Source organism: Homo sapiens, chromosome X (genome assembly GCF_000001405.40).
Source record: "Homo sapiens chromosome X, GRCh38.p14 Primary Assembly".
NCBI classification, from domain to species: Eukaryota; Metazoa; Chordata; class Mammalia; order Primates; family Hominidae; genus Homo; species Homo sapiens.
The window spans coordinates 42,702,599-42,774,687 of NC_000023.11; the positions used below are offsets into that span (position 1 = coordinate 42,702,599).

Here is a 72,089-nt window from a genome sequence, read left to right on the forward strand (position 1 = left end):
GCATCCTTGACTCCTTTCTTTCTCTCACACTGCACATCAAATTTATCAGAAAACCCTAATGGATCCTCTTTCAAAATATATGTATGGTATCTGACCAGTTCTTACTGGCTTTACAACTACAACCCTGGCAACTGTTATCTGTTACTTGGATTGCTGCAATAACTTCCTAACTGATCCTTCTACTTCTGTCCTTGCCTCCTTCATTTCTATTCTAAAAAAAAGCAGCCAAAGTAATTCTGTTAAACATAAGCAGAATATATCACTCGTTTGATTATAACCCTACAATGGCTTCCTAGCTCACACTGTGTAAAAGTTAAAGTCCTACAATAACCCTTCAAAGTTTTTGGCTAAGTATGTAAGATATCTAGTGTGATAGCATTAAGTGCTGAGGTGGAAAATTAAAGCAGGGAATGGAAATAGAGAGCATCAAAGATAGAGTGATGATTGCATTTTAAATAGACTTGAAGGAGATAATAGAGTATGCCATACAGATATTTAGGGAAATAATATTCTATGCAGAGAAAAGAGCAGGTGCAAAGGCCCTAAGGCAGAAGCATGCTGGAATATACAAAGAACAGCAAGAAAGCTTTGCGCACTGGAGTGGCAGGAGATGAGGTGAGACAGGCCTATTGATAATGTCTCTTTCACTAAAATATAACATGCATGTGGATAGAAATGTTTGGCCTATTTTATCTACTGTTTTATAACTAGAACTCAACTCTCAGCTAGCATTCTACTCACACTGACCATGTGTTCTGAGTTACAGTGGCATTTTATGTTACAGAATCTTTTTTTGAGACCGGGTCTGGCCCTGTTGCCCAGGCTGAAGTGCAGTGGCGTGATCTTGGCTCACTGCAACCTCTGCCTCCCAGGCTCAAGCCATCCTCCCACCTCAGCCTCCCGAGTAGCTGGGACTACGCGCACACCACCATGCCTGGCTAGTTTTTATATTATTTGTAGAGACAGGGTTTCGCCATGTTGGCTAGGCTGGTCTTAAACTTCTGAGCTCAAGTGATCCACCTGCCTTGGCCTCTCAGAGTGCTGGGATTATGGGGTGTGAACCACCACACCCAGCCTATGTTACATAATTTCGGTTTTTAGTGTCCATAATTACGGTCTGAAATAGGTCAAGGGGACCCCATGATGGTCCTGGGAGATGAGCATTGAGACTACAATGATAGAATGGATCAGACCATGCTTGAAGGACCTCAGAAGGTCTAGTCAAACTGTCAACTAACCCTCATAGTTTGCAGAGCTGCTGGGAGACAAAATCATGTCCAGAACTCTGGAGCCACAGGATTCCTTTGGGTCCCCAGAACTTCTTTGGAAAAGATTATAATGGCTTTAACATCATTAACGTTTATTGGGTTTTTACAATGTAACAGGCATGGTTCTATGCACTTTACACAACTAATTCATTGAATTCTCTCAACAACCTAATGAGGTCAGAACTATTATCCTCATTTTTGATGTGAGAAAACTGAAGTACAGAGAGGTTATGTGGCTTCCAAAGTCACATAGTTTAAAAGTGGCAGAGACTGGATTCAAATGTAAACAATAACCACTGCCGGGGTACCATGGGAAGTTGTGGTCCAGACACTAAATCAAGCTGCACCCAAGGTGTCCTAATCCTACTCCTTCTTTCTCCACTGGATGAGAGAAAAGGAGCAGGACCTAAGCCTCCTGATTTTGTGGGAATTTGCTTTTCTGTTCCATGTTTCTCCCTCCGCTGCCCTTCTATGCATTGAAATGATGGGCAGGGGAACATTTTCCGCCTCTGGAGGCAGGCGAGCAAAGACTCGATGCACTTCCCCACCTCTTGCACTGGCTCATACTTTAATGGCTGGAAGTTTAAAATCACATCCCAAGCTTCTTGGAACTCAAAATTCAGTTATCTGACTCAGTAAAATGTAGCTTTCTCACTTAAAAGGATTTGCCCAAGGGGCCTCTGGGATTTCAAATATACTTAAAAGCAACAACTGTGTTGAATCATAGAATCATAAGGGATTGCATTTCCGCTGGAGAACAGACAGGATGTTTTAAACAGAGGGGGAAATGTTTGAAGTTCGCCAAGCTTTGAGTTTCATCCCACCCACCACATCTGAAAACTATCTGAGTCATTTGATGAAGGCAAAATACAGCTGGGCTCCCTTATTCTTAGTGTTATTGTGGCCTACCATCTTGACATTGTGATGCTATCTGTGCAAGAACATTTCACCTACATCTACCAACCCTTTTCTAAACTGGAATCAGGAAGAGTCTGTTCTCCAAAGTCTATCTGGAGTGGAGTGGGCTGAGGGTGGTGTGGAGTAAATATTCTTATAGACAGAAGGCAAATACAGCTCTAGACAAAACAGTGAAGAGAAACAGGTTTGTCCATGGCCCTGAGCTGCTGTCAAGGAGGTTACAGGGCCTTTATCTCTTTCATGGTGCTGCAGTATTGTGTAGTGTGTTTATGAACGTAGATTTGGGAGTCAAAAAGATACACGTTTAATCTTGACCCTACCCACTTATTTACTCACTGTGAATCCTTGGGCAGATTACTTAACCTTTCTAATTTGATGTTACTTTCCTTATGTAAAATGGGGAGAGTTATTGTGAGGATCCAATGAGAAAGTATTTGTAAGGTGATGGCAACAGTACTGGACCGATAATAAATATTTAATAAATGTAAATTATTAGTGTTGTTCTTATTGTTACTGCCTGTCCCTCAAAGGCCCATTGCTTTTTACCCTTTATTTTATTATTAAAATATGCTTTCAGATGTTATATTCAACCAAGGGATAAATGAAAACAATTCAAAGTCTTACTTTACATTCTAAATTCTTGATCCCAGATTACCACCTAACATAAAGCTCAGAGGGCAAGGAATAATAGAAATGCAGAGAGAAATTTACCTCCGAAGAAGTAAATTTGTTCCAGGCCTGCCTAGACCTCTACAATGAAGCAGTTAAAGAGCACTAGCTTTGGAGCCAGATTTGCAGGTCAAATCCAAGGAAATCCATATAACTTTGAATGTTGGACAAGTTACTTCAACTCCTTGGGTCTCTTTATAACTGATGAAAAGATCTAGGGGGTCTTAGATCAATGTTTTTCAAATTTATTTATTTATTTTTTTGCCATGGAACTATTAATTTGAATAAACTCTCACAGGGAAATACAATGTATAGATAAAATGTATTGGATACAGGAGGTAAGTTTCCTGAGCCGCTCTCCTTAGGCATTGGGAATATTTTGTGAACCCTCAAGCAATGCAGTAGCACTGCATACTACTCAACTGTGTGATCGCCAAAATTCCCACTGTGTCTAATGCACTAGGTATGCTGCCTTTTTACCTTAAACACCAGGCTACGGTCCCATCATCCTCTCAACCTGTTCTGCTTACATCTACCTGTCATCTTGGGTTTCCTCATACTTGAAACATATTCTGGTTTCTCTTCCCCATAGGATCCATATCAGTAGTCATAGCCTCTCACCCTTAGACAATTATAAATAGCATACATCTTTCATTTGATCAGCACAGTGTTAAAAAATGTATTGCAATCTCTTTAGGCAAACATGCATTCTCCAGCTAGGCTCCATTGCTCCCTACTACTTTCTCTTATCCAAGTCAAACATTTATATTACTTGACTGGCCCCAGAAGGCATCTGAATTCACAATGTCAGATCTTCCATGTCATTCAAGGCCCTCATCAAATCTAGCTTTTGGACTCCTCTAGTTAGTTGCTCTCATCTCAATGATTCTATTGTACTTACAATACAGTTATATAAATAAAAATAACAAAAATATTAAAAAGATAATAACTTAAAGGTTTAATTTCAGAGAACTAATTTCAAAAAGAGAGCAGCCAGTTGACTTCTTTTGGATCTCTTATAACAACTTATAACAAGCACACAATCTTCTCTTGATTGAGTAGTCAAATATGTAATCATGGAAAAAAATTAATTTGAAAAGATGCTGCTTAATAATAATGATCAGTAGTATATTAGGGTAACACTAATTTCAGTTAAGAAAAACCCTCAAAATTTCAAAAGCTTAACACAATGGAACTTAATTTCTTACATACAAGTCCAGTGTGGGTGTACTTAGCATATGAATAACTTAAAAAACTCTTTTATTGGCCGAGCACAGTGGCTCACATCACATCACTTTGGGAGGCCGAGGTGGGCAGATCACGAGGTCAGGAGATCGAGACCATCCTCGCTAACGTGGTAAAACCCCATCTCTACTAAAAATACAAAAAAAAAAAAAAAATTAGCCAGGCATGGTGGTGGGCGCCTGTAGTCCCAGCTACTTGGGACGCTGAGGCTGGAGAATGGTGTGAACCCGGGAGGTGGAGCTTGCAGTGAGCCAAGATTGTGCCACTGCACTCCAGCCTGGGAGACAGAGCGAGACTCCATCTCAAAACAAACAAACAAAGCTTTTATTTTAAAATGATTTTAGGTTTACAGAAGAACTGCAAATATAGTACAAAGAGTTCTCAGATACTCTTTCCTCACCTTCCCCTAATGCTAAGATCTTATACAACCATGGTACATCTATTTAAACTATAAAATTAACATTGATACAACACTACTAACTAAACTACAGACTTTAATCAGATTTCACCAGTTTTTCCTTTAATGTCCTTTTTCTCTTCCAGTGTCCAATCCAGGATATAACATGTCTCTTTAGTCTCCTGCAATCTGCTACAGTTTCTCAGTCTTTATTTGTTTTTCATGACTTTGGCATCTCTGAGGAATAGTGGACAGGTGTTTTGTAGAATGCTCCAAAATTAAGGTTTGTCTGATGTATTCTTATCATTAGACCAGGGCTATGGATTTTTGGGAAGAATATCATAGAGGTAAAGTGCCCTTCTCATCGCATCATATTAAGGGGTGCGTGTTATCCATAGACCTTTCACTGCTTATTAGACTTGATCCCCTTGATTAGGGAAGCATCTGCCAGATTTTTTCATTGCAAAGTTGCTATTTTTTTTCTATCCTACACTCTATTGTTTGGAAGCAAGTTACCAAGTGCAGCCCACACTCAAGAGAAGAAAAACTAAGTTCCACTTTCTGGAGAAAGGAGTAGAAAGAAATTAGGGGACATATGTTAAAACCACCACAATAATGAATAAATATTGGGTTCTGTCTGCAGCAATTATTATTGCTGTGTTCTGACACTGATTTTTTATTCCTCTAATTTCTTCAGTATATATTGTCTGGAATTGTAACAAGTTTTTCCTCTCTCCAATTTATTTATTTATTCAATGATTATATAAGTATGAAATCATGGCTATTTATTTTCCAGGTTATAATCCAAAATTAATATTTACTTTGTTGCTCAAATTGTTCTAGCTTTGGTCATTAGAACACTCTCAGGTGAGCTCCTGTGCCCTTTTTGACATACCCACATTTAAAAAATTTATTTTCTATTTACTTTTATTTTTATTTATTCACTAGAATTTCCTTACTCTCTATCACTACAGATGTGCTAAGATCATTCCCTGCCCTATCATTTCAATCAGTATATTCCAGTTAGAGTTGTGGATTTCTCTTTGTCCTCTCAGATCTAATCTTTTTTCCTTTTTTTTTTTCCACAGCTCTACTGTTAGGTGCATAAACATTTGGGATTATTGGGAGTGTTAAAAGATAAACTGAGATACATTAAAATATTAAAGAGTTTATTTGAGCAGATAGTGATTTGTGAATCAGGCAGTGGTTTGGGGCTACAGTAAAAGGACACAGGGAGGAAACTTTTATAAAGTGTTCTTGGAAGAAAGACAAAGAAAACATTTGATCAGTTAAAGTGAGGCAATAGCCTTATTTGGGTCATTCCAGCGGAAAAGTCCCTAGTTAGAAGTTAGATGATGGTTTCTGACTGGTCGATCTTAAAGTTTGTTTTACCATTTACATTGAGTTGGGTTTCAGTTTGCTTACACAGGAACACAAATTGCTGGAACCATCTCAGCCTAATGGCCTCCCAAGTAATTTTTTTTTCTCAGAAGCAGTGATCCCTTTATCATTATGTGATCCACCTTTATCCCTGATAATATTTCTTTTTTTCTCTCTTTTCTTTTTTTTTTTTTTTTTTTTTTTGAGATGGAGTTTCACTCTTGTTGCCCAGGCTGGAGTGCAACGGTGCAATCTCGGCTCACTGCAACCTCCACCTCCCAGGTTCTCTCAAGCCATTCTCCTGCCTCAGCCTCCCACGTAGCTGGAATTACAGGAGCCCACCACCATGCCCAGCTAACTTTTGTATTTTTAGTAGAGATGGGGTTTCGCCATGTTGACGAGGCTGGTCTCGAACTCCTGACCTAAGGTGATCCACCCACCTCGGCCTCCCAAAGTGCTGGGATTACATGTGTGAGCCACCACGTCCGGCCAGTGTTTCTTGTTCTAACCTTTACTTTGGTCATAATTGATATAGCTACTCTAGCTTTCTTTTGTTAGTGTTTGTACAGTGTATATTTCTTTATCATTTTACTTTTAATCTACCTATGTCTTCATATGTAAAATGGGTTTCTTGTAGAAAGTACATGTTTAAGTCTTAATTTTTAAATTCAATATGAAAATCTCTGTCTTTTGTGTTTTTAGACCATTCAAATTGAGCCAAATTATATATGGTTAGACTAAAATCTATCATCTTGTTCACTGTTTTCTATTTGTTTCATTTGTTCTTTTTTATTTCCTCATTTCTGCCTTCTCTAAGTGTAATTGAACATTTTGTAACTTTATTTTTTCTCATCGATCGAATTATTGTTTATACCTCTTTAAAAAACATGTTTAGTGGTTTAAAATATACATTTTAAAATAATCTTAGTCTACCTTCAAAGACTATTATACTGCTTCATGTGTAGTATAAGACCCACATAGTAGTATACTTCCAATTCATTTTCCTATCTCTTATGCTTTTGACCCACATACAGAGGAAAAGGCGGTGTGAAGACAGAACAGAGATATTTAAAGATGCTGGCCTTAAAGATTGGATTGATTCAGCCCCAAGCCAAAGAATCCTGGAAACCACCAGAAGTTGAAAGAGCCAAGGACAAAATTCTCCCCTACAGCTTCAGGAAGGGGAATGGTCCTTCTTTGATTCTGGCCTGTGATCCTGATTCAGCCTTCTGCCTTCCAGAACTGTGAAAGACTAAATCTGTTGTTTTAAATCACCACATTTTTGGTGATTTGTTACAGCAGCCAGAGGGTAATAATAACATCTAGGTTTCTTTTTCCTGTTGGTGTTTTCTGAAATTCTTGGAACTGTGATTTGGTGTCTGTCACTAATTTTGGAAAATGCTCAGCCATTATTTAATTATTTCTTCAAATATTTTCTTCTGCTCTGTTCTCTCTTCCCTTCTGGAATTTCATTACAAATGTGTTAGACCATTTGATATTGTCTCATAGCTCTTGGATCTTCTGTTTTTGTCCTCTCTTTTATCTCTTTGTGTTTCAGTTGAGGTAATTTCTGTTGACATGTTATGAAGATCACTGATTATATCTTTGTGTGTTGAGTCTACTGATGACCCCTTTGAAGGCATTCTTCACCCTTGTCACTGTGTTTTTCATTTGTAGCATTTCTATTTTGTTTTTTCTTATAGTCACTATCTTCCTGCTATAATTAACTACCTATTCTTTCATGTTATCTATCTTTTCATTTAGAGCCTTTAATATATTACTCATCGTAAATTGCCTACTAGTTTCAGCATCGGTGTCATAATTGAGACTGCTTCTGATGGTTGCTTTGACTCCTCAGACTGTTTTTTCTTTCCTTGTTGTATTCCTCTAAATTTTTTGTTGAAACATAGACACACAAGACAATAGGCACTAAGATTTTTTTTTTTTTATGACTGGAGATGAGCATGCCTTTCCTTCTGCTATGCCTTTAATGTGAGAGTTTGTAATAATATAATAAGAAAATGGGCTGAGTTTGAGGTTTGCTTTCCACTTGGCTTTGGGTCTTCTCTTTGTCATGCTCCCCAAAGAGAATTTTTCTTCTGCAGCCTCCCCAGTTCATTCCACTGCTAGTTTTACTTGACACCTGCTAGTGTGGCAGTGGAGGTATGGGGGATGGAAACGTTATCTAATGTTCTGACTAAGCCTCAGTCTTAGGCAAATTCTATGAAACTAGGTCAAAGCTTGTGTTTCTTTTCACAAGTATTCCTTTCCCCCCTCCAGACATAATGCTAGGCCAAGCATGCGTTCCCTTTTCACCCCAGGAGCAGAAGTATTTTTGTTTTTTTCCTGGCTTCCTCAGGGTTCTCCCCATCTCCCCTGTGTCCATCTACGAGGTTTCTGTAGGAAAATCTTAAAAGAAGGTGTGAACTTTTCTGTGTCTGCTTTCCCCAAGGGCTTTATACTCTTACACTAGCTGACACCAGGCATTTAACAATTTGACTTTTTAAAATTCTAGTTAAATTCTCTTTCTGGCTTAATTGGCTTTTGGCAGCCTCTGTGCCAGGTAAACAAAGGCTAGTATCCCATTTCTCCCTGCAGACACCAGTTTCTCTCTAGGGTTCAGGTTGGTTGTTTGCCCTGTGACTTCGGTTTTCTCATGTGTTCAAAAGAAGTCATTAATTTTATTCCTTTTTTTGTTCTTGTTGTTTAAAGGGCAGGAGCAATGTCTTTTCCAACTTTCTACATCTCCAAGCTGAAACTAGTGGTTGAAATTTTTCATATCTTGATTCAGGGACCTAGACTTCTTTCTCTTGTAGCTTTCCTATCCACTAGGGCTTGCATATGATTATTTATACTCATAGTTGACTTTTACTTAGAATAAACTAGTAGATGTTAAATTGCTGGGTGTTGCTGTGTGCATTCTCCAGGAAGCAGACTCTAAGACAGAGATTAGTATTCAGCAAGTTTTTTTTAAGGACATACTCTTAGGATTAAAACCGCTGGAAAGGAAGGGAAGAAGGCAGGATTGGACAAGACAGAAGTTCAGCTGAGATAGAATCTCAACAAAGGGTCGGTTGATCCCATGGAAAGCTCTGGAGCAGAGAGAGCTCTGAAGAGTTGTCCTGTATGCAGTGAGGAAGCTGAACTTTTATGTCTTCTCATCAGTCAGTCATTGAATGAGGGTATATCCAAAGGAATACCTTGTCAAGGCAAGAGTCTCCAGCTGAGGACAATTTCTTAAGAGGACTGAGAGCTGAGGACTATTATCTGGTAGCACTGGAGGAATAAGTCTTGAAGGGGATCTGGGCAATGCATCACAGCTTCCACTACATTGAGTCAAAGAATATGAATATTTTAAGGCTCTTGATAGGTATTGTGAAATTATTCTTCACAAAAGTTGCTCTAGAAAAGGTGTACTTAAGTACTCTTGTACTTAGTTTTCTCATTGGTAATGTAGAAATAATTTTAACAATTTGCCTCACAGAGTTATTGAGAGAATTAAATGAGTCAATATTTATGGTATGCTTAGAACAGTGCCTAGTATATATTAAACACCAAATGCTTCTTAGCTATCATAATTATTGCTATCATTTTGCACTGATACCAGAAGTACATAAAATTGCCTATTTATTTGCACTATAGCCACCTATGGGTATTTTCATTAAAACTAGAAATTTCCAATTTGAAATATGTCATGATGTTTTATTGACCACTTATATTTCTTCTTTTGTAGATTATTTTCTGATCCCCTTTGCCTATTTTCTATTAGAATGTAATTTTTTCTTACTAATTTGTGAGAGTTAAAAAAAGTCTTTAAGATATTTATTATTTAGCATTATGTGTCATAGAAGTTAGAAATATATTGCTAATCTGTGTATCTTTTAGCTTAATTAAGCTAGATTATTATATTTTTACATACTTTCTGTAGGAGGCCTAGTTAGTGGATCAATGTCAGAATAACATTAATGATGATGATAAAAATATTGTTTAATGACAACTAATATCTATTGAGTATTTACTACCCTATATGGTAAGAAACACTCATTCTTTCATGCATTATCTTATTAATTCTCAGCATACATCTCTATGAGTTAAAATATTCTATTATGCCCATTTAATAGATATGAAAACTAAGGATTAGAAAGATTAAACAACTTGCCCCAAAGTCATAAATGGTGGAGATGGTATTGAAACTCAGGTCTGTTAGATTCTAAAGCCATCATTTCCTAAGGTGTGTGTTTTGTGAAACACCATCCCATGAGACATTATGTATACATGTGCACAAATATGTACACGCCACATCAAATTGATCTAGTAGAGTTTTGAATATCTGATTCCAGAAATAGTCTATATAGATACCAGCATATGAAAAACTCAAAGGGACACTTTAGGAAAGAAACTTGTCTAACTTGTTTAACCCAGGATTTCCCCCAAATTATTTAATTATAGATCTTTTATTTCCCATTATATCACTAACAGACTGTAGAAACAGTGCTCTATTTCACACACCTGGTAAAATGCTGCACTACACTACTCAGTCCTTCAACGACTGAGGGCAGTGCCCAGCTGTCTGGGATTCTGTTCACTTATCATTGATACAGATGAAAACAAAGACAATGCCCTAATCAAATTAGCCGGTGACTCAAAGTGAGGAGGAAAAGCTGCTACACTAGGTAACAAAATAAGGATTTAATAATCTGGAACAATGAACAGAAGTAAATAAGATACAATCTGACAGGGATAAATGTAAAATCCCGCAGTTAGCTTAAAACAAAAATCAGTGACATGAGTGCAATTTAGAAGGAAGTTAGATTTCACAGTAGTTTGTGTGAGGAAGCCTGGGGGATTTAATTGATCATAAACCCAATAAAAAAGCAATTTAAATGTATTCAATAAGCAAGGGAACCACAGTTTTAAACCTACATTAATACATGATAGTGTTTAGATTGTCAAAGATTGGTATCCACTCCCCTGGTTGTTGTGCTAGTCAGAGAGTGTCTGGAACATTGTGATATATCTGGCAGCACGCTTTAAGACAAATAATGAATGGCAATCCAGAACCTATCCAAGTGGTGTTGACTTAGATAATGAGGAGTCCAGCAGCCATCACCTTTTGAGCAGTAGTAGAAACAGCTCAAGCTGTCTACTGTGGTAAGAGTAGGTTCAGGGTGGCCACTGGGAGTGGATGATTGTACTGAATATGTTTTGTTTGTTTCTATTTATTTTCCATTGTGCTTTGTACCCTAGGAGGCTCTCTGACCTCTATCTGCCAGTGGGAGGCACCAGGAGGAGATCAGAGATAGGAGGGGAATGAAGTAGGTATTTATTCTCTTGGCTGCCTCCCTGATGGATCACTGGGTGATTCTGTCCTCCAGCTTCAGCTACCTCTCAGCCTATCCTTCCCCTTGACACTTCAGGCTTAGGACTCTGTTCTTGCTGGCTCTAGAGTGGTCCTAAGTTTTGCTTAACCCTGCTCACATCTTTATAAATAACCCTTTTATCTTGCTCTCCTCAATTACTGCCTGAGCGTGTGATCCGTTGCCTGCTAGGACCAGCCCCAGACTAATGCTGGGATAATTAGGATGATTGTCTGAATATTTCAAGGGCTTTCACAAGGCAGAGGGTAGAATTAAGACAAGAGGGTGGAAGTTGTGGACAGATTGGATTCATGTACTCATTTATTCATTCAACTAATCTTATTAAGCCTCTACTATGTTCCAAGCCCTGTGCTATGCATAAGGCAGTGCTCTAAATGCTTATGGCAAAGAGAGTTAATCTAGGTTGAAAGTTAGGGAGGCTTCCCAGATTTAAAAAAAAAAAAAAAAGAACCCAAAAGATGAGTAGGGGTTGCAGGGTAAAGAGAGGAGAACCTGGGAAGAAATGTTCCAGGAAGAGGAATTTACAGGTGAGAAGGCTGGAAGTGAGAGAGAAAAAGACTTATTATAGGAGGTGAAAGAAGGTCCCAGTGTCTGGAGTTTCTCTATCTGCTGGTTGGGTGAGAGGAGCACATCAAGGGATGAGGCTGAGAGATGGGAGTGGGGCTGAACATGCAGAGCTATTGTGAACATGGACTTGATTTTAAGGGCCATAGGAGCCCCTTGAAAAGTTTAAAGCAAGGGAGACACCTATTATGATTTTCTCTTTCCATTGCAGAGCAAAAGGAACAAAAACACCCGAGAATATTCAGATATAAATCACACTACCTTATCAAGGAATGAGTAGCCAGCTCCTGGAAGTATCCAAGGAGAGACTGGATGACAGCTCTAGCATATTTTTAAGGAGGCAACTACACTGAGTGAGAGGTTGGACTACCAGACATCTATGGCCCTTTCTAATACAGAAAATTTTGAGCCTCCTCTGGCCCGTCCCCCATTCTCTATGGTGGGAATAAAGACATAGTGGTTTGAGAATCCTTTCACTGACATCCAAAACTGGCAGTGCAATGTGCTGTTTTTTTTTTTTTTTTTTTTTTTCAGCCCCTACCCTTGGGCCTAGAAGGAAAGATACACATCCAGACTGGAACTTCTGATAAGACACTGGGCTCTAGTGTTTGTGTTCTCTCATCCCAGCTGACACAGGAAGGACACTGGCCACAATGAGTTCCAGGGAATGGCTCAGCCAGCATCTGACTTTCAGGCCCGCTAACAGCTGGCTCTATAGTCTAGGGTATTAAACAAGTTCACCAGTTTTTTTTTTCTTTTAAAATTAAACTCTATGAAATATAAGAAAACAAACATCTCGGGCCCTGGGTCAGTGCCACACTCTGGCCACAGTGAGGACCGGGCAAGGTTCGAGGGCTCTGAAGGCAGAGGTGTTGTCAAGCACTGTGGCACTCTTGTTTTGGAACTCACTCTCAGGGACTGGGCAGATCTGTGTGTGATAACACAGCTGTGGTCCGATAATTACAGAAAGCTTCTCATTATGCTTGAGTAGGGGCCAAGGCATGGCCCTGCCACTGCCATGCCTTGGCTCCCACTCAAGTATAATGAGGTTTCTGTAATTGTCGGCCTGTGAGGCTGCAAAACTGGCACTGTTTAGAGCAAGTTGGCTTTTACAGCAAGTTGGCTTTTACAGCCAGCACTGGCATCTGAGGTGTGCCGGAGAGCTCCTGTTCCTGCTTCCTGCAGGCGAGCGCCCCTAGTGCCTGCTTCTCATCTCCTAACTCGGGCAATCTCTTTGTTCCTAAACCCACTGCATCAAACACAGCAGCTCCGTCAGTGGGGCTCAGTTTTCTAGTTGATATTCCATTCAACTTCTGTTCACATGACTCATCTTTCTTCCCCCTTCACATACTTCTCTTTTTTCTAACCCCGGAAAGGGATTCATTTTCTTTAACATTCCAGGTATAGAACATGTTTAATCAGAGCCTGGATAGTCCCTGCTGTCTGGGTACAATGACAGGAGAAGCAGCTTGGCTTTCTAAGCACTTCTTATGGCCTTAAATGAGGACAGATTGATTTTAGCCGAAATACCCATTAGCGAAAGATAATTAGAAAATTATCAATCTATACGTTGAGTCGTAACAATTTGAATGAGAGCACAGGATAGGTCATCCTGGCCCTGACAGATCACCAGGGCAACAGAAGAGGGCCTCTGGGGAAAAGAAGAGCAGGGAAGAAGGAGCTGACTTGGGCTCAACAGTCATGAAGGCGGGAGCGAAGCAGAGTGAAGTGAATGTGCGAGGGTTTAATTTGCCTCATGGAAAATATCCTATTATCAAGAAGCTGCTTCCTCTACTGGAATTTTTACTTTTTCCAATAAAAGGGAAGAAGTACAGTTTTATGTAACACATACAGCAGAAAAAGTAGAACGGTGACCCTGTGAAAATTACGGCATTAAAAGCAATAAGCTTGCCATTGCCAATAAACCACACAGACACCATGCCATGCCATCCTGAGTATAAAGATGACATTTTTACAGTTATTCCTATAGTAACTTCTCCCACCGCAACTACATTTTGAACATCATGCTTTCACAAAGAGACTCTTTCTAAAGTTTGAGGATTTCTGAGGTTTCATTATTCAAGGCCCAGGTCAGGCATCCCATTTTCAAGAAAGCCTCACAGCCTGGATTACATGCTCCCATAGTACCTTTCTCTCATGGCAGTTAATTCACTTCTGTATTTGCTAATTGTTTACTTATCTTTCCAACCACTAGACTATGAGCTTCCTGAAGACAATCATCATGGATTATTCATTTCTGAATCCCTGGTGTCTACCAGTACCTGGCTTTATAAATGTTTATAGAGTTGAATAATTAATAAGCCTTATTTCTTGTCCCATCCTTTAAGCCAAGGAGACTAAGTTAAGCCATAGCAACTGAGTTAAGTTAGATACCTTCACTAATCTCTCCTAACCCCAAGGTGCTATAATTTTAGAATCTGCTGTCTTCTGCCTAAATCAGAAAGTAGATGAGGTTTGGAAGCAAGAAAATTATTTGGCTGGATGAGAATGTTAAAAGGGAGAAAACAATTTCTCCTAAGCAGAATTCTTCATTTAAAATGGAGAGGAGAGGTGTGGCAAGGGTAGAATGGATTTGAGGCTAGGGGTATACAAAGATATATGCCCAAAATTATAGAAAGGCAGAAACATCAATTCTCATTTTCTTCTAAAGAAAAGTCAATAATTGAAGTCTATATTATAAGCAGTGATCACCAGAATCCTGACTACAGGAAAAAAATTGACAGCCCTTCTCCTTTTTTTCTGCAAATGAAAAATTCTGATTGTATAAAAATAATTTAAGGGTGAAGGCAAGGACTTGTTTCCTTTTAGAATCAGTGGCTGAAAAGATGGTAGAAATAATTGAAGATCAATTCAAAATAGGCAATTTAATTGGGTCTTTATTTTTCAAAAAAAAGGAGAAATTTAAAACATCAGGCTTACTCTTCTGAGTTGTATAAAAGGAATACAGAACATAAAAATTCAATATAGAACAAATCAAATACATACCGAACTTTCATTCTCTATTGTCCACACTTATAGGAATGAGAAAGAGAATTAAAGAGGCAGAGAGAGAAAGAGGTGAGTGGGGGAGGCTTTGGATAAAGTAACAGAAAAGAGAGAAAGACACTTGTAAGCCTAATGGCCATAAAAACATAGCTAGAAAAAGACACACACAATAAAGACCCAGATAGAGGTTTCCATGACCTAAAATATCTATTCTGTGTTATTTTAGAATAAGTTAGTAAAGACTTTTAAAAGCATGTTTTATTTTTGACTTTCAATATCTCTTGGTTTCAGAGTTTATGACAATTTGATATTTGTTCTTTGTGTGTTTGTGTGTGTGTGTGTGTGTGACAGAGAGAGAGAGAGAGAGAGAGAATGAAAGACTCTAAAGGAATTAACATAAGAGGTATGCTGAGAAAGTTTGTTCAGAGTAAGGAGTATTTCAGGAAGAAAATATTTTGATATTTTGAATGTATCACTGGGTAATACTACTTTGGCTGCTGCTGAAAGAGACACGATGGAGTGGGAGAGGGTCAGAAAATGGGTTTCATTGGCTGCTATTTGTTTCCTTCAAGATCTTCTGGATCATCTATTTGTTCTCACCTCATACTAGTCAGAGTTCCTGGGGTGCAATGGGGCTTGGGGATCCTTACACTGCTCTTAACAAGCTGTTTCCTTCATGACCCAGTGGAAGTGGGTAAATAAAATCTGCGTATGAGATTTTTCCATCTTATGAAAAATATGCTTAAAGTAAAACCATTCCTTGTAAGTAACCATGGCCTACCAATGTGTCAACTAAGTTTATTACGGGGAACATTTGTAGATTTATTCCATGCTGAATCTTCTAACTTTTTATTCTTATGTGACTATATACTGAAGAAATCCTAAAGATAAGCAGTTTTGCACACCTTTGTTACTCTTATTATTGTATGTATAAAAATATTCCATTTTCACGTATTTAATTCTATAGTTATTGATTCAGAAAAAGGATAATATGTAACATTGTGGGCTCACTGTTTTTCATGAACTTAATGTGCTCATGAATCATTGAATGTCTTCTCACTGACTGCTTCTTGTGTCCAAGTTATTGTGTATTATTGATCCACAATGACTTTGTAATAAAATCAGTTTTTTTCTATTCTTTATATTAATGCTCTTATTTAAAACTCTGTAACTCAATTGTTATTTTGTTTTGAAACGAAAACCTTTCATGAGTTTATGTTATAGGCAAGGCATCATGCTAGTCACTGGAAGTGAATGCCTTGTTGCAGTGACTCTGTGGAGCAAATGGCATCTAAACTCACTTCTTGATTTATAATCTGTTTCATTTCTCCTTAACTCCCCAACCTATTTAATTAAATGGATCCTTAATATAAAATGTTATTTAACAAAGGGAAAGAGACCTATTTAGGTGTGTGTTCTAAATCAGGAGTCCCCAACCCCCAGGCCCCAAACCCTGCCTGTTAAGAACCCAGCAGTGGGCCAGGGAGCATTGCCACCTGAGCTCCACCTCCTGTCTAAGGAACAGCGGCATTAGAGTCTCATAGGGGCGCAAACTTTATTGTAAACTGCACGTGTGAGGGATCTAGGGTGCACATTCCTTATGAGAATCTAACTAATGCGTGATGGTCTGAGGTGGAGCAGTTTCATCCCGAAACCATCCCCCATCCCCACCCCACCCCATCCATGGAAAAATTGTCTTCTGCGAAAAGGGTCCCTGGTGCCAAAAAGGTTGGGAACTGCTATTTTAAATAAACCAGCATCAAGTATCCATCCTCTAACTTTTTCCTCTTGGTCATACAGTAAAATATAATCAATAAAAATTTTTATAGACTGTGACCTCTTCCTGTCAGGATAGAAGTGGTTTACAGTAAAGGAGATATTCAGATCTTTATCCTAGACCACAGTTTGGCTGTGCTAGCCCTTGGTACAGGGGAGTCAGAGGCTTGAGTTTAGGTCCCTGAACAAGATGGAAGGAATCCCAGCTGTAGCGTTAGAACATCGATGAAATTCTCCACTAATCTACTCCTCTCCACCTGAACTGAAAAAGGTCTTCTTTCTTTTTTCTCAGTGCTAGTGTTCTATTAATAGAAGTAGAGACATACTTTAATATGGAGATAAACTTTAATAATAGAAATAAAAACATTTATTTGGTCATGTCATAATGACCAAGACAAAGTTAACTCTGATTCCACAGTATATTTTAAGCCAAAATATACTTGCTTTCTGAACCATAAACATGGCTAAAATGACCTTTCTTTTTTTCCAAAGAAGAGAAAATCCTAACAAATAGTCTATAAGAAAATATCTAAAACACTTTGTATGAAACTTGCTTTACTTTTTCTTAATCTCCAAGATTAGATAATACTGGAAGAATATTAGATCTTTGAATTCAAGTCACACTGAAATAGGCATGGCAAAATGAGTATTTAAAAAAAGGGAAGAAAGAGAAATTGATTATACTGGAGGTTTGAGATCTGTGATCAAGAATGTTTCACAGAGGAGAAGACCTTTAACATTTTTAGCTCATTCTTGGACCATGGAAATATTTTGACAGAGAGAGGAGGGAAAAATTATCAGGTTTAAGTGAAAATATGCCAGTGTTATAGTGTTTGGGTATTTGAGGAACGAGGATTGGTTTAATGTGGTCATGACATATCACTGGGAGTGGCTGGACACCAGGCCAATGACTTATTTTTAAGCTAATTTCTACGTGTTGCTAGTGGGAAATTGAAAAGGGTGTCAGGAGGTAAATAAGTGTATATAAATAAAGCCAAACTATTTTATTGATCTATATCCACAAAATCTGTGAAATCAGAAGAGTCTGTTCTCCTGAAGACCTATTTTATACTGGATACCAGGCAGAGAACTGGTACATAATTATTATTGGCTCAACTGCTTTAGACCTAAAGTATAAGTTATCTATTGCCTTACGTAATGCAGCATAACAACTCACTTCCTGTTTTACCTATCTCCATCAAACAAAACCGTAGCTCTTGTGTCTGTGGATCAGCTGGGCGGTTCTTCTGTTCTGGGCCAGGCTAAAATTATCTCATCTAGAAGCATTCATGTAAGCAGTTAGCCAGCTGGTTGGCTGGGAACTGACTGGTCTTTGATTACTTCTCTCGAGATGGCTCTCCTCCATGGGGTCTCTTATCCTCTAGTAGGCTGGTCCAGCCTTGTTCACAGAGCTCTCTAGGATTTGAGAGAGCAAGAAGTATACAAAGCCTTCTGAGTCCTAGATTTGGAACTGTAACACCATCACTTCCACTGTATTCTGTTATCTAAAACATGACACAGGGCTTCCAGGGGTGGGATTATAAACTTCACTTCTTTTTTTTTTTTTTACACTTTAAGTTCTAGGGTACATGTGCACAACATATAGGCTTGTTACATATGTATACATGTGCCATGTTGTTGTGCTGCACCCATCAACTCGTCATTTACATTAGGTATATCTCCCAATGCTATCCCTCCCCCCTCTCCACACCCACAACAGGCCTCGGTGTGTGGTGTTCCCCACCCTGTGTCCAAGTGTTCTCATTGTTCAATTCCCACCTATGAGTGAGAACATGCGGTGTTTGGTTTTCTGTCCTTGCGATAGTTTGCTCAGAATGATGGTTTCCAGCTCCATCCATGTCCCTACAAAGACATGAACTCATCCTTTTTTATGACTGCATAGTATTCCATGGTGTATATGTGCCACATTTTCTTAATCCAGTCTATCATTGATGGACATTTGGGTTGGTTCCAAGTCTTTGCTATTGTGAATAGTGCCGCAATAAACATACGTGCACATGTGTCTTTATAGCAGCATGATTTATAGTCCTTTGGGTATATACCCAGTAATGGGATGACTGGGTCAAATGGTATTTCTAGTTCTAGATCCTTGAGGAATCGCCACACTGTCTTCCACGATGATTGAACTAGTTTAAAGTCCCATCAACAGTGTAAAAGTGTTCCTATTTCTCCACATCCTCTCCAACATCTGTTGTTTCCTGACTTTTTAATGATCGCCATTCTAACTGGTGTGAGATGGTATCTCATTGTGGTTTTGATTTGCATTTCTCTGATGGCCAGTGATGATGAGCATTTTTTCATGTGTCTGTTGGCTGCATAAATGTCTTCTTTTGAGAAATATCTGTTCATATCCTTCACCCATTTTTTGATGGGGTTGTTTGTTTTTTTCTTGTAAATTTGTTTGAGTTCATTGTAGATTCTGGATATTAGCCCTTTGTCAGATGAGTAGATTGCAAACATTTTCTCCCATTCTGTAGGCTGCCTGTTCACTCTGATGGTAGTTCCTTTTGCTGTGCAGAAGCTCTTCAGTTTAATTAGATCCCATTTGTCAATTTTGGCTTTTGTTGCCATTGCTTTTGGTGTTTTAGACGTGAAGTCCTTGCCCATGCCTATGTCCTGAATGGTATTGCCTAGGTTTTCTTCTAGGGTTTTTATGGTTTTAGGTCTGACATTAAAGTCTTTCATCCATCTTGAATTAATTTTAGTGTAAGGTGTAAGGAAGGGATCCAGTTTCAGCTTTCTACATATGGCTAGCCAGTTTTCCCAGCACCATTTATTAAATAGGGAATCCTTTCCCCATTGATTGCTTTTCTCAGGTTTGTCAAAGATCAGATGGTTGTAGATGTGTGGTATTATTTCTGAGGGCTCCGTTCTGTTCCATTGGTCTATATCTCTGTTTTGGTACCAGTACCATGCTGTTTTGGTTACTGTAGCCTTGTAGTATAGTTTCAAGTCAGGTAGTGTGATGCCTCCAGCTTTGTTCTTTTGGCTTAGGATTGTCTTGGCAATGTGGGCTCTTTTTTGGTTCCATATGAACTTTAAAGTAGTTTTTTCCAATTCTGTGAAGAAGGTCATTGGTAGCTTGATGGGGTTGGCACTGAATCTATAAATTACCTTGGGCAGTATGGCCATTTTCACGATATTGATTCTTCCTACCCATGAGCATGGAATGTTCTTCCATTTGTTTGTATCCTCTTTCATTTTGTTGAGAGGTGGGGTGTAATTCTCCTTGAAGAGTTCCTTCACATCCCTTGTAAGTTGGATTCCTAGGTATTTTATTCTCTTTGAAGCAATTGTGAATGGGAGTTCACTCATGATTTGGCTCTCTGTTTGTCTGTTATTGGTGTATAGGAATGCTTGTGACTTTTGCACATTGATTTTGTATCCTGAGACTTCGCTGAAGTTGCTTATCAGCTTAAGGAGAGCTGGGGCTGAGACGATGGGGTTTTCTAAATATACAATCATGTCATCTGCAAACAGGGACAATTTGACTTCCTCTTTTCCTAATTGAATACCCTTTATTTCTTTCTCCTGCCTGATTTCCCTGGCCAGAACTTCCAACACTATGTTGAATAGGAGTGGTGAGAGAGGGCATCCCTGTCTTGTGCCAGTTTTCAAAGGGAATGCTTCCAGTTTTTGCCCATTCAGTATGATATTGGCTGTGGGTTTGTCATAAATAGCTCTTATGATTTTGAGATACATCCCATCAATACCCAATTTATTGAGAGTTTTTAGCATGAAGGGCTGTTGAATTTTGTCAAAGGCCTTTTCTGCATCTATTGAGATAATCATGTGGTTTTTGTCTTTGGTTCTGTTTATATGATGGATTACATTTATTGATTTGGATATGTTGAACCAGCCTTGCATCCCAGGGATGAAGCCCACTTGATCATGGTGGATAAGCTTTTTGATGTGCTGCTGGATTCAGTTTGCCAGTATTTTATTGCGGATTTTTGCATTGATGTTTATCAGGGATATTGGTCTAAAATTTTCTTTTTTTGTTGTGTCTCTTCCAGGCTTTGGTATCAGGATTATGCTCGCCTCATGAAATGAGTTACGGAGGATTCCTCTTTTTCTATTGATTGGAATAGTTTCAGAAGGAATGGTACCAGCTCCTCTTTGTACCTCTGGTAGAATTCGGCTGTGACTCCATCTGGTCCTGGACATTTTTTGGTTGGTAGGCTCTTAATTATTGCCTCAATTTCAGAGCCCGTTATTGGTCTATTCAGGGATTCAACTTCTTCCTGGTTTAGTCTTGGGAGGGTGTATGTGTCCAGGAATTTATCCATTTCTTCTAGGTTTTCTAGTTTATTTGCGTAGAGTTGTTTATAGTATTCTCTGATGGTAGTTTGTATCTCTGTGGGATTGGTGGTGATATCCCCTTTATCATTTTTTATTGTGTCTATTTGATTCTTCTCTCTTTTCTTCTTTATTAGTCTTGCTAGCAGTCTATCACTTTTGTTGATCTTTTCATGGGAAGCTTGATGGACAAAGTTATGGCCTTAGAAGAGCAGTGACAATTGTGTCATTTGTGCAACCAATCTACCTCAGAATAGCAAGCTTAAAAATTGAAAGGTAGGTATCAGGTTAAGGAGAATTAAGGTACTCCTAGGCAATGAGGAATTGCATCAGGTTCTGGTTTTGTATTTGTGTGCGCATATTTTTTTTTCTTTCACAGTGGCATCATGGAAAAATTAAAGATCGTAAAATAACTAGATCGAGAGCAACAAATTATATCAGAATTAGGATCTTATTTTTAGAAAGAAATCAACCTCTTCAAGCCTGCCTCAAAGTATGTAGTGAGATAATCTGTAATTTAAAATATTTTAAGAAGAGCTAATGTTTTATGAGGAAATATAAAAACACATTTTTAATCTCTATTTGAGCTAATCAAACTGGAAGTATTAATTTCATGAATGTCAGTTTGGGTACAAAGCAAAGTTTCATAGTTTGTGATTATAACAACAAATGGCAAGGTAGAAAAGAGACCATCTTCTCAGGAAAATTACACTTTATTCTTGGAAAAAGAACAAAACTGACCTTTTCCTGCCTCCTGATGGCAAATAAATTGCAGAGATCAGCGTAAAGCATGACCCATCCTATTATCATCATAGTTTTTGCAGCCCATTTAACTTTTGTTTTCAATATGTGCTTGAATAAAAGCCCTAATTTTACTCAGGGAATCTTCCAGCCTTTTTTCAAATGCCACTTGAGTGGATGCAATAAGCACTGTTATAAGAGAACAAGAAATACAAAAAGTGGGATTATAATTCTGGTATTAATGCTGTGTGCTCTTGATTCTTCTGCACCCTAATTTCCTCAACCACTTAATTTTAAACTTTTCCTGCATAAAAGTTATAAGTACACATGAAATCACATTTAAAAAATACCCCGTTCATTGTTGGGAGATTAGATTGACACAATATTTTTAGGGGGTAGTTTTGATGTCAAAAGCCTTAGAATTTTGCATACTTTTTAACCCAATGATTCTACTTTTAGGGATTTATTTTAAGGAAAATAAGTCACTTGCTTTAGCTGCAAGGATACTTATTTTTCTAATTTTATGACAGCAAAAATATTGGAAACAACCAAATGACCTGAATTGGAGGTTTGGATAAGTAAATTACAGTGTTTCCATACATTAAAATGCTAAGCAGCAGTGAAAAATGATGAGGTGGAGAATTTTTATGAGTATATGCTGAATAGTTTTCATATCACTAAATGAAAATGCATATAACAAAATAATATGTTCAATATAATTGTATTTTTGAATAAAGTATGTATATAAAAAGAATGAGAGAATATGTACTGAAATGTTATTAGTGGTGATCTATATTGGAGATAGAGTTGGGTTTTATTTTCTTATTTTTGTTTAACACTATTTTTATATGTATTACTTTTATATGAGAATTTTATTTTTTTTTCTTATAATAAAAGATTTATGGGATAAGATTTATAAATATAGAACATTTTTGTGCTTACCCCTTGAATCAGGACAATATAATAATGAGAACTCAAATTTAAAACTCTGCATCTTTAAAAGGTTTTCCAGCTGACATCTTGTCACAGACAAAACACTTTTCTATTTATGTTTACAGCATTGAAAAATGCACAGTATCCTACAGTACAAGGAAGGAGATTTATAATAAAGTTCTTCATCTCAGTGTATGAGTATACCTGTAAATCATTCACAGACTCACATTAAGTATAAGCCTCAAAGTAGCAAATGTATCAAGCAAACAAATTGTGAGCATGTCTGCACTATCTGCGTCTTTGTTTCTCTGTGTAAGCATGACCGTCTTGCTAAACTCTCATTCCACAGCCACCTAATTGTTCATTCAACACATATTTATTTCAGGGCTATATATTAACAGCTGTGTCTAGTACTATGATTCTGGAAAATTAGGCTGCCAATGGCTTCTTGGAATCAGAGTCCTTGCAGACACTCAACAATGCCTCCAGGATAATGCAGATTCTGCATGCAATATCAAAAGAGCAAAAAACATTTCCCCTGCCTTCAAGAAACTTGTTTTCTGAGCAAAAAAGGAAAAAAATACATGCATTAAATGAGTAGGAAAAAATGTCATTCATCTATTTGTTTAACAAGATATATTTTCAACTTACTGATGATGGGCAGCTTGTCAGATAAGAGTGAAGAAAATATATGTTCCAATTTTAGAATATAATTCAGGGTCAGTTAATGCCAGATACTGTAATTTAGGGATGGGAGAGAGTAATCTTAGTCCCACAAAACTTACTTCAGTGATGGAAGGGACCGCACGAGTATCTTGTCCAAACAAAGCTAGCATGATTTTATAGAGCTGGAAATTAGACAGATGGGGAAGGCTTTCCTGTAGAAATAGAGCTTAAAAGTGGAATTGAGATGATGGGTGGAATTTGCTAGAGAAGAATAACAGAGGAGTACTCTACCAGAGGAAGAAACAAGCAAAGGGACTGAACTGGGTGAGAGTATGCTATGGTCAGAATTTGTCCGCCAAAAACATGTGTTGGAAACTTAGTCCCCAAAGCAACAGTGTTGTGAGATGAGGCCTAATGAGAGGTGTTTAGGCTGTGAAGTCAGAGTGAATAAATTAATGACATTATCACAAGAGTGGGTTCATTGTCACAGGAGTGGATTTGCCCACTCTTGCGCTCTTTTTCTCCTTATGTTTGTCTTTTCACCATGTGATGCCTTCCACCATGATGCAGCAAGAAGGCCCTTTCAAGACGCTGGCACTTTGATCTTAGACTTACTAGCTTCCATAACTGTGAGAAATAAATATCTGTTTATTAGAAATTACCTAGTCTATGGTATTCTGTTACAGCCGTGCAAAACAGACTAAGACAGGGTGTGACTTATAAGTGGGCCTAAGAGGTAAGAGAGAAAGCTGAGCACTTACCCAAGATCCAAGCACAGACAGAAAGATTCTCTACTGATTCATAACATACTGCAGGCATCAGAGAATGGAGCTCTTGAGACATTATTCTCTCTCAAAAGAGAGATAGCAAGTAGATAAACAGTCCCAAATGGTTGTTCACCTTTATTCCTTAAAGAAAAAAAATAAGGGTTACACATAAAATGAACAATTATAAACAATCTGTAGACTGGAAAAAAAAGTCCTGTAGATTTTCCAGCTATGTAGGTGTTTCTAAGATCATGTTTTTGAAGCAAGAATAAAAGCAATGGATATAAATTCTACTTTTACCACTTACCGTAACACTAAGTCCTTTTGGAGTTCTCAAATCTTAGGACCATTCTTTATTTTATAATGGAAGGATCATATTTCCACTTCTGGGCAGGATAGAGTAAGAGGGACTAGATTTATATTCCCACCTGAAACAACCACAGAAACAAAACAAAATATGTGAAACAACTACGTTCAAGTAACTGGAAATCAGACCGCGAAAGATAGCGAGTCTTGAGAGATGGAAACAAATGAAGTAAAACTTTTGATTGCCACAACTTACCATTTTGAGAGGGTTTACATGCTGTGGTGCAGAAAGGGGAACCTAGACAAAGCCTGATGGTCTCACTGAGTGGAGACAGAGCTGAATGTCTGGGGAAATCAAGGCAACTAGAGATAGCTGGGCAGAGTACCAGAGAGGAGAAAGGTGCATAGAGAGAGGGACCTGAAGATTTTCAGAGCATTCTGCTCAAGTGCTTAGTACAGTATTGATCAAAGCACATGTATAGATAAAACACCTGAGGCTGGGGAAATACCCATAGATAGACAGATTTACAGATAGCAGTCTGGCATTCACGCTGAGCCAAGAATAGTGTGTTATCACCAACCAGGCTGAAAAAGTCACAACTTGTGGGGCACTGGGTAGAGTACTCAGGAAGTTCTTGCCTCAGTAGTGGGGAATAATTAGCTCTGATAGAACACCACACCAGACTTATCTAACAAATCTTAAAAGTGCTACCTGAAAAGACTGAACTGTTTCCAAATAACCTAATTGTATCCCTGAATAAAGCTTAAGAACACATAGGAATAGAAAAATATCCAGAACGCTAAAGAGCATGTGGTACATACACACCATGGAATACTGTGCAGCCATAAAAAAGAATGAGATCATGTCCTTTGCATGGACATGGATGGAGCTGTGGGCCATTATACTTAGCAAACTAATGCAGGAACAGAAAAACCAAATACCACATGTTCTTACTTATAAGTGGGAGCTAAATGGTAAGAACACATAGACACATTGTGGGGAACAACACACACTGGGCCTGTTGGAGTGTGGAGGGTAGGAGGAGAGAGGGGATCAGGAAAAATAACTAATGAGTACTAGGCTTAACACCTGGATGATGAAATAATCTGTACAACAAATCCCCATGACACGTTTACCTATGTAACAAACCTGCACTTGTACCCCTGAACTTAAAATAAAAATTTTTTAAAAATCCAAAACCCAGTAAAATAAAGCTTATTATAACTGGCATCAAATCAAAGAAAAAAAAAAGCATGAAAGAAAGCAGGAAAAAACATTCAGAATGAGGACAATCAATTGATCAAATCTAACCCAGACCTGACACAGATGTTAGAATCAGCAGATAAGTACTCTAAAATAGTTACTATTACTGTATTCTACATGTTCCAAATGTTAAGTAGAAACATAGAAGATATAAATAATGCATGAGAAAACATAGAAAGTGCCATGAAAATTATGATGTCTGAGATGAAATACATACACTGAATGAAATTATCAGAAGATTAGAAATGGCATAAGTAAAAATTAGTGAACTTTAGAACATAGCAACAGAAACTGTCCAAAATGTAAAGCATAGAGAAAAAAGATTCAAGAAAAAAAAGGAAAGGAAAGGAAAGGAAGAGAGGAAGAGAGATTCAGTGAGCTGTGGGATAACTTCAAGCAACATAAGAGATATGTAACTGGAGTCCCTAAAAGAGAAGAAAGGAGAGAACAGGAAAACTTTTTGAAGAAATAATAGGTATAAGTTTTCCAAATTTAATGAAAACTATAAACGCAGAGATTCAAGAAGCTCAAAGAACCCCAAACACAAAAAAAAGGTAAGGAAACTATTCCCAGGTGCATCATAATCAAATTAGTCAAACCCATTAATAAAGCGAAAAATTGTAAAGCACCCCCCAAAAATAAGATATATACAGAGAAATAAAGATCCAAATGACATCACATTTCTTGTCAGAAGCAATGCAAACTTGAAGACAGTGGAGCAACTTCTTTAAAGTACTGGAAAATAGTAAACTGTCAACCTCTAATTCTATATTTGGTCAAAACTAACTTTCAAAAATGAAGGCAAAGAAAGGCTTTTTCTGAATTAATATTAAAAGAATTCATCAACATTGGACCCACAATGTAAGAAATCTTAAAGTCCTTCAAGCAGAAAAAAAAAATGATACTAGAAGGAAATATGTATCTATGCAAAGGAATGCAGAGCACTAGACATGGTAATGTGGTAACTACCTGGGTAAATTTATAAAAATTTTGTTCATAATTTAAATATATTGAAAAGATAATTGATTATTTAAACAACAAAACCAACCAACAAACAAACTGAATGTATTATGGAGTTTATAACATATGTATAAGTAAAATGTATGACAACCATAACATAAAAGATGAGAGGAGAAAAATGGAACCACACTATTGCAAAGTTTTCATCCTATATATGAAATGATATAGTATCACTTGAAGGTAGACTGTGATAAGTTAAAGATGCATAGTATAAACACTAATGCAATCATAAAACAATAAAATAAAATTATAGCTAATAAATCAACAAAGGACATAAAATAAAATGTAAAAATAATAAAAAGAGGGAAGAAAAAGAGGGAAAAAGGGAACAAAAAGCAGATGGGACAAATAGGAAACAAATAGCAAGATGGTAGATGCAAACCAAGGAATGTCAACAATCACATTAAATGTAAATGCTCTAAAGATCCCAGTAAAAGGCAGATTGTCAGATTGTAAAAAGAGAACAAGACCCACTTGTACACCACCACCAAGAAACACAATTTAAATATCATGATACGAATCAGTTAAAAGGAAAAGGATAATGAAAGAACTTTATGCTAACACATTAGTCAAAAGAAAGCTTTAATGGCTGTATGATAATAAAGTTGATTTTAGGGCAAAGAATATTACCAGGGATAGAGAAGATCATTTCATAATGAAAACAGTGTTCATGCATCAGGAGAAAATATTGATCCTAAAAGTTCATTAACCCAATAAAAGAGTTTGTTTGTTTGTTTGTTTGTTTGTTTTGAGACGGAGTCTCGCTCTGTTGTCCAGGCTGGAGTGCAGTGGCACGATCTTGGCTCACTGCAACCTCTGCCTCCCGGATTCAAGCAATTCTCCTGCCTCAGCTTCCTGAGTAGCTGGGATTACAGGCGCCCACCACCATACCTGGCTAATTTTTAAATATATTTTTAGTAGACATAGGGTTTCACCAAGTTGTCCAGTCTGCTCTTGAACTCCTGACCTCAGGTGATCCGTCTGCCTCGGCCTCCCAAAATGCTGGGATTACAGGCATAAACCACCACTCCTGGCCAAGAGTTTTAAAGTTCATGAAGTAAAAACTGATATAGCTGTAAGGAGAAATAGACAAATATACAATTATAATTGAGGATTTTAATAGTTCTCTCTTAATAATTGATAGAACAAGTAGACAGAAAGGCAGCATGAATATAGAAGACTTGAACAACACTATCAAACAACTTTACCTGACTGACATTTATAGAACAACCCACTCAATAAGAACATCAAAAAACCTCTCTTTCAAGTAAACAAGAAACATTTATCAGCTGGACCATATTCAGGGATATAATACAAGTATCAATACATTTAAAAGTATTATAGGCCGGGCACGGTGGCTCACGCCTGTAATCCCAGCACTTTGGGAGGCCGAGGCGGGCGGATCACGAGGTCAGGAGATCGAGACCATCCCCGCTAAAACGGTGAAACCCCGTCTCTACTAAAAATACAAAAAATTAGCCGGGCGTAGTGGCGGGCGCCTGTAGTCCCAGCTACTTGGGAGGCTGAGGCAGGAGAATGGCGTGAACCCGGGAGGCGGAGCTTGCAGTGAGCCGAGATCCCACCACTGCACTCCAGCCTGGGCGACAGAGCGAGACTCCGTCTCAAAAAAAAAAAAAAAAAAAAAAAAAAAAAAAAAAAAAAAAAAAAAAAAAAAGTATTATAAGTAAGTCATACAAATTAAGTTCTCTAATGAAAATAGAATTAAATTAAAAATCAATAACAAAAAGATATTTGTAAAATCTCCAAATATTTGAAAACTAAATAATGTAACACACTCCTAAATAACACATGGATTAAATAAGAAATAAAAAGAGAAATTTTGAGATATTTTATACTAGATGAAAATGAAAACATAACATAGAATTTATGGGCCGCTGCCAAAGCAGTACTTAGGGAGAAATTTATAGCATGAAATTCATATATTGGAAAAGAAGGTCTCAAATCAATGACCTCAGCTTCCATTGCATAAAAAAAAAAAAGAGCAAAATAAGCATAAGAAAGGAGAAAATAAAGATCAAAATTTATATCGACTAAAAAGAAAACAGAAACAGAAAAGAAAATCAATAAAATCAAGAGTTCAGGAAAAAGAGAGACACGATACAAATTACCAACATCAGCAATGAGAAAGGTGATATTACAGATCCTGTATATATTACAAAGGGAAGAAGGGAATATTATGAATAACTCTATACTAATAATGTCAACTTAGATGAAATGGAAATATTTATTGAAAGACACAAACCACAAAAACTTACTCAAGAAGACATAGAGAACCTGAATAGGATTAACTATTAAGAAAATTGAATTTGGAACTTAATACCTTCCCGTGAAGAGAACTCCTGGCCTAGATGGCTTCACTGATAAATTCTGCCAAATACACAAGAAAGAAATAGTACTAATTTTATACAACTCTTCACAGAAATTGAAGAGGAAGGACTACTTTCAAACTGGTTCTATGAGGCCAATATTACGCTCACCCCAGAGCCAAACACTACAAGAAAAGAAAACTACAGACCAATATCTCTCATATTGCATTAACATAAATACAAAAATTATTAGCCAAATTTTACTAACAATATATAAAGAGGACAATGCATTATGACAAAGTGAAGTTTATCCCAGGAATTCAGTTTTGGTTTAACGTTTGAAAATGCGAACAAACTTACGAACTTCACCATATAAACAAACTAAAAACTAAAGGAAACCACATGATCATTTCCATAGAAATAAAATTCACTCGACATAAGTCAACACATGTTTCTGATAAAAAAATAAATAAAAGTAAAAAACTCTTAGGAAACTAGAAATATAAGGGGACTTCCTCAACTTGATAAAGGGAATTGTGGTAGGCAGACTCTAAGATAACTTCCAATGATCCCTGCCTCTTTTGTAATCCCTTCCCTGATTGTAGGCTAAACCTAGTGGTGACTCATTCATTTTTTTCTCTCTCTCTTTTTTTTTTTTTTTTGGCAGAGTCTCCCTCTGTTGCCCCGGCTGGAGTGCAATGGCAAGATCTCGGCTCACTGCAACCTCCACCTCCCGGATTCAAGGGATTCTCCTGCCTCAGCCTCCCAAGTAGCTGGGATTACAGGCATGTGTCACCACGCCCAGCTAATTTTTGAGACGGGGTTTCACCATGTTGGCCAGGCTGTTCTCGAACTCCTGACCTCAATTGATCCGCCCACCTCAGCCTCCCAAAGTGCTGGGATTACAGGCGTGAGCCAATGTGCCTGGCCGATTCACTCTTTATGATAGAATTCTGCAAAGTGATGGGGTGTCACTTCTGAGATTAGCTTGCAAAACGAGTGTGGCTTCTATCTTGCTTGCTGTCACTTGATCTGAGGAAAGCCAGCGGCCAAGGTATGACTTCCCTATGGACAGCACCATGTGGCAAAAAACCGAGAGTCCCCTGGCCAACAGCCAGTGAGAAACTGACACCCACAATCAGACAGCCTGTGAGAAAATGAATCCTGCCAACAACCACATGAGTGAGCTTGGAAGCAAATCTGCCCTGAACTCAGACTTCAGATGAAACAAAAGCCACAGCTAAGACCTTGATTACAGCCTTGTGAGAGACTCTGAGGCAGAGGCACCCAGCTAAGCCATGTCTTAGCTGGGATTCCTGACCTACATAAACTGTGAGATAATAAAAGTTTGTTAAGTTGCTATGGGTTTGGTTTGTTTGTTTTTTAATTAACTTATTTATTTTTTATTTTTGTTTAGATATAAGACCTCACTCTGTCACTCAGGCTGTAGTACAGTGGCATGATCCAGGCTCACTACAGCCTCAAACTCCTGGGTTCAAGTGATCCTCCCATCTCAGCCTCCCAAGTAGCTGGGACTATAGGCGCATGCCAACACACTTGGCTAATTTTAGAATTTTTGGTAGAGACAGTCTTAACATGTTGCCTTGGCAGGTCTCAAACTCCTGGCCCCAAGCAATCCTCCTGCCTTGGCCTCCCAAAGCACTGGGATTACAGGTGTGAGCCATTACTCCCAGCCTAAATTGTTCCTTTAAGGTAATTTGTTATGCAGCAATGGAAAATGAATATAGGCATAGCACGTGCAAAAAAAAACTACCACTAACATCATACTTAATAGTGAAAGACTACATGATTTCCCCCTAAGATCAGTAACAAGAAAAAAAATTTGCTCTCACACCTTCTATTCAACATTGAGTTAGAGTTCTAGCCAGTATAATCAAACAAAGAAAATTAATAAATGTCATCTAGCTTGGAACGGAAGAAATAAAACACTTTTTGTTCTTAAACAACGTGATAATCTGTGTAGAAAATCCTATTGCAGCTACAGAAAAAAAGCTACTAAAACTAAAACCCAAGTTTAGCAACTAAGTTTCAGGATACAAGTTCAATATACAAAAGTCATTGGTATTTCTATATATAGATGGTCCCTGACTTATGATGGTTTGACTTACAATTTTTTACCTTTAGGATGGTGTGAAAACAATCTGCATTTAGTAGAAAACAGTATGATAGTCTACCACAATGCTGGGCAGTGGCAGCGAAACACAAATCCCAGTCTTCCGTGCAAGAGTGAGGGTAAACACCCAATGTTCTAAAGTGTACTGTGTTGCCAAATGATTTTGCCCAACTATATAATGTAAGTGTTCTGAGCATGTTTAAGGTAGGCTAGGCTAGGCTATGATGTTCGGTAGGTTATGTGCAGTAAATGCATTTTCAATTTATAATGAGTTTATTGGGACATACACACACTGTAGATTGAGGAGAATCTGTACTAGCAACCATGAGAAATTGAAGTTCAATAAACAATAACCTTTATAATAGCATCAAAAATACAAAACAGATAAATCTGGAAAAAGATGTGAAAGACTTGTACACCAAAGATTACAAAACATTGCTGAGAGAAATTAAGCAAGAGACTTGGTATCATTGAGATATGAATTATCCTTAAATTGATCTATAGATTTAACATAATTGTAATCAAAGTCTCAGCAGGCCTTTTTAAATAGAAAATGAAAATTAGATTCTAAAATTTATAAGAAAATGCAAGAGACCTCAAATGGCCAAAACAACTTTGAAGAGCAACGATTTTGGACGAATTATAGTACCCGATTTCAAAATTTATTATAAAACTGTAGTAATCAAGAGAGTAAGAGATTAACATCAAGACAGACAAATAGATCAATGAAATAAAAAAGAGTTCAAAAATAGACTCATACATATATAGACACCTGATTTTCAACAAACGTGCAATGGCAATTCAATGCAGAAAGATAGCATTTTGACAAATAGTGCTGAAACAATTGGATAGCCTTATGCAAAAAGAAAAAAACTTTGGTCCATAATACCTCATACCATATACAGAAATTAATTCAATATTTATCCTAAACCTAAATGTAAAAACTAAAACTTCAAAACTTCTAGAAGAAAATCTTTGTGACCTTGGATTAGGCAACGATTTCTTATATACCATATCAATACCATGATCCATTAAAAAATTGATGAACTGGACCTCAGCAAAGTTAAAAACATTTGCTCTTCAAAAGACACTCCTAAGAGAATAAAAAGAGAAACCACAGACTGGGAGAAAATATATACAAAGCATATGTCTGACACAATACTTGTACTCAGAATATATAAAGAACTCTCAAAATTCAATAATAAGAAAACAAATGACCAATTAAAAAATGGGCAAAATATTTTGACAGACACTTCACCAAATATATACTGATGACGAATAAGCACACAAAAAGATGCTCAATATAATTAGCCATTAAGAGAATGCAAATTAAAACCACAATTAGATACCACTACACATCCATTAATTTAAATTGAAAGTACAAAGACTGATGACCAGACCAAGATTTGGTGAGAATGAATAGGAACTGAAACTTTCATAGCCTGCTGCTGAGAATGTAAAATAACGTATAATAATAATATGTTATAATAATATAAATGTTAAACATATACCTATCATTTGATCTAGCTGTTTTCATGTGTATTTACCCAAGAGAAAATAAAGCACATGTTCATACAAAGACTTGTAAGAATGCTCATAGCAACTTTATTTGTAACAGCTCAAAACTGGAAGCAACTCAGATTTCCATCAACAGATGAATATGTCAACATCGTGAGATTTCCATACAATGGAATGCTACTCAACAATGAAAATGAATGAACTGTGATACATGCAGCTGTATGGATGAAACTCAAAATAATTATGCTGAGTGAAAACACACAGACTTTCTCCATCCAAAAAAAGAGTACATAGTGTTTGATCTTATTAATCTAAAATTCTAGAAAATGCCAACTAATCTATCTAAACAAATTATCTAAACAAACTAAACTAATCTATGGCAGAGAGTAGATCAGTGGTTGCTTGGGAAAGGGCACAAGGAAACTCCCGGGGGTGATGTATATTGTGCTAATGATTTCACAGCTGTATACATATGTTAAAACTTATCAAATTATTTTAAATATATGCAGCTTATTCCAATTATGTCTCCACAAAACTATTGGAAATGGAAGACAAAAAAAACCCTGTAATGATTATAACTCTTACGTGAAAAGACTATTACAATGATGAAATTAAATACTGTATACTCAATGACTTTGGAAATAAACTGTACAATGTGAGCTGCTGTTATTTTCTGTGCATATTCTTTATCAATTTAAAGTGTTGATGATAAAGTTTACTTATACAAATTTTCACAAGACTTTTCTTGCTGTGTGAGGAGTATGCCTGCAATGATTATACCACGTATGGTAATTTTAGTTCTTTTAAGCCTAGTTTGGCATAAATCAGCATTCATTTGCCAGAACATGACATGTATTAAATCTTTCTTCCTCCCTATCTTTTTGTCTTTCAATCTTGACCCTGATTACCTTCCAGATGCTCTATGAGGATAGCTGGGAGCATTATTAGGTTCATCATTTATTCAGCATATATAACCAGCTATTTAAAAATTTACTGCAGAGATGCATATCATCATTGAAGTTAAAATAAAACACACTAAGTATAAGCTCCATTTTTCAAAGGGCTTATCCAATAAGTCAAACCAGAGAAAGTAGAAAGCCTGGTTTCTAACTGCAAAATCAGGAAAAATATCTGTGCCTTGTCCAATCAAATATTTGAGGCCAAGCAAACTCCTTGGGAAAGCTTAATTCTTTTTATAAAGCAATTTATGAGTTTAGGGCTAAAATGTTTTAGGAGCCTCATTGCTAAGCCAGAGGAATCAATATTTTTCTGTTAACAGGCAAGCTGTCACATAAACAAATCAGCTGAAAACCTCCATTTAGCAACTCAGGAAAAATGCCTGCTCCAGAGGCACACCAAAGCCAGTTCTTTGCTCTATTTTGGTCTCCTAAGCTGGGCCAGCAAAAACCTCACCAGTTTCTGTTCTAGTGAGTATACGTATCACTGTTCTACATCTATTTAAAAGATTCTAATTAATTTTGCTAAATAAAGTGTTTTAATTTATTGATTCAAGAACAAAGATTTTCTCTGTTATTTGGGAAAGGGGAGTTTAAGGCCTTATGTTAGTTCCATTTATTATGTCCTTTCTTCTTCTGGAGTTACGAATGTGATAGATCATAAAATCTCCTGGCAAGGCTGAGCTCATAACTTTTAAGATTTGGAGAGGAAAAGAAAGACCCCATGACTAAGACAACTACTTTTCTTAGGGCTTCCCATTTGCAGGGGTATTTCACTGTCCATGTACTTCACTGTCCATGTTATTATTACTTTTTGCCTTTCTGAATCCTAAAATAAAAGAAGTGCTTACAATCATTTAATGGAAATAGGAGTGAATGCTGTTAAGATGTGCTACGTGGTGCTGAGCAAATCTTTGACTTATCATCATGCTATGCTAAGACCTTCTCCCAGTTTGAATAAAGTGAATAGTCATTCATTTAAGCAACACCAAGTCAGCCAATTCTAGGCACCAAGAATTGTGCTAGGTGCTAAGGATCAAACAACCTTTAAGATGTTGTTCTTTCTTTGAAAGGAAATGATATGTGAATGTAACATATTTCATGTGTGAGCTGAGGTATAAAATGTGATACACATACATCCTTTTTGGAAACCATTTACTGCATAAAGCAAGATATTCCTCTGTGTGTGTATTCATGTGTATGACAGGTGTGTGTCTTTCGGCTTTTTGTTATAGCACAATACTGATAAGGAATGTGTCAGGTAGCATTTACCAAAGTTGGTCATGTACCACCTCCATCAGAATCACATGGAAGTGCTTGGGGAAAAAAATGGTCTTGGGCTCCACTCCAGTTCTAATTATCAGAATCTGGGAGGTAGGACCTGGGAATCTGAATATTAATTCAGTTCCTAGGTAACTTGGTACACATCAAGTTTTAAAAAATGCTGCTGGAATGGGAGAAAATGTTCTCAAATTAGGCATCCGACAAAGGCCTAATATCCAGAACCTATAAGGAGCTTAAGCAAATTAACACAAAAAAACTAAGAACCCCATTAAAAAGCAGGCAAAGGACATGAACAGACACTTCAAAAGAATACATACATGTGGCCAAAAAGTATATGAAAAAATGCTCAGCATCACTAATCATTACATAACTGCAAATCAAAATCACAATGAGATACCATCTCACACGAGTTAGAATAGCTACTATTAAAAAGTCAAAAAATAACAGATGCTGGTGAGGTTACAAAGAGGAAACTCATACACTGCTGGCAGGAATGTAAATTAGTTCAGCCATTATGGAAAGCAGTTTGGCAATTTCTGAAAGAACTTAAAATATAACTGCCATTCTACCCTGCAATCCCATTATTGTGTGTATACCCAAAGGAATATAAATCATTCTACCATAAAGACATGTGCACTATTCATAATAGCAAACACATGGAATCAAGTAAATGTCCTTCTACGGTAGACTGGATAAAGAAAATGTGGCACATATACACCATGGAATACTATAACTCCATAAAAAAGAACAAGATCATGTCCTTTGCAGCAACATGGATGGAGCTGGAGGCCATTATATTAAGCGAACTAACACACCAACACAAAACCAAATACTTCATGTTCTCACTTACAAGTGGGAGCTACACATTGAGTACACATGGACGCAAAGGAAGAAACAATAGACACCAGGGCCTACTTGAGGGTGGAGGGTGGGTGAAGGGTGAAGATCGAAAAACTACCTATCAGGTACTATGCTTATTACCTGGGTGACTAAGTAATCTGTACACCAAACCCTCACGACATGCAATTTGCCTATATAACAAAACTGCACATGTACCCCTGAATCTAAAATAAATATTAAAAGTAAATAAATTAAAAATAAATAACAATTTTAAAATAACCATTTTAAGAAGTGCTGTATGAACAAGTTACAAGAATGATATCAATTTTTAAAATGTGAAGGTGGCCTCTTGGATATAATGAGAGAAAAGTACAGATGGTCTCCCACAACTCCTGAAAAAGGCATACAAGCTTCGTTGTGTCCATGGTGGCTCAGGGTCACTACCTCTGAAATAGCAGTGTTATCTTCCCAGGGAGGAAAATAAATGTTTGCTAGGGGAAAGTTTGACCAGCAGAGACAGGCAGTGGGAAGAAAAGGCTAAGTACTCAGGAAATTAGTGCTTGGTTCTCACTCTGCTTCTACTGCCCACTGGTTTTGTGAGATCAGAAGAATCATTTCTCTGATTGTTACTTTTATTTTTTTAACGGAAGGCAAAAATTACATAAATACACTTTTGCCACATATAATATAAATCAGTGCCTTCCCTGCCTACCTGTTTAGGTCACTGTGAGGTGCCAAGGAAATAAGACATGGCAGTCACTTGAAAAGAATAAAGGGTTTAACAAATGCAAAGTATTCAGCTTATTCTCCCGTTACCATTTCTCCTTCTGAGAGTATCCGAAAGCAAAGTAATGTCCTTTCTATTTGGCTCATAAGTGGGAGATCTAGCTGGCTTTCCTTTACCTCTAACTTTCAAAGACTAAGTAATAGCTGCCCCTACTGTCCCTTCTCCTCAGTCCTGAAGCAACCACTGGAATTCAGAGGAGAGACCATTGTGGTAGGATTCTTGGAGCAAAGGCCACATGAGAGGCCCACTGTCTATGCCTTCCTCAACATTTAATTTCTCTTTTAATAGACGAAATCTGTGAGCTCCGAACCATTGGGATTATTATCCAATGTTTATACTGAGCATAAGAAACCTGTAACTCGTTGCCATGGCAACAAGATTTCCTGTGTAATTTTTTTTCAAATTGGACTTCCTTAAATGAAAACATCTACAGCACTGCTGCTCTTTGTCACAAAACGGAGGGGCACTGTATTAGTTATCTATGACCATGTAACAGATTACTCCAAAACTTAGTGGTTTTAAACAAAAAACATTTATCAACTCCCAGTTTCTGTGGTTCAGAAATCCAGGAGTTGCTAGATGGGATCTTCTAACTCACAAGGCTGCAATCAAGATGTAAGCTGAACTTGCAATTTCATCTTGGGAAGGATCAGCTTCTAAGCTCACTCACATGGTTGTCAGCAGGATTTAGTTTTCTGGGGACTGTTTGTTAGACTGAGGATGTCAAGTTCTTGCTGGCTGTTGGCCAGAGGCTTCCCTCAATTCCTTGCCACATGGACCTATTTGTAAGGCAGTTCACAACATGGCAGTTTGCTTCTCTCAAAGCGAGGACTCTCTGAGAGAGAGAGAGGACTAATCTCAGAAGGGACATCCTGTGACTTTTGCCATATCCTGCTAATTAAAAGCAAGTCACTAAATCCAGCCCACACTCAAGGGGAGGAGATTACACAAGGTCATGAATACCAGGAAGTAGGAACCACTGGGAGCCCTCTTAGAAACACTTATTTAAAGGTCAATTAAATAGTAAATTAGGCTCACTCATGTAATCTCAGCACTTTGGGAGACCTAGGCAGGTGGATCACTTGAGGTCGGGAGTTTGAGATCAGCCTGACCATCATGGTGAAACCCCATCTCTACTAAAAAAATACAAAATTAGCTGGCCATAGTGGCACACACCTGTAATCCCAGCTACTTGGGAGGCTGAGGCAGGAAAGTCGTTTGAACTCAGGGGGCGGAGGTTGCAGTGAGTCAAGATAGCGCCAGTGCACTCCAGTTAGGGCAACAAGAGTGAAACTCTGTCTCAAAAAATAAAAAAATAAATAAATTAGTGATTTGTCAGTCAATGAATTATATTTGTCATGTATCTCCTCTATGTACATGGTAAATAGTGAAGTGTTCAGAGTACAAAATATGCTTAATTCTCTACTAAAGCATTTGCCCTATCACATCCTGTTATCATATATAATCTATTTCTTTGTGTTCTTTAAATCTATAGTTATAGCATAGAGAAAGTAAAAGTTATTTGAGAACATGGAATGACTTATTCTAGGTAATCAAGTTGGGGAAGTATTCATGAGCACATAAATAGTAGGGAATTTATAGAGGCAATATAGTATAGAGCTTGATGATATTGACTCAAGGAGTCAAGGAGTTTTAAATTCAAATCCCCACTCAGCCATTTGGTAGCTGTGTGACTTTGGGCCAATAAGTTAATTTCTCTTAAGTCTTGATTTATTTGCCTAAATAATGAGGGTTAAAATATTTCCTCAATCATATGATTATTGTAACGACTAAATGAAGACATATATTTAAAAAGAGGAGCACTGGGCCAGACACATACTAAGTACTTAATAAATACCATGTTATTATATGATTTATTGGGATCCTGAAGTAGGATGGAGGTCACTAGATCACTTCTGTTTGAGGAATCTGGAATTAAGGGTTCATTCTACTATTAGTTAGAACTCCTGGGAATATAATATCATATTTTCCTTTATTTTCCCCATTGTATGAAGAGTTTGATTGTGCTTTAATGTCCTCTAAGAATATGTTTCAGTTTTTACTCTCACATATAACTTCTTCTGGGGGTCAATTTTTATAGTTTTGACATATTCCTTAGCAAAAAACCACCATTATCGTTTTATGGTGACCCATTTTCGGGTAAATATGATGTATTAGAGGAAGAATCCTGCCTCCACCAAGCTTGAAGAGTGATTTATGTACAATGACAGGTTAAAATTAGCTAGTTTTCCACACTGATATAAAACGGGTACTGGAAATTTTGTTCTTCCTGGTCCCTGACTCTGCTCACTTAAAAGGTGATTTATTCTGATTCACTTCTCTATTTTTTCTGACTTTGCCATTATTTTCTCATGAGCAGACATCACTTCAAGTTTTCTTAATGCTTTTGTCCGAGATGGGGGCAATTCTCTGGAAATCACTAGCCAAGCCTTCTTGAGCTTATTTTGATGAGGCTGTGTTTATTACCTGCAGCAGAGTCCAGTGTTTAGATTCTCTACTGAGTTTACTTCAGCCCTGATTTGGGGATTTTTTTTTTTTTGCCCCATTCTTCCTCTACTACTTCCCTCATGCTTTCACTGCATCTGGTACCAACGAGAGTGCACTGGTGGAACTAAGAGCCCCTGATGTGCTATACCTTCCCAGGAACCTGGTAACTTCACATTCCTGTTTATTTGCTCCTCCGAGTTCTTATTAGTTTGATGCCTTTGGTTGCCTAGGGAATAGGAAATAATACGTGTTTTGATTGATAGCCTTGAGTTGTAACAGATAATTGATACGGCTCATCCTCAGCCAGTTACTGACACCCAAACCATAGTTTTGTATGACAAGAATAGTATCTCGTTAAAAGAAAAGAACACTGGATATCAGCAGGTTACTTTTGCAGATACCCTTTCAGGTATTCCTTGAAAACAACTGAACTAGGCTTTCACCCTGAAACTTGAGTAAACTCTGTGTTTAACATTGCTGAAGAGTTTAAAACCAGCCAACCTCTTACTCTCTTCTGCTAAGAGATTTTTACCCTATGTGGATTCAAATAGGGTGATGGGGGTGCCAAAGGAGTCAACAGTTACTGAATGCTAACTGCTTCCCAGGCTCTGAGCCTAGTACTTAACCAGGTTAGCTCATCTAATTCTCACAAGAACATTAAGAAATATGTATTACTAGCCTCATAATACAAATGGAAAAATTGAGGCCCCGAAAAGCTCCAGAATTACACATACATCATTGATCTAGGATTTAATCTCATCTCTTACTAAATCTCAAGGTTATTCCTACTATGCTGACCAAAAGAGCCCTCTACAGGTTGCTATGGTTGAGGCCCAGCTACATGTCACAATAATAATAGTTAAAATCTATATAGCACCTCCTAAGTTTTAACCAATTAAATCCTCATAACAATACTGTGAGGTAGTCATTATCTCTATTTTACAGATGAGGAAACTGAAGCATGCATTTCTCAACAACATAGAGCTTACAAGTGGCAAATCCAGAAGCTGAAGGCAGGTGGAATGGCTCCATAGTCTCAATAATGTACATAACCTTCTATACTCAGCAGCATATTTGATTAATTAATCAGGTCATTAGCAAATCCTCTTGCTTCAGTTATCTACTGCTACATAACAAACTACTCCAAAAACATAGAGGATTGAAAGAATCATTTTATTTTGTTCATGGTTTTATGAGCTGGGGATTCAGGAAGGGCTCAGTTGTGCGCTTCCTGACTCCATGTGGCATCGGTTGGGATGACTGGGGCTGAAGAATCTATTTCCAACATGACTTCACATATATGCCTGGTGCCTTTTTTTTCCCTGTGTACTCTCTCTCTCTCTCCATATGTCATTTCAACTTCTATGCCACTGTCCAGCCTTGTAAAATTTTGTTATTGTTAATGCCCAAGAAAATAATCTAGCAAGAGATATCCATTCTTGACCAAGATTTGAAATAATTTTCAAAAGAATATAAAATCTATTGAGGGCAAGGGCCGTAGATGAGACAAAGCTTATTTTGTGAAATAGCAACAGACATAGACTTTTTGTCATTTGGACCGGCTTAACACAAATAAGTTTTCTGATCATATTGGGCACATATCAACCATCCCAGGGTGTGCAAGTGGGCTTAAATCTTCAAGAATATTGAATGCAGATTGTGCCTGAAGTTGGCCTCCCTTTGAAAGAATATGCTAATCAAAAGCTATTAAACTGACTCCAGGGTCTGCAGAGCTGGTCACATGACCTGGTTTCAGCACTAACATGCCTCTGCACCATGTGATATTTTCCATAATGTGCTTTAGTGTCTATAGATTCAATATGGAGGTGTGTCTGCTGTGTTGAGTCTATGATGCTTCCAATCTTTTTTTGTAAAATGTATTTTGCTGATGTTTTTAGAATTTCCAAATATCTGTCAAAATAACAATGAGAATCTTTCTATGAATGCAGCACACTGCTATAATCTACATTAAATTTGGAGAATTAACTCTGCTACCATCCCTAACCATTTAGGTGTTTCAGTAAATATTTATCCCACATACTCATACTGTTTGCTACCGGATGTTATTACAAAAGAACGTAGCAAAAAAACTTCTGGGATGTGGCTCATCTATCATATTGGACATCAGTGTTCAAGCTATTACTACTGTTGGAATTATGTGTCTTCAGGAATTTTGTAACAGTGTTCTCAAGGCATGGTGTGAGAACCTAGGAGCTCACAAGGGTAAACAAATCCATTTCAGCTGGATCCAGATCTTGAACCACCACACATGAAGGATAGAAGCATACCTCTTTCTTTAAGCCTAAGATTAAATATATAGATCTTTAGCATCTAATCATACAAGGCATCTTTGAACAAAAGATGTTGTCCAAGCTTTCTTGGATGCACTGACTCTGCCTTCCATCATGCTCAATAATGAGAATGAGTTTAATGTGATCATATGGGCTCTTTGAAGAACAGGACATCTAAGCAGCACTCACATCTTGTTTCTGGAGTGTGATAAACTCCTTGGTGTTCTTTCTGAGGGGAAGTATTACATGACTTAACCTCACCTGATGTTATCTCACCTGTTCTTTACCAATAATTAATACTAGTTACACTCAGTTATCAAGGACCTGTTTAAGTGTAGGACCTTTGGTTCCACCCTGAACTTGGCCATTGTTTCATTCTTGGATTCTGACTATGGCCGGGTGCTTTGATGAGGTCTGATCCAGGGACCAATGGATAAAGACTTTGCTGAAGAAGTTAAGAAATCCTTAAAGAAGATTGCAATAAGCACATTAATATATCCCTGTTGAAAAGGAAAATGAAATACCAGAATACCATGGCTTCATATCACTGTGGCTGATATATACCCTACTCAATATATACCTGATGCAGGTCACGTTTGCAAGAACTAGACTCTGAGTCAGATATTTGCCAGCAAGAGATTTATGGGGGAGTCCTTTTGGGATTAATAACTGGAAGATTGAATGAAGCAAGATTAAACAGAGGGCACTGTTGAATTGAGAAGCAATTACAACAAAGGCCTCAGCCAATCGTATGGAGACCTGAAGACCTGGGATGGCCCTGAAGAACTTTCTCAAACTGGGGCAAGTGGGTCGAGTCTTCATACACCCAGATATACCGATCACTGGGTATCAGTTCCCCCGCAGAAATGGAGCATGACTTTGGATGAGGCAGATCTCTTCAGCAGAAAGCAATTTCTAGAAAGAGTGAACAGCTAAAGGATGTATGTTGCCAACAATCCCAAAACCTGAGGGAGTGAGTACTTTAATCCTGAAGGCAGTATCTTAGCAGCATACCACAGCATCCTCTACAGTGTTTATAACATATAAAGTAAGGAATTAAGGATATTTGAGTCTTCCCTGTTCTTAATCTGTACCAAGTTTTTATTCTTCAGACAATGCCTATTCCTGAGCTACTTCATGATACACTGAAAAAGACATTTCATGAATGTCAAGCAGTTGTTGATTTCTCAGCCTATTAGTGCTCTTTCATGAATATATATTATTTTTTCTTACAACTCATGCTTCACATTAGGGGAAAAACATGCCAAATAGTTCTAAGGTATTGATTGCATTCTACTCAAAAAACAATGTCTTCTGCATAACCAAAATCTTACACAAATTGAAAAATAAAGATCTTGCTATTACTTCAGGAATCAAATGCTTTATAAATATCTCTATCGTCATGTCTTAACAATTTTTAATAATCCACTTACTATTTTTTTCTAAGATAAGCCTTCTTTCTTTATTTCAATGTATTTAGTTCTATAATGTTTACTATATGCTGGTATTGTTCTAAGTGGTTAACGTACAGTAATTTACTTAATTCTTACAATCACATGACTTAGGTAAAATTATTCAATTCATTTTACTGATGAGCATATCAAAGCATACAGAGGGATAAGTAACTCACACAGCTGGTTAGTAGCAGCTGGGATTTCAACCCAGGCAGTCTGCCTCCAGGGCCCCTGCTCCTCGACACTATGCTATACTACCTTTGTAATATCATATGCTAACACCTTGTGTCTTCTGATACTTTATGGAATTATGGATGTGAAATCTTCATTTCTCACCTCTTGATGCATATGAAACACTATGTTAATCCTATGGGATCCCAGACAATTCTCTTAAATGTATGTTTGTATATCTGATGTGTAGGGGGATGCAGTGGAGGCAAAATGGTGGTGATGGTGGTAAGGTTATCAGCATGTAGTATGAGTGAAGGAGACAAGATTTTTGTATGTATAAAATGTATGTTATTTTAAGAGGCAGTAATCATATTATCATGTCAAGATTACAGCCTAGTCCTAGAATTTAATTACTCCTGATGAGAAAATTACCTTTAAGCAGTTCCATGCAGTCCAGATTAGTCAGGATAGCCTATCAAACTCATCTACTTTTCCATGTAAGGTTAATTAAGAAACGTTAATCAAAAATACATACCCATTGGCCAGGCATGGTGGCTCACGCCTGTAATCCCAGCACTTTGGGAGGCTGAGGTGGGTGGATCACTTGAGCCCAGAAGTTCGAGACCAGTCTGGGCAACATGGTGAAATCCCGTCTCTACAAAAAAAAAGAAAAAAAAATATATATATATATATAAATTAGTTGGGCACAGTTGCATGCACCCATTACTTAACCAGCTACCTGGGAGGCTGAGGCAGGAGAAGCTCTTGAACCCAGGAGTCAGAGGTTGCAGTGAGCCCAGATTGTGCCATTGCCCTCCAGCCTGGGCAACTGGAGTAAAATCCTGTATCCAAAAAAAAAAAAAAAAAATTGATTTAACATACATATCCATTTTTCCAGACCATTTCATGGTAAGAATGTTTTCTTTTTTTTTTTTCACTATGCTCAATTCCTTCTCAAAATATCTTGGAGTTCTCCCAATTTCATCTTAAATGTCACAGATATGCACCAGTTATTGTAACAGATATTGCCAGCTACAATCATTCCTAATGCTGATGCCCTATGTACCTCTCTTATGTTATGCATTTTGGAAAACTTTCTCAGAACCTTCATCAAAACTAGTGCAGCTTCCAAAAGCATGGGCAAAGAGAGTTTTCATTGCTTCATTGGCCACTCCCACCTTAACCCTGAAGCCAGTCTTGCCATGTGACTAATGAGGCAGCCTCACAAGAATTATTTTCAGGCTCTGTATTCTGTCTCAGCTGCAGAATTGTGGGCTAATAGGAATGGTGCAGAAGCTGCTTTGCCCAAACTACTCTCCAATCTCCTCTCGGTGTTGCAAAATCAACAAAGCTGTTTCCTGCCTAGATAAGTATGGGCAGAGAATCTGGGCTGCACATGGTCTAAAATCACGGAAGCAATTCTCATAGGTGGGTATGACAACAGAAGAACTAAGATTGTTTTTTGGAACTTATTTTCTAGCCATGCACCCTGTACATTCCCCAAACCATGTGTTGAGTCATATTCACTAATATCATAGGGGCCAAAGTGAAGAAATCTTGTATCTCCATATTCACTAGTGTAACAGATGACCTCGAATCAACCAGTTAGAAGGCAGGCTTAAAAGGGGTCCTCCTTGTTTATTAAAGTGGGGTTCCTGGGGCCACAGAGCATCCGTGGTCTTGTTACCAGACATCTGTAAGCATATTAATGCAAATTTACTAACTCTACATTTAGATTTTGATAATATAAATATATTCAATTAAGCATAGTCTTTATAATGCCACCAACCAATTAATGTGGTCTGTTACTGTATTTCAATACCTGTGTGTGTATAATTAGGTTTACTATCTCATTACTGTTAAATAATATCACTTTACTGTTATTACCTAATTTTTGAAGATGAAGTAGATGTAATATATAAAAGATATCATTATCCTCCAGTAAAAGACAAATGACCTAACAGCCAACACAGTAAGAGCAGAGGTTTTACATTAGTTTGAAAAAGAGACAAGTCAAAAACAGGCTTACCTCAGCCTCAGAGCCTTTGCACCCACTGTTCCCTCTGACTGGAACACTGAGCCTTCCTCACCCAGTAACACCCAAATACTCACTCTTTCACCTGCTTCAAGTTTTCTCTACAAATACCACCTTCTCCATGAGGCCTTTCCTAAATTACAAATTGCAGCTCCCTTTTCTCAAATCTCCCTTCTCTAGATTTTTTCTCCTTAGCACTCAATATCATCTGACACACTACATATTTCACTTATTTATTTGGTTTTCTATCTATCTTATAACACTAGAATGTAAGCTTCATGAAGATGGGGAATTTTATTTTGCTCACAGATATATTTGCAGCACCTAGAAAAGCATCATTAGGAATAATAGGTGCTCAACCAGTGCTTGTCAAATGAACAAACACATGAATGAATGAAGATTTAAACTGTAAATACCAGTTTGCCTTTATTATCATCTTATTTGTCACATAAATGTCATTAATTTGTATTTTGTCACTTCCTAGTTTTGCTTACTTTTCATTTGGAAATCTATTTTTAATTTATACTGGTGTAATGACAATACATATAAGCAGCTTATTATACCTAAGTGATGTAGCTTGGATATTTGTCCCCTCCGAATCTCATGCTGAAATGTAATCCCCAGTGTTGGAGGTGGGACCTGGTGAGAGGTGTTTGGATCATGGGGGTGGAACCCTCATGAATGGCTAGGTGCCACCTCCTTGGTGTTAAGTGAGTTCTCACTCTGAGTTCACAGGCGCTCTGGTCATTTAAAAGTGTGTGCACCTCCCCCATCTCTCTCTTGTTCTTGTCCTCACCATGTGAGATGCCTGCTTCCCTTTCCATCATGATTGTAAGCTTCCTCAGGCCCTCACCAGAAGCAAATGCAGGCACTACACTTCTAGTACTGTCTGTAGAACCATGAGCCAATCAAACCTCTTTTCTTTATAAATTACCCAGCCTCAGGTATTACTTTATAGCAATGCAAAAACGGCCTACCACATCTAGTGCTTGTTCCTACATGTTTAAATAACACAAGAAGAAATAGTAAAGATAACACTTACATGCAGTCTTTCTTCCCCTTTAAAAGATATTTGTATGTTGTCCAAATTTAAAAAACTATGTTGGATAAGAAGATTGTTGGCTACTGAGTCATCAGGAAGGGATCCTGTTTGCTGGGGCACTCCGCGATTCCATCTTTGTGTTTGATCTTTCAAGTTCCTCCTGCCTCCCTGCACCCTACCTTGGGCAGCAAAAATTGTACAAAACAAGAAGTGGGATGTGGGCTGTTGAGTAGCATCTTTACAGAAAAATAAAGTACTGTTATGGAAGTCAGCTTCTCCCCTGCACATTAGTGTTACTCAAAAATTGCAACAGCTTTAAGAATCCATCTTTTAAATAAGATCTCATTTCTCTGAAATTGTAGCTATTGTAAAGCACATTCAGAGGTTTATATAGTAGTGTGTATTTTCCCCCTTAAGTTGATGGTTGTGACTATTAGGCAGTTGTTGAATGTACCAAAAAATCAATTGTTCTGGGGATGATTTCTCCACCAATTGTTCAATCCCAAAGTGTCTTGATGGTGCTAGCTCAGTGCTTCAAATGATTGCTAAGCTCTTTTATCAGCCATTTCTTTGATTATTCCAGAAGGCTCAGGACAGTACTTTCAGATACAGAAGGAATTCTATAATTTTAAAGGTATTTTATAAATAGGCTTTTTCAGCCTCAATCTTAGAGGTGGATATAAAACACTGTATTCTGGGGTTTAGAACACTCTCCCTCTGCTCACCCCTTATCCCTGTGTCAACCATGGATATACCACAGACAGAAATACTTAAATCTTTCATTTAGCTACAAAACAATAATGATTTTGGAGCTTAAGCCTCAGAAATATGAGTAAGAAATCCAACCATCACAAAATCGCAGAGAAAAGAGAAAAGAGGATATTTTAGTTCATATGTAGAAAGTATAGATTACAGACAGGAAAATTCCTCTTTCTCTTCTTCTCCTGAACACACAAAATATCTATTGCTATAGGATTCTGTAGCTAAAGAAAAATAAAATCAACCTTAGGGAAAAATTATTCCCACATGGTCCTGATCATTATACGGCATCTTTCTGCCACTTAGACATTCACGCTTTATTGTGTGCATTATCTTAGTACTGCATCAAATGCCAAAAAAAAGCACGATTAAAAAAAAAAAAAAGCACGATTACACTATCTCCTTTTAGAAGTGTGATGTTGGATCCCATGTGTCCAGTGGGAGCCTCCTGTCCTCTTCCTTCAAGAGTACTCCTGGTACAGGTAGCCAGCATAATGTATAGTTGGCTCTCTGTATCCCTGTATTCTGCATTGTCAGATTCTACCAGCCACGGATCAAAAATATTTGAAAAGGTACACTGTTGCTGGGAATGTAAATGAGTAAAACCACTATGGAGAACAGTTAGGAGGTTCCTCAAAACAACTAGAAATAGAGCTACCATACAATCTAGCAATCCTGCTGCTAGGTATATACCCAAAAGAAAGGAAACCAGTAAATCGAAGAGATATCTGCAGGCCCATGTTTGTTGCAGCTCTGTTCACAATAGCCAATATTTGGAAGCAACTTATGTGTTCATCAACAGATGAATGGATAGAGTAAATGTACTTATACACAATGGAGTACTATTCAGCCATAAAAAAAGAATGAGATCCTGTCATTTGCAACAACATGGATGGAACTGGAGGTCATTATGTTAAGTGAGATAAGCCAGGTACAGAAAGACAACCATCACATGTTCTCACTTACTTGTGGGAACTAAAAATAAAAACAACTGAACTCACAGACATAGAGGATAGAAGGATGGTTACCAGAGGCTGGGAAGGGTAGTTGGGAGTGGGGGTGGGAAGTTGGGATGGTTAATGGGTACAAAAAAAATGGAAAAAATGAATAAGACCTAGTAATTGCTAGAACAACAGAGGGAAAACAGTCAATAATAATTTAATTGTACATTTTAAAATAACTAAAAGAGTATAATTGCATTGTTTGCAACACAAAGGATAAATGCTTGAGATGATGGGAACCCCATTTTCCATGATGTGATTGTTACATATTGCATGCTGTGTCAAGGTATCTCATGTATACTATAAATAGATACACCTACTATGTACTCACAAAAATTAAAAAATAAAAAAATTTGAAACAAATATTTAAAAATAATAATACAAATAAAACCAATATAATATAACAACTATTTACATAGCATTTACATTGTATTACATATGATAAATAATGTAAAGGTGATTTAAAATATCTAGAGGAATGTTCATAGGTTATAAAAAAAAATACTATGTAGTTTTATATCAGGTACTTTCACATCCATGGATTCTGGCATCCAAGGGGGTCCTGAAACCAATACCCCATGGATACCAAGGGATTACTGTATACTTTTACCTCAATGCTTCCCCTTTCTCAGTCTCCCGTAGAGAGCATGGGTCTCATTTAACTGCTTCACTTAACTCCCAGTCCACCTATGTCGTTATCCTAACCATACAATTACTTACAGCAAACAGATATGGGCAACTCATATCCATCTGTGAAAGTCTTATTATGTGCAAAGCTTTTTGCAAACATGCTTCCTTTTTATTGTCTAATAGGATCTAACACATGAATCACACATTCTCATTGAACATTCTTGTCGAACATTTCTAATCACATTTTCCTAAAAATGTCTTTGCACTTGGCAGTAGCATTTCAATACCCTTCCTGTTGCCCAAAGGAATGATCAAATGTATACCTGATCAGGTATAGATTTGATTAGCCTGTTCCATTCTCCAGGTCCTTTTTTTTTTGAGACGGAGTTTTGCTCTGTCGCCCAGGCTGGAGTGCAGTGGCATGATCTCGGCTCACTGCAAGCTCTGCCTCCCGGGTTCACGCCATTCTCCTGCCTCAGCCTCCCCAGTAGCTGGGACTACAGGCGCCCACCACGCCCAGCTAATTTTTGTATTTTTAGCAGAGACAGGGTTTCACCATGTTAGCCAGGACGGGTCCTTTTTATCTCACACTCACACTTCCTAACACTCACCAGAGGTTCATCTTGTCACTAAACCAATCCTCTTAGCCATGTCTTCTAGGATGCTACATTAGTTATCTATTGCTGTATAGCAATATTACCACAAACTTAACAGCTTCAAACAATACACACTTAATATCTCACAGTTTCTGTGAGTCAGAGATTCTACATGACTTAGCTAGGTTCTACGTGTCATGGTCTCTCAGAGGCGTGGGTGTTGTCCAGGGCCAGAGTCTCATCTGAGGCTTGAATGCAGAAGAATCTGCTTCCAAGTGCATGTGGTTGTGGCAGGATTCAGTTCCTTGAGGAATGTTCACCGGAGGCCACCCTCAGTTCCTTACCATGTGGGTCTTTCTAACATGGTAGTTTGATTTTATCAGAACCAGGAAGAAAAAGAATCTGCTAGGATGACAGAGTCACAACTGTATGTAGTCTAATCATGTAAATGACATCCCATCACCTTTGCCATACACTATCGGTTGGAAGAAAGTCACACATCACTTTCATACTCAAGTGGAGGGGATCATACCAAGATGTGATAGTGAGGCAGGGATAATTTGGAACCATCTGTCCACCACAGATGCTCCACAACCAAAAAATGATCTCTCAAACTTTACTAATAGAAATTAAGGCCGGGTGCGGTGGCTCACGCCTGTAATCCCAGCACTTTGGGAAGCTGAGGTGGGCGGATCACTTGAGGTCAGGAGTTTGTGACCAACCTGGCCAACATGGTAAAACTCCATCTCTACTAAAAATACAAAAATTAGCCGGGCATGGTGGCACGTGCCTGTAATCCCAGCTACTTGGGAGGCTGAGTCAGGAGAATCGCTTGAACCCAGGAGGCAGAGGTTGCAGTGAGCTGAGATTGCGTCACTGCACTCCAGCTGGGTGACAAAGCGAGAACTTGTCTCCAAAAAAAAAAGAGAGGAAGCAATTAAAAATTAGCACATTTGCCAAATAACATTAGTTGTAGCAGATACTATTGATATCACCTTCATATTCCCCTAGACTCAACCAATTTTAGTGCACCCTGGCTGACTTCCAACTGCTAGCTTCTGTATCTCTGTGCTTGAAGCCTTCTCTTGTGGCAGGAGACTCCCCTGTCTATGCACACCGTTGGTTGCAAGTGAGGTAGAATAAACACTCCCTGAGAGAAGTCCTTAATCAATGCCTGATGGGATCTGGTGGATAAATACCCCAGCTCTCTTGCCCCTTGGTTGGAATAACTGAGGTGTGTCCTATACTGCCCCACAGAGTACCCCAGATGGATTGCTCTCCGGTTGCCCATATGCTAACTAGCTTGATAATACATCTGTGGTTGGCTGCCTGCCCTGCTGTGTTTCTCTTCCCCCATTATTCTCTGGAATTTCTTGGGATCACCTCCCAAGTAAACTACTTGCATGCTGACCTTTCTCTCTGTAATCTAAGCCACCAGTAGTTTCCTGCCATTTCTCGGGGCATTGGGCTGGGATGGAGCATCAAGGACAAGGCGTGTTTTAGAAATACAATTTCAGGAACTTTGTGATTAAAAAAAAAAAACGTAGTACAGTGTTGGTTTCATGCAAAATGATAAACCTGCCCCTCATTTCATTCTCCAAACTTGCTTCTCCTCTCTTCTGTTAAGTAGGATCTTGAAGTTGCCTTTGACATTTACAGCCAGTGTGAATTTTAACAAAGTGCATATGTAAGCCCGACTTCTTAAAACAATCTTCAAGAAACCTCGCTGCTCTGCCGAAAATGCACAATGAGCAGAATTAGCAGCTGTTATCTGCTTCCACCTCTAGAAAGTCCCCCAGCTTCCCATGGGTTCAGTGTGGATTTTTCCCAGTGCTCTGTACCCAAAAAGAACCTAAGAGGCATCAAGTAATAATCACATGATATGACTGCTTAGGCCACCTGTGTTCAGCAACCTTGGCTAAAAGCCTCAGGGGGCCAAACTATCCTCAGTGAGAATTCCTGACACTTGATACTGCTTGCAGAATCTGATCTTTCACTTTTTTTAGAAATACACAAAAACACATTAGAAATTGGTTAGTGAGGTCAAGAAAAGTGTTCTTTGAATAGGTGACATCTTGAAGAAATGGCTCATGGAAATCTTTTAGTTTTAATAGATTTAACACATACACAGTCATATACATGAAACACCCATGCATAGTGATATAATACATGTCCTATAATTTGGTACAATGCTCTGTAAAATATGCAGGCAAATCAGGCATTACTGTTCCATGTTATAGTTGAGGTTACTGACCCTTATAAAGTCAGGCAGCTAGTAAATAATGCAGCCAGAGGTATCTCTTTCACTTATACTTGAAGGCCATACTTAATTTCCTCTAAATTTATCTCCTTTTCCTTCAAGTCTACTGTTACTTAAACCATGATACTGCTAGGGGATGAGAGGAAAAGAACGGAAGGGAAGGGGAGTGGAGAGAAGGGGAGGGGGGCAGGAGGGGAGGGAAATCAATAGAAAGAGAGAAAAATAGTAGGGTCCTTTTTATTAAAAAAGGAGAGAAAACAGAGTGATATGGGAAGATAGAGGAGTTGGAAAACTACATTTTCCTCCCTTCAAAATTATATGTACTAGGCTCAGTTTGTGTGCCTTGCCAGAGCTTTACTCTGTCTGCTTTCTGTTTAGAGTGGCCCTAGCAATAGCTTGCCTTGTCCCTGTCATCATGGAGCCAAGTAGGTTATTGCTGCTGCCCTGTCCACTGTTAGAGATTAACTAGTTAAAAAAAAGATCATCCTATCTGTGCCCTGGATGATGTGGACCCATAGGACTGTGGCTTTCCCAACAGCTGATAAGAGCAATCCTGTGCTGGGAGTGTCTTAGGTTGGATTGTGGAGGAAGCAGACTCGGAGAAGGGGATTTGTATGCAGGAAGTTTATCGGGGGGCTCCACCAAAACAAAGTTGCTGATAAGGAATTGAGGGAAGCCTGCTTGCCAGAATGGGCATAGGGAAAAGTTTGAATTTCAACCTAATCACAATAATGACCTATGCCATAGGGAGCTCTGGGGCTGGGATGGTCCTTCAGAGATGTCTTGAATTAGGGGAATGGGAAGAGCCTTTGTTCACTCGTCTCTCATCAATCAGACATTGGATACGGGCTATCCCTGGGGAGGGGAATGACCTTAGAAAAAGCAGTTCCCTTTAGCCAAGGACAGGGGTTGGCCTGTGGGCCATAGCCTGCCTGCCTCTTTTTTTTGCAAATAAAATCTTATTGGCACACAACTACACTTACTCAATTATGTATTGCCTCCAATTTCCTTCACACTACAATGGCAGACTTGAGTAGCTGTGGCAGAGACTAAATTGCCTGCAAAGCATAAAATAGTAACTATGTGATGTTTTACAAAAAAGAAAAGAAAAAAAATTGTTTACTGACCCTGGGCCTAGGGCAATTCCCTGAGAGGGATCACTATGAGCCATTAGAACCCAACATTCCTGGCAACTGGAGGAAGGAGCACGTAGGTCCTACACACCACATCATCCACTATAGGAAATTAATACCCCATAAAGCAAACTGGACTAATGAAAGATAGTGGACAGATGGGAGCCAGAAGATAAATTCTCCTTTCTTCCACCATAATGGACTGTTCTGAGATGTAATGGTTCTGACAGCCTTTTTGAAGATGTCTCATAAGACTAAGTAATTGCCTACACTTGTTACAAAGCAATGGCTAGTTTAAAAACATATCCTTGAATATTTTTCTCCTGCCCTCCCTACTTTGGTACCTCCTTTCCCCTCACTCCTATTTTTTTTTTAATTTTCTCTCTTCAATAAAGTTTAGCACATAAGGTTTTTGCCTCAGACTGTTTCCTAGGTAACCCAGGATAAGACTTGTAAAATCAAATATTTAGAATTTGGTATGGAACTAGTATAAGGTTAGAATTGTGGGACATTCAGAGGAATGAGGACATATTCCGCCTGTCATCTCATTCCCAATCTCAGGGCACTTTTCAAAGATAACTCTCCTCCAACCCCCAAGTACCTATTGGGTGTAAACTTTGTCCTAAGGTTACTCTTAAGTATTAATACTTCTGCCCTTCTTGCTCCCATTTGCCCACAACCAAGATGGAATGCTTGTCCTTCTTCCCGAGGCTTCTGCTCCAGTTCTGGGAAGCATGTTTATTATATATGATATTCTTTTTACTTACCCTGAGGGTATTCCTGTTGATCTTTCAGGGTATCACCATTCACCTTGTGAGTTATAAAACCACCAAGGAAGAAAGAGTAGTTCTAGCCAAGATACAATTTTTAAGAAGACACACAAAATAAAATGGAGAAAAAGGGCCCTCAGGCTGCTCTGCACTTCTGAAGTATAGCTCTAAAAAATAAAATAAGCAGGCCACACACAAGGAAGCAAGCTAACTTTGTTTTGCTGAGAGGACTCTTTTCCTTGGGTTAATTCCAAGAGGGAACAGGCACCGAGTGAGTCACAGAAAAAGTAGGACAGAAGTTTGCCTTTCAGGGAATGCAATAGTGTGGGCGTAACCACGGCCCCTCGAGGATGCTCAGCAGGCACGACTTCCTGAAGCTCAGGCTATGTCAGGTAGAAGCCTACCATGCAGATCTCCCACGGCCATGTGAACTTGCTCCAGTTCTGCTCACATGCCTACCACAAGCTGAGTTTACAGGAGCTCAGCTTTGTGTTTAATCTGTCTTCTTGGTGAAGAGCTTGGGTGGGGCAAGGTTGGATCTATGGTTGATAAGGGAACTCCAAACCAGGAGTTATAGCAATCTGTGGGGCAGACAACATAGAAATTTAAGCGGCATGGGTTGAGAACTGCTCAATGAGATGTCACCGAAAGGGTATCCAAAGTGGGTCCTGAGACCAATGTGTGGCACCAAAGGTGAAATATGCTAGAAGAGGAATTCAAGGAGGAGATGATCCTAATGGGAAAAGGAAAGTAACCCTGGATAGTACCAGGTACAGAAAGTCACTGCCCTTGGCTGGGTATTTATGGGCCTCGGTGGTTTCATGTGATTCAAAGGATCAGTGGCAGCAGAGATACTGTTCTAAAGTCACATCATAAATTTCAGTGGGGGAGATAGACTCACAATCTGATTAACTGATGATGTAGTAGTTATTTTGTGGCAGCTTTTTCTTCCCAGAAGCAAACTCTTTCTTCAAATGCAAACTGACCAGGAAACATAATAGATAAAGCAGATAAGAGAGAAGCAGCTACAGTTAAGATTGAAGTAGTAGAGATGAATAGGTTAGATATACCTCCTTCCACTCCAAAATCTGGGCCTCTGAGGCCTTTCTATGCCATTTCTAGTACTCCATGTGATATTCTTTGAAACAAAAATTCTATGCTAACTTAGAGCAGGTGAGTAGGAGTTTAAGGTAGAGCATTGGTGGAGTGGGATGAGGAAAACAGTTCCCATTCTTCCTGCCACGGAAGAATTGATAAGTTGGATATTCTAGAGTGCAATTTCTACCTTTACAGTGCCCATGGAGAACATGTGTAAGTGTTCATAGTTCTAGTCATTGTTTTGAAGACACTGACCATCTCAAATGCTGCACTTCAGTATCGTGTGTGTGTGTGTGTGTGTCTGTGTACAGTAAAAGAAAGACCTATGTCCTGCTTTTTATCCTCCAGATAAATTACTCAATACTTACATACCTCATCAGGACAAGACATCCACAGTGACGACCTTTGATCAATGCAGGATCTTAACATTTTTTCTGCATCATCAAAGACTAAATTATCTTCAAAGTGGCTTTAGTGCTAAATGCATTTTATTATATGTGACTTGTTTGAAAAACTGTCACTTTCTGTGAGATGTAGTTAGTAACAGTCTACTTCTACTTAGTGGACATTTAGTTCCTAATAGTGTAGATTAAAAAGAATGTATTTGTGCTTGTTAGAACATCATCTCACAGCTTCTCTGTCATCCCTAAGAACGCCCAAATCTCCTGTCCTTGTTGCCTTCTCTACTTCACTTGGAGAAAATTATATAGCATTTTATTTTGCTTCTTTACTTTGACTGTGTTCTTTTTCATCTTTTTTTTTTTCTGCTCTGGGCTTTTTAATCACCCATCTTTTTTCCCTTGTTGACAAATGTAGCATATGTTTTCACCTAGTTACCAAAACCACCCACTTCAAAATCATACCCTTTGTCAAGATGAATCCACATGCTTAAGGAAATTCTTCAAAGAGCCCTCATATGTCTGTGTTTAATACTGACCTGTTGGCTTAGAGACTTCTATAGAATTGCCATCCTGGAATTTCTTTTCATTGCTTAGTGTATTGGCTCTCAAGTCTTCCCCATGTTTCTTATTCTTGGATTCTTTCTATTTTTGGTTTTGTTAAACTACATCCTCAAATAACTTATTTTTTTCAGAAGTATGTGTAATTACTAAACTTCCTCAGGCCTTTCCCATCTAAAAATTTCTTTGTTTGGTTTCTAGAACTGGTTAATAATTTTCCGGGTTATAGAATACTATGCTGAAAAAATGTTCCTTCAGGACTTTGAGACACTGCCCTCACTGTCTTCTAGCATCTAATGTTTATAATGTTAGTATCATTATGATTTCTTTTTCCATTCTCCACTGACGTCCCACCCCCTAAAAGCTTTTGGGATCATGCCTTTATCACCGTCATTCTGAGATTTTAGTTATGCGACACAGTGGGGGCTTTTCTGGGTTTATTCTACTGGACATTTATAGAACTCTTAAAAATTGAAGATATGATTTTATGAAACTCTGTGAAGTTTTCTTCTATTATTTCTTTATTTTCTTCCCTCTATTTTCTTGCTCCATTTTCCTGGAACTCTAGTTATATAGAAATTCAACCTCCTGGATGTGATCTTCATATTTCTTAATTTTTATTATATTTTTTCTTTCTTTTCTTGAGTATATTTAACATGTTCTATTTTTAATTTTCAGGAAAGTTTCTTTTTCTATATATGTTCCCTTTCATAAATTCTATTCTTATTTTATGTATGCAATATTTTCCCAAATATCTCTGAGGATTTTAAACAGCATTGTTTTAAACTATCTTCTATTTCTTGAATTATCTTTTTCTTCTCGGATCTTTTAAAAAAAATATTACATTGGGTGCTTCTATTGTGAGTTGGTTTTGTCAAATGCCATGTAATCCTGGATTATACATTTGAAATTAGAAATGTAAGAACGCATTGCGTTTTTAAAAAGCAGTTGTTATTGATTTCATCTGGTGCTGTGTCAGTCTCCTTCTCTGCCTAAGAGGGAAAGCGTATCATCCATGAAGGAGCTTTATTTTGGATGGTAAAGGGACAGAAACAAGAGAGGCAGGTTGAGTATCTCTCCTATTGTCAAAAGAAGAAGGCCTTTACTGTATGGTACCCAAGAACTATACAAAGTCTCCAGACCATTCAATTCCTTTATAAGAATAATTCTTCTATTTGAAAGTCGAGATTGTCTCCCCTTATGGGGGTGTTGGGTGGCATACCTGTTGTAGCTATTTCTGAGATGGTATTTCCATTAGTCATTGTGAGTTCCACTTCATTTCCCACTCCACCTCTTTATACCTGATAACTCCTAGCTCAGAATCCCTCCATCTTCAGAGGCTATGCAACTGCCTCTTCCCCTTCTGCTTTCTTCTGTGTCATAAGCTATGGCATCCACCACTGTTTCATCTGTCAAAATAACTCCTTATGCTTTCAGTCTTTCAGATACTTGTTAAAATCTCCAGCCAACCCCTGGCCCTTTATCCTCTCTTTAGTTCTGTATAGAAGTATTCTCTTTTATATTTCTTTACTGTCATTTCGGTGGGGTTTGGAAAGAAGAAGTAAAGTCTGCCATTCTGAAGAAGCCTGAATTAATTTTAGATAAACATTCTACTGAAGTCGGTTCCATGGCAAAGAGAATTATAGAAAGGAGTCAGGCTATTTATGCTAATTTTTATGTAGTAGTTCCATCTTTTAAACTTCCAGAAGTTCCCTTGATATTCTAAACATTAAAATGCTTGTTGACATACTCTATTACTAAATTATACATGATGTGAATTTAACAATTGTATGCAAATATTAATTGTTATTAAACTATACTGTGCAATTAAAATCTGTGCAATTAAAATCTGTATGAACATGTTTACAAAGCTTATGGTTTACAAAGTATTCACATATATCTCAGTTGAGCATCATTATTAGCCTTTAAGGTAGACATGTCAGGTTATACTAGCTGCAAAATGGTGGTTAAGAGAATCAGACTGCTTTGTTCCCAGTCCTGGAGTGGCTACTTAACTTGCTGAAAACTATCTTAATCTTCTGTAAACTACTTAACTTTCCTTGTAATCAATTTTCTTATCTGTAAACTTAGATTAATATTAACTCTCTCAAAGGGTAAGGAAAAGAAATTATAATACCTGTAAACATGTAGAAATGACATATAAAAAGTGTTCAAGAAATATTCCATATTGTTATTGTTATTATTATTTGCTTTATCATTGTCTCATTACCTTTTACAGATGATAAAACCACATGGCATGAGTCAAATCACTTTTAGACTCAGTAAATTAGAAACAGATTTTGGATACAAACTCATGTGTTGTGACTCCAAATTCAAGTTATTTCCAGTACACCATATTGTTTCAGCATGTATGAGAAGATTAAAGATCTTGTAAAGACTGTTTAAATTGGAGATGGTCATAAAATGGTTTCTCCTGTCTTTAAACGCTAACCAAAGATGTAAGGTTGTACAAATCCTATGGATGAAAGTGAGGTATCTATTTAAAATGGACATTCAAGATATTTTATCTGTGCTTCCTTAAAATTAGTTTATTAAATCTTAGCCACAAAGTCTCACAGTTATTAAGCAAACATTTGCCTTAGTTAACGGAAATCCTTGAGAATATGAAACAGACCATTCATCTTTGCATTCTCAATGCAGTATAAACAAAACTTATGTAAAAGTTCAAGCTCAGTGACGTTTGATTAAACTTACTTAAACAATGGGGCATTAGAAACAATACCAAACTCATATACTCATTTCTGTGTTCTTGGGCCCTTTAGAGGCATTTAATTTACAAAGGTGAGACTGTCACTGCGTGTACTTTTTAGGAAAGTTTATAGCATTACTTTTCTCTGGATCTCAGATGAGCTGAACTATCGACACATGAATACACAGAGGGTAAAAATTAAAAACAAACCAAAGCAAAAATCCCAGCTACAGGCCCAAGTGATCAAAAACCTTCCAATGCATGCGTCATCATCCACTACTAGTTACTCTCATTTCTGATCCTGAGATGAGATTTGAGGATATAAGTTCTAAAATACCTTTGCTTTGGTTTTTTTTTTTTTTAAATTTTTTTCCTTCTGCTTTTATGATGTGGACACACTCCAGAGTATTCCCACATATTCTTTCTGAAGCTTCAGGGCAGTGGAATCAAAGCCTTCCAGGGCAGGGAAGTTTTGTATACAGCAGAAAGAAAAAAGATGATATATGAACAGGTTTGGATATTCCAGGGATATTAATGGTATCACGTGAAAATAAATAAGTATTGCTAAATAGCATGCACATTTCTTTTATCCTTCTTCATCATATTTTTCAAAAATCCAATGTCACAGAGAAAAGATATGTTTTAGCAATAGAAGATGTAGACAGAAAAATTAGAGTTAATTTTTTTTTCTTATCACAAGGCACCAGAAAGGCACAGATTAGAGTCTTGGAGTTAATACGCTAAAACTATATACAGTATAACATTGAAACTATGATAGACCTTCAGTGAATTTCACAGGTAACACAGGAGAGCTTCCAAATCATGATGATAACTTGCACATATTTTCTAACAGATGGTGTGGTTGTCCACATTTTTAGGTGTGTTAGATGGATTTTTCAGAATGTAGCTTATATCTATTTGATGTCAATTGATTGAGATTGTCACAGCTCGGTGTCCACATTGAGAGTTATTACAAAACAGGGTCAGATTAACTAGTGGACCAGAAATCCCAATACATTATTGATTATAAAAAATATCTGGGGCTCCTGCAGGACCTGAATTAAAGGCTGATTAGAGCTCCAACAGAGCTGACTGAGAAAGGGCAGCCTTGACTCTTCCCAGTTCTCATGTCAAGAGTTGGGAAACAGAAGGTCCTACCAAAACAACATCTCAATATGGCAATATTTAAGGTGGGTGTACTAGCCTATTTATTTCTTGCTACTGACTACCCTCTGACACTAGCTCTGTATACTGCTCTCCCAAGAAAGAGCCGACAGCCAGACATAGCTCTAAAACGTCAGCAGCTACAGCAGACCTCAGAAGTTCCATTTCTAAGGACTTGGCACAGAGGTTTGGGTCTGCCATTAGATCACACCTACTTCAGCATTTTGTTACCAGAGGTCGGTCAGAGGTTGGTTTCTTTGGGAAGCCGACTATGAGTTGGAAATTAGCATACAGGAAGTTATTAGAGGGGGCTCTTGGGAGAAACACCGGTAGTAGGGAGGGGAAGGAAAAGGATTGGGCAGAGGAAGAATCGAGCTACAATCAAGTCTCAATGGCAGATCTCAGCCAGCTTCATAGGGAAATCTGAAGCTGGGATGGCCTTTCAGAATTATCCTGAGCTGGGCCCAAATGAACAGGCTTCTTAAGGTCACACATTGATCAGTCATTGGGTTTGGGTCATCTCAGGAAGGGGACATAAACTTGAGCCAAGTGTTTCTCATTAGCTGAGGCAATCCTAGGGAGAACGTAGGCTGACAGCTGAGGGCCATGTGCTGAAGGTGCTCTCAGCAGCTGTAATACTAAAGGGGAATCTGACAGAGCAGGAGCATTGCCATCTTGGACAAGTACAACCATTTTAAGTTTCACCTTGATCAAAAACCACCAAAATCCAAAGGGCATCAGCCTAATGGCTAAGGTCAGCATGACCATAAATCACAAATAACATCGCCAACCAGAAACATTCCAAAGCCCTTCCCAACCAGAGACATGCCAGCCCCGAGATAACTTCCCCTCTGGCCAGGAAGATGTCAGCCTCAAGATAACCTCCCCTCTGCCCAAAGACATTCTAACCCTGCCATAAATGTCTCCCCCACACAGAAACATTTCAAGCTTGTGATAAGCCCTCTCGCCCTAAAACCATTATATACTCTTAGTCTGTAAGAGAGAATGCTCCTGACTGAAGTTGGCCAGAAGCCCCTCTCAGGTGTTTTTCTCCAAAATAAACCTGTCTTTGACTGTTGAGCCATTTTTCATGTTTCTTTCCTCTTTCTTTAACTCTTACATTTGGTGCCAAAACCTGGGATGGGTGCTGGGGGTAGAGGCTCTCTTGCAACCCAGGAAGCAGTGGACCATGGTAGCTCATCTCACTGGATCCTGAGAGTCTCGGGCCATCCACCCCATCTTGTCTCTCACTTCATTTTTCAAGCAATTTGCATGAGGAAGAAAACTAACCTGAAGGGGACTGCGAGGCTCTGGCTGGGGCTACTCCCCAGTGGGTCCTCAAAACCCTCAGGTCTTGGGAATCCACCTCTGACCACCTGCAATGGGTATTTCACTTTCTTTCCTCCTCCTCCCTCATCCTCCCTTCTCTCTCTCTCTCTCTCTCTCTCTCTCAATCCCTCATGCAGCTCCAGTCTAAGAGGCCATTTGCCAGTTCCAACAAGGACATCCAACATCAGACACTAATCCAGACAACTGGTAAGATATGCCCTCCACTGGCTTTCTCACAGTACCCAGGAAAGTCAGGTCTGCAGTCCTGGTCCTCGGAGGACCAGTGGGACTAAGCTACAAAAAATCTTGGGGATACACAGTTTCTCTCAGCTTGACCATCCTCTTTAGAAAGAGGACTCTGGGTCTCTGCCTTTTGTCTGGGGATGCCTAGAACAAAAACAGACACCCTCAGTTTCTTCTCATCAGTCCACATGGGTGCCAAACAATCCCACATTCCTACGTCCTCTCCACTGGGCTGTCTCCTTCTCAACCTTGCCAAACTTGGCTTATAGGGAAGCATAAAGCCAAAGCATTTAGTCCTTTATTGCAACACAGCCTGGCCCCAATACAAATTAGATAATGACAACCAGTGGCCTGAAAATGGTACCTTTGACTTTAAAATCCTCAGGGACCTTGATAACTTTATAACCAGGAATGGCAAATGGCAAGAGGTTCTCTATATTCAGGCTTTCTTCTACCTTAGATCCTGACCCTCCCTATGTCAAGGTTGCATCCCTCATGAAATCCTTCTTCTTAATGCAAACCCTTTCTGTGTCTCTCCTTCCTCTGAAACCCCTTCCTCCAAAACCCTTTCCCTCAAAACCCCTTCCTTCAAAACCCCTTTTGACCTGGCAGATGAACCCCCTCTGTATTCTCATCCCCCTGCATCCGCTCCTTGCCTGTCTGAACCTTCTGCTGCTGTGGCCCCTCCTGCCCCCAAGCCTTTAGCCCCAAACCCTGCTCCTCTTCGTTCTCCACCTGTTATCCATTCAACAGCTACCAATCAAACCACCTCGGCCACTCCCCCTCTCTGGGAAGTGGTTGGGGTTGAAAGTATTGCTCATGTTTATATCCCTTTCTCCATGCCTGATTTGTTGCAGATCGAACAGCATCTAGGATCTTTCATCTAGATAGTGAGAAAATCCTTCTCACTATCTCAGGGAATTCCTGCATGTAACCCAATCTTTTAATTTAACTTGTCATGATATTTATATAATTTACATAATTCTAACCTCCACTCTCAGTCCTGATGAAAAAGAGCACATTGAGCTTTCATCTGAAACCCACGCAGGTGAACTCCATAACTAAGCCCCTATACAAAATCCAGTGGCCAGTGATGCAGTCCCCTGTAGAGATCCAGATTGGACTTATCAACATGGAGTCAATGGCATCAGGCAAAGGGACCACATGATTACCTGTCTCCTCACGGGCATGGGCAAAAATGCCCATAAGGCAGTTAATTCTGAGAAACTTAGAGAAATTACACAGGAGCCCCAGAAGAATCCTGCCCTTTTCTTATCATGCATCACTGAAGCTATGCTAAAATATACCAATCTGGACCCAGAATCTAGAGAAGGGCAAACTTTTCTCCACCTCCAATTTATTTCCCAATCCTCCCCAGATATCCGGAAAATAATTACAAAACTTAGAGGAGGGTCTGCAAATATCTCAGCAGGACCTCCTAAATGCAGCCTGCCATGTCTTTAATAGCAGAGATGAGGAACAAAAAATTTTAAAAAGATAGACATCTCCATTTAAAATACCAGATGCTCACCTCTGCTGTCCAAAAGTCAGTTACATAAAAGTCTCCCAATACCCCAAAGGGAAACTCCCTCACCTCTCTGGGAGTCTGTTTCTGACATGGCAACCCTGGACACTGGGCAAAGGCTTGTCCTAACCTCCAGTGCCCCACCAAAGTGTACCCAACTTGTGGTCTTTGGGGACACTGGAAAATGGACTGCCCCCAACAGGGACATCCTCCCCATTCAAGTGCGGCTCATAATGAGGCCCCCCAACCATCACAGGAGGAAATCTCTTCACTGCTGGCACTGACAACAGAAGACCGAGGGTGCCCAGGATCCTCCACTCCCACGTACAGTGAGTCCACAGAGCCCAGGGTAATTGGGACGGTATCCAGTAAGATTATTTCATTTCTCCAGGATACTGGGGCGAGTCTATCAGTATTAACTGAATATCAAGGCCCAATAGAACGTTCTTCCATTTCTGTTGTTGGCATGAAGGGCATACAAGAAACCCCATACAAAATGCCACCTCTATACTGCTCATTTCAGGGAGTCACCCTCACTCACCCTTTTTTGGTCATTCCTCATTGTTCCACTCCTTTGCTAGGAATGGACATCCTACACAAACTAGGGAGAATCATTCATTTATGGGCCCTTCACCAAAGCCACAAAGCCACACTTAGTTATTATTATGTCAAGAACAAAACCCTTCCTCAGACACTCCACATCAAATAGACATAAAACCCAAATTCCTCAACCAGGTAAATCCCACAGTGTGGAACACTGACTCCCCCGTAATAACTACCCACCATTCTCCAATTCAAATTTCACTGAAGGATCCTAAGTGCTATATAAGTCCCACAATATCCCCTCAACCCTAATGGATTACAGGGACCCAAGCCCATCATCTCCTGACTTTTGGCTCCCAATATTTTAATCCTCACTCATTCTCCCCACAATACTCCTATTCTCCCAATCAAAAAACCGGATGGCTCCTATAGACTGGTTCAGGATTTGCAATAAATCAACTCTGTTATTGTTCCTCTTTATCCTGTTGTCCCAAACCCCTACACCCTCCTATCGAGAATTCCTCCCAACACTAACTATTTCTCAGTATTGGACTTCAAGGATTTTTTTTTACTATTCCTCTACATTCCTCCTGTCAAAAACTTTTTGCTTTCACTTGGACCGACTCTGACACAGGCTACTCCCAACAACTCATCTGGACTATCCTCCACCAGGGGTTTAGAGACGGCCCTCACTATTTCAGTCAGGCACTTCAGTTGGACCTTTCCCAACTACCTCTATGATCCAGCATCTTGCTTCAGCACGAGGATGATTTACTTCTTTGCAGCCCCTCTCTAGAGCATTTATTCAACACACCACCAGGCTTTTAAATTTTGTGGCTGAATGCAGGCACTGAGTGTCCAAAAGGAAGGCCCAATTAATCTCTCCAAAAGTCTCATACCTAGGATTAATCATAACTCCAAATACTCGAGAAATTCTGCCAGCATGAAAGCAAGGCGTTCAACAAATCCCTTGTCCTAAAACAAAAAGGGACTTACTTTCTTTCCTTGGATTAGTGGGATATTTCCAATTATGGATAGCAAATTTTGCCATTATTGCTAAACCCCTTTATGAACACACAAAAGGAAATCTTGACCAACCACTCACTCCCACTCCAGACCTTTATCATGCTTTCTCTCACCTAAAACATTCCTTATTAGAAGCCCCAGCTTTAGGCCTTCCAAACCCCCTGAAACCCTTTCATCTATATTTACATAGTTCTCATAACCAGGCCCTTGGACTATTAGCCCAACCAATGGGAGATTCCCTCCAACCAGTGGCATATTTTTCAAGACAACTAGACCCCATTTACAAAGGCTGGCTCCCTTTGCTTAAAAATTTTGGCCACAGCTTCTCTGATTATCCCTGAGGCACAAAAACTCACGTTCTATGTACCCCTTCAGGTATTTTCTTCTCACAGTCTGCAAGATATGCTCAGCCATAAGGTGCTCACCTCCATCTCATCCTCTTGCTTGCAAGCCTTACATTCAATTCTCCTCCAACCCTCTATCTCTCTTCATAGATGCTCCCCCATAATCCCACCACTGTTTTGCCTTCAACACCAATTTTGGACCCCAATCAACACTCATGCTCTGATTTAATTGAAAGTTCTCTCACCATGTTTCACCACCTTACTTCCACTCACATAAAGGGAGCCCCAGATTTGTTTATAGATGGCAGCACATCAAAAAACCATCCCCTCCAAGCAGGATATGCTATCACTGAGGGATATCATGATGATACCCACTTTCTCCCACCTACAAGAGTCATAGAGGCTGCCCCCTTGCCTTTTGGCACATCCTCTCAAGAAGCAGAATTAGTTGCCCTAATAAGAGCACAAACCCTAGCAAACAAAAACAAAAACAAAAACAAAAACATGTAAGTTAATATATACACCTATTCTAAATATGCCTATAACGTCATCCATTACAATGCCCAAATTTGGAGTGAGCAGGGCTATCTCATGGCTAAGGGAACTCCTATCATTAATGGAAAACTAGTCCATCATTTACTAAAGGCAGCTTTACTTCCAGGAAAGGTTGCAGTTATCCATTGCAAAGGACATCAATCAGATGAAAGCCACATTTCTTTATGAAACCGTGAGGCTGACTATTGGGTAAAACAAACCTGAACCAATCATCCAATCCCTCAATATCTATTTCCCCTCATACAACATATCCCCTCCTTTTATCCAGAACACCAAATACAACAACTAGTAACAGCAAGGGCACAATTCAAACCCCAATACTAGTTCATACAAAACAAATCAGTCCTACCTGACCCCGAAAAAAACAACTCTTTTACAGGGCATTCACAACCTCTTCCACACCAGCCATTCCCCTCTACAGCATTTCTTAAGTTCCCATATACACATAACCCCAGATATAAAGGAACAGCTAAAAGCCATTTCCCATCAATGTTCTGTTTGCCAAAAAGCTTCACCCCACTCCAATACTAGACCCCCTTCTTACCCAAACCATCAAGCCAGGGGACACCTTCCAGGACAGGATTAGCAAATTGATTTTACCCATATACCCCCAGTTAAAAAGGTTCAATTTCTTATAGCTCTGGTTGATACCTTTTTGGGATGCATCGAGGCTTTTCCCACAACCAACAAATGGGCTTCTACTGTCACCTCCAAATTAATAACAGAAATCATACCCAGGTTTGGGGTGCCTCTTTCTTTTCAATCTGACAATGGTCCTGCATTCATCTCTCAAATTACTCAAACACTTGCACAAGCTCTACAAATCACCTGGAAGCTAAACATCCCTTATCGACCTCAATTTTCAGGAAGGGTTGAAAAATGAATGGCATTCAAAAAACACCTCACCAGGTATTCACTCCAAACACATAAAGACTGGGTTACACTTTTACCTTGGCTCTCCTAAAAATTCGGGCACTCCCATGTAAACCCTTAATGCTCAGCCCCTTTGAACTCATGTACGGGAGACCACTTGCCCCCTTTGTTCCACCTCACAGTCAAGCACCACCTCTACCAACTCCTCTCGTTTGCCTTCTTCTACATACTAGCTGCCATTTCATTTGGGAATATGCTGACAAATACCTGCCACAACCCGTAGCCAACTCCTCTAATCCCTTCCTACAGCCAGGAGATTGGGTCCTGGTAAAAGATCCCAGCCCTACCCCTAATACTCCCCTCACACCTAAATAGAAGGGACCTTACTAGATCTTCCTTACCAAACCCACAGCAGCAAAACTGCAGGGACTCCCTAACTGGATTCATTATACTTCTCTCAAGAAAACTGACTTTCCTTCACTACATACCCAAACAACCAAACCTAAAACCCCTTCAGCCTTCTCTTGTGTCTCCCCAGGACCCATTTCCCTTCAACTCACCCGAATCCCAGAGGAAAAGGAAAAGAAATTCACATAAACTGCTTATGTCTCTTTCTCCCCCAAACTTTCATCACTTCCTAACCAACCTTGTTATAGACCTTCAGTGGTAACCTTACGAAACTCCCATTATATATCCTGATCAGCTCCTTATTACTCTATGGGACCTATGGCTTGAGGCCATATGGCTTGAAGGAAATTTCCAGGACTTTTCTCCTACCTAGGTAACCCTTTTCTCTTTTTGCTTGTTTTTTTTTTTTTTCAGTATAAATTCCCTAAGTACGTCAACCTCACCAATACAACCACTCCTCACTGCTCTCAAGCTTGAACACTCTATAAACCTTACACAGTCCCTCTTGCTGCAAGCTAACTCTTCCTTTGCTCCAGAATGCTGGATGTGCTTATAGCTGTCTTCCTCAGCTTACTCAGCCCTTCCTGCACCCCTTCATGACCTTTTAACAGGGAGCATAACCCTAATTTATAAACTCCAAAAAGGAGCTTCCTTTTTTGAAAGAGCTGACACACTGGTTGGCGATTATCCTACTTCCAGGGCCAATCAAGCTAACAAATTATTTCAAACCTATTACAACCCCCTACAATGCCTTAAGCCCCAAGGCCCTCCTGTTAAAGGGCCTATAACTAAACATACCCTCCTTTTACAACAAGCCTCACTTTGCTTTTCAGCCTCTGAGGGAAATCTCCCTGTAGGATTCTTAACACCTAGCCAATGCAACTGCACTATCATTATTATACACCTCTCTGACCATCAAACTAACCGAGTTGACTACCAAGTATCACCTGAAGCAAACAAAGCATTTCTACATCTGGCTTGTTTTACGGCCTCTCCTTTAACCAATACCTCTGGCCTAACATGTGCTGTCTCTGGGGCCCACTTTTTCCATGGCTCAATATCAATGGTGCAATATCCAATCACATTAAATGTGTAAAAAATAACTCTTCTTATATCTCTACTATAGTAGGTGTCTCCCTGGCCTCCTCCTTGTCCATCTGGAGTAATGAACCACAAGAAAGAAAAAAACACCCATTTTTAATTCACTTATTCTCTTTCCATATTGCTACCTGTATTTATGACAAAGGCCTGTTCTTTTTTGTGTGGCACCAACACATATCTTTGTCTCCCCACTAACTGGACCAGAACCTGTACCCTAGTTTATCTATCTCCTTCCATGGGACTAGTTCTTCCTGGTCAACCTTTGCCCATCCCATCCGTCCAATACGTTAGGAAAAGAAGGGCCATCCACGTCATTCCTTTAATGGCCACCTTGGGTATAACCTCTGGACTTGGATTGGGAGCAAGCAGATTAGCCACCTCCATAACATACTTTAAGACTCTTTCAACAGAACTACAGGACTCATTAGAAGATATAGCCCAAAGCTTTATAAGAGTCCAAGACCAACTAGACTCCTTGGCTGGTGTAGTCCTCCAAAAGAGATGGGGACTAGATCTTATAGCAGCTAAAATGGGGGCCTCTGCCTCTCATTAGGGGAGGAATGTTGTTTCTATCTCAACCAAATGGGCCTAGTAAGAGACACTGTTAAAAAAAAAACTTAAAGAAAGGGCCGAAAAGCTAAGGAAATACCACAACAACCAAATAGATTCTTGGTTTGGAAACAAAATCACAGCATGGGTCATCCCATTCCTGGGACCTCTCCTAATAATAAGCCTAGGACTAATGTTCTTACCCTGCCTAATTAGTCTTTTTCAAAGATTTTTAACTGACAGGATCATGGCCATTTCACAGACAACTACCCCAAAACATCTACAAATGGTGTTACTCCTGCAATCAATCCAAGACCTGAAAACACTCCATCCCCCCATCAGCAGGGAGGAGCCAGAAAGAACACGCTCCCCCTCATCTTTTTTATAACTACAGGGTTTGGATTGACAGAGCAGGAGCATCACCATCTTGGACAAGTACTGTCATTTTAACTTTCACCTTGATCAAAAACTGCCGAAATCCAAAGGGCATCAGCCTAATGGCTAAGGTCAGCATGACCATAAACCACAAATAACATCTCTGACCAGTAACATTCCAGACCCCTCCCTGACCAAAGACATGCCAGCCCTGAGATAACTTCCTCTCCAGCTGGAAAGACGTCAGCCTCCAGATAACCTCCCCTCCACCCAAAGATATTCCAACCCCACCATAAACATCTCCCCCACACAGAAACATTCCAAGCTGGTGATAAGCCCTCTCACCTTAACACCAATATAGACTCTTAGTCTGTAAGAGAGAATGCTCCTGACCGAAATCAGTCAGAAGCCCTTCTCAGGTTTATTTTGGAGAAATAAATCTGTCTTTGACTGTTGAGCCACTCTTCATGTTTCTTTCCTCTTTTTTTAACTCTTACAGAATCTAGGTGGTGGATCACTGCATTCACTACAAGGTCTAATTTTGGAGCAGCCAAATCTCAGTTCAGACATAAAGCCTGGCCTGAGATTTGAAGAATGTACTACTGTTCCCAGACCAAAATGAGGATGGGGTTGCTTACTCTCACAGCCCAATAACGAGATGCAGGTGAACTGGGAAAGAAGAGAGTTTATTTCTGTAACTAGGTACATGGAGAAGGCTGGGAAAATATCACCAGACCAACTCAAAATTACAAAGTTTTCTAGAGCTTATATACCTTCTAAGCTATATGTCTATGTGTAGGTGTGCATTCATCTAAAGACATAAGTGATTAACTCCTTCTAATCTATAACTAAGGTCTGAGTTTTGAAGACCTTCCTCTGGAGCCTCAGTAAATTTACTTAATCTAGATGGGTCCAGGTGCCAGGGTGATTACCCTTATCTTGTCTCCCGCTAAATCATGGAGGTTTGAGGAGTTCCTTTAGACCACCAATAAAACTTTTTTGTGGAGGTCTGGGGAGTTTCTTCAGATCCCCAATAAAAATTTGCTTAATCCTAAACACATCCTGTTAAGAATTCCTTTGTTATCTTGTCATTCTTCAAGGCCCAGAAAAGGCCTGGGCAAAACTCTTGGTGTGCTTTTGTTACCTTCCAGCCTTTGAATAAGGGCACTGCCTCTCTCAGCTTTTAATATTTAACATCACCACTCAGTCAGTGCTGAAACAGTTGTTATGGAGGCCTGGGCTAGTGAGACCTGGCCTGCCGTACTACCCCCTGTCATGCATCCTGCCTATGTGTGAGAGGTAGAATTTGTCCTTGTTTAATATTAGGTTTAAAAGCAGAAAACTATCTGGCTTTGATAGATGTTACTGCCCCATACAGAGCTCCAAGACAGTGCTAACAAGAAGAATGTTAAATATAGCTAATATTGAATGGGTGTTCACCATGTGCCTGGTGTTGTTCTAAGCCCTCTCCATGTGTGACTTCATAAAATCCTCACTCCAACCCTATGAATAGGTAGTTTGGCATCTCACTAATGAGGAAGCTGAGGAGACAGAGACAGTGAGGGGACCATGAGTGCCTTCTCTTCTGTGACTCAGAGAAGATGAGGAATTCAGGGGTGGTGGGCTATCCCAGGTACATCACTGATCTTTGGTATTCTCTTACACCATCTTACACTCAGGTGTTACCAGGAGAGCAAGGTGTACTCTAGGCATCTTGAAAAGATAAAGTATCAGCCAGCAGATGTGTTGGGTGCTGGTCTGAGTCCAGGCTTTCTAAGAAACGTCATACTCTTCTGGAAGGCTTTTCTGAGTTCTAAATACAAGAGCAGCCTCCAGACCAACTCGAAAACATGCTTCAATCTGTTTTCAATCTAGGTTCCCTGTACATAAAGAGAGAGATCTTGTTGCTATATACAAACTTAGTCTCCCCTTGGCTTTATAAGCCCTGGGTGATAATTTCATCTCTGCTGCTAATGAGACAGAAAACCTCGCCTATAATGGGAAGCAGTTGGACTAAAGGGTCTTTAAGGCCTTTTCTAGCTCTAAAAGTTTTATGTTGCTATTAAAGTCAATAGTAATTAATAAAGGGAGTTCAGAAGGAAAAAAGAATCAAAAACACTCTGCAAATATAAAAGTGTCATGTGTTGCTATAAATAACTGAATGTGGTTCTTACCTGTGGTCTAGATTCACAAGACAAAATTAATTCCTTTCTTTTATAAACCTGGCTATGTCCTAGAAGTTTCAATGCATTTTAAAATTAAAATGGAGATTGGCTTTCCATCTAAATCCTGCCTGCTGTCCTCCCATTTCATCTCCTACTTTGCAGACTTAGTGATGATGAAAACACCAAGGACATCCTCAAAGAGAAGGTTATTTGAAGCAGCTGCCACTCAAGTCTTGCCCTTTGAGACTGTTATCTTTTCACTTTGTCTTCACCTGTGCCCCTCACAGCTCATGGAGCTAAAACTTGAGGAGCCTCAGGGAACAAGCTCTATTTGAATAGGTAAATTATAGACGAATTATAGAACACAATTTGACAGGAGGAAAAACTGCTCAAGTGCAACTTCTCAGTTCCGTTCTACAACATCTGTTGAGTACAAGACACTGTGCTTAGAGATGTCAGACACATGGGCACAGCTCCTATCTCCAAGAGGCCCTCAGTCCAGTGGGAAAAGAGAGATAGATTCAGAAATGTCAGAGAAATGATTGGTTTAACAGATGTAGAGAAAATGTGTGCAGATGAGAATAATAATAATAGCTATCACTTACTGAATACTTACCAAAAGCCTTGTGTTTTACTAGCACTTTTTTATTTAATCATTTCAACAACCAGAAATGGAAGGTATTGTTATAATTATCCTCATTTGATTGTAAGGTAACAGGCTTAAAGAGGTGAAATGCTTTGCCTCAAGTGACTCAGCTAATATATGGCAGAGCTTGAGTTCAAATCCAGATCTTTTTGACTTCAAATCCTTCACTGTCACTTACTGTACTTTTCTGCCTCCCCCAAGGCAGACACCCACTATTCTGACTTAGAAGTTTGCGGGATGAATTATACTGAATGTAGAAGACTGATTAAGACATGCAGTAAAAATAGGAAGACATATATTTTGGATAAAAGGAATAGCCCAAAGAAAGCTGAAGATATGGAAAAGTCCCAGGACTTTGTGGGTGGCAGTGGGAATGCCAACTCTACCAGTGCTGTGAGGAGCACAGTGTATAGCAAGATGTGGAGGAGGGACTACAGAAAGGGTTGCATTGGCGGGATGGGAACAGACTGAGTATAGCTGTGATTTCCATCTAGCAGCATACTTGTGAAAGTTTCTCAACAAATCTTTGTGTAGTTCTGACATTCAATGTAATGTATTTTTGCAAAATTGTATACACATCTCACACACACACACACACACACACACACACGCACACACATGAGTAGTGAGATCTGTCCCACAGAGTTGAGCTCAGCTAATTAAAAAGTTATATTGTAAAGCAGTGGTTCTCAAACTTGAACACTGGCCAGGTGCGGTGGCTCACGCCTGTAATCCCAGCACTTTGGGAGGCTGAGGCGGGTGGATCACCTGAGGTCAGAAGTTCGAGACCAGCCTGGTCAACATGGTGACACCCCGTCTCTACTAAAAATACAAAAATTAGCCAGGCATGATGCCACATGCCTGTAATCCCAGCCACTCCAGGGGCTGAGGCAGGAGAATCGTTTGAACCTGGGAGGCGGAGGTTGCAGTGAGCCGAGATGGCGCCATTGCACTGCAGCCTGGGTGACAGAGTGAGACTCTGTTTGTAAGGAAAAAAAAAAAAAACTTGAACATCCAGAACAATCCCCTGGAAAGGTTGTTAAAGCACAGAACGCTAGGCCTTAGCCCTAGAGATGCTGAATCAGTAGGTCTGGGATGGAGTCTGAGAATTAGGACTTCTAACCAGCTTCTGGGTGTTGCTTATGCAGCCAGTCTGGGGGCCACACTGCATGGCACTGATGTAGAGCAGGGTGTGACTCTGCTGTGAGTGCAAGGTAAGAGGTTCAGCACTTGAATATTATAGCCATAAGCTTCCTGTAACCCATGTCACACATATGTGCTCCTCTCTCCCTCTTTGTCCCTCTGTGCTGTTCGGTTTCAGGCCCTACTCTGCAGCGATAGTGGTCTTTCAAAAACATGAGT

General features: G+C 38.9%; 1 long non-coding RNA gene across 1 annotated transcript, besides 1 other annotated feature; it reads right to left on the bottom strand.

Annotated features, from left to right (window-relative positions):
* Positions 1-24,027: 24,027 nt before the first annotated feature.
* LOC105373186 (uncharacterized) lies at positions 24,028-53,321 on the bottom strand. Its single transcript, XR_002958821.2, has 3 exons — positions 53,112-53,321; positions 24,336-24,456; positions 24,028-24,169 (listed from the first exon to the last, which is right to left on the bottom strand). It is a non-coding gene; the product is annotated as an uncharacterized LOC105373186 (long non-coding RNA).
* Positions 50,200-50,494: a silencer, noted in NCBI's record as "tiled region #14962; HepG2 Repressive non-DNase unmatched - State 24:Quies". NCBI's record gives its function as "represses a minimal TATA promoter and a strong SV40 promoter by Sharpr-MPRA in HepG2 cells {active_cell/tissue: HepG2}" and the evidence as "EXISTENCE:reporter gene assay evidence [ECO:0000049][PMID:27701403]".
* Positions 53,322-72,089: the final 18,768 nt, after the last annotated feature.